The sequence below is a fragment of the Fulmarus glacialis genome, unplaced genomic scaffold, assembly GCF_000690835.1.
Source record: "Fulmarus glacialis isolate BGI_N327 unplaced genomic scaffold, ASM69083v1 scaffold7670, whole genome shotgun sequence".
Classification (NCBI taxonomy): domain Eukaryota; kingdom Metazoa; phylum Chordata; class Aves; order Procellariiformes; family Procellariidae; genus Fulmarus; species Fulmarus glacialis.
Genome location: NW_009188276.1, coordinates 1 through 72,089, shown reverse-complemented (window position 1 = coordinate 72,089; position 72,089 = coordinate 1). Strand labels below are relative to the sequence as shown.

At 40.0% G+C, this 72,089-nt stretch overlaps 2 protein-coding genes across 3 annotated transcripts in view; one reads left to right on the top strand and one right to left on the bottom strand.

Annotated features, from left to right (window-relative positions):
• Nucleotides 1-5,575, top strand: part of MRPS9 (mitochondrial ribosomal protein S9) — a 28,108-nt gene extending 22,533 nt beyond the window's left edge. For both annotated transcript variants that reach the window (XM_009578001.1, XM_009577993.1), the window contains 4 exons: nucleotides 326-494; nucleotides 2,827-2,935; nucleotides 3,817-3,986; nucleotides 5,372-5,575. In XM_009578001.1, coding sequence (XP_009576296.1) covers nucleotides 326-494; nucleotides 2,827-2,935; nucleotides 3,817-3,986; nucleotides 5,372-5,463 — 540 coding nt within the window. In that variant the 3' untranslated portion in view covers nucleotides 5,464-5,575. The remainder of the gene's footprint in view (nucleotides 1-325; nucleotides 495-2,826; nucleotides 2,936-3,816; nucleotides 3,987-5,371) is intronic.
• A 32,175-nt stretch (nucleotides 5,576-37,750) lies between these two features.
• Nucleotides 37,751-69,444, bottom strand: TGFBRAP1 (transforming growth factor, beta receptor associated protein 1). Its single transcript, XM_009577983.1, has 11 exons — nucleotides 68,760-69,444; nucleotides 60,495-60,689; nucleotides 59,381-59,535; nucleotides 53,516-53,598; nucleotides 46,507-46,848; nucleotides 45,105-45,162; nucleotides 43,595-43,738; nucleotides 42,604-42,750; nucleotides 40,863-41,022; nucleotides 38,820-39,253; nucleotides 37,751-37,939 (listed from the first exon to the last, which is right to left on the bottom strand). Exons 1-11 carry the CDS (start codon nucleotides 69,442-69,444, stop codon nucleotides 37,751-37,753), a joined length of 2,592 nt encoding a protein of 863 aa, XP_009576278.1.
• Nucleotides 69,445-72,089: the final 2,645 nt, after the last annotated feature.

The following is a 72,089-nucleotide window of genomic DNA, read 5'->3' as shown; positions in this document are numbered from 1 at the left end:
AAAGAATGAAGACCCCCCTTTCAGTGTTTTCTTTTTAAAAGTGAGATGAACTTCGTTCTAATACAATAATCCTGTATTACAAAGGGATTGGTTATGCCTTGAATTAAAGTTTCGTTGTTGCCTGAAGAAAGAACTAGGTATCTTTAGTCACACAGCAAATGATGCATCTGCATGCTGTTCTTAAACCAGCATGTAGGTGCAAAAGTGTCATCTTGTCAGGAATCATCAATAAAAATGAAGTAGGAAAGATCAATTATATAAAAATAGAAAGTTTTAGCAAATGCAATTACACTTGCATCCTTTAATGAAGTCTTGTTGTCTACAGTATTCAAGATTTATTCAACTCTTACAAAAATTGATGACGTTGCCGTGTGGTGACATCGAGGAGAAGTATATACAAAAGTTTTCCAAAGTTGTTCCTGCGCAATTACAAAAGGTAGTTATTGAGCCCTTGAAGTATGATGAGCGAGGAGTGGCCTTCAGCACTGGTGAAGGTAATCATTTCAAGTTTGCTGGTAATGATGCAGGATTTTTTTCCTCTTCAAACTACTTTCTCTATAGTATGTACAACACTGCTGAGTGTGTCACTACTTCTTTTTATATTCTTATGTGTATATTGCATGTATAATTGTTAATTACGTTATGGCATACTAAGTTATGACATGGCCTGGTAATAAAGTGGAAGTTTTTGGCACAGAGTCTATCAACTGTTAGTTTGTATCTGTATTTCTATACAATAGTACCTCTGTAGAGAGGACCCTGTTGTTCTACCTGTTACAGGATACAAAAGGACTTTCGTTGCTGGTAAGAGTTGACTGTTGAACATAAAGGGCGCGGGACTGCAGGAGTACAAACACATACGAGAATTCCATGGATGTAACAGTGTTGTTGCTTAATACAAAAGTGGCATGCTTAGACCACTAAGTAACCGTTATCATGACTTTTGTAGGCAGTCCAGCAGAGGAGAGTTTTGAAGATGCAAAGAATAAATAGCAAGGCATTTGGATATTTAGACAGCCTAGTGTCGTGGTTTAATCTGGCAGGCAGCCAAATACCATGCAGCCGCTTGCTCACGCCCCCGCGGGGAGTCCCAGTGGGACGGGGAGAGAATCGGAAGGGTAAGAGTGAGAAACACTCGTGGGTTGAGATAAAGACAGTTTAATAAAACAGAAAAGGGAAAATAATAATGATAGAATATACAAAATGAGTGATGCACAATGCAATTGCTCACCACCCGCGCTGACCGATAACCAAGTAGCGATCGCTACTTCCTGGAACACGCTTACCATTCATATACTGAGCATGACATCACATGGTATGGAATACCCTGTTGGCCAGCTGGGCTGGCTGTCCTGACTATGTTCCCTCCAATCTTGTGTACCTAGCTCAGTCAGTAGGCATGGGAGCTGTCCTTGACTAGGAGGCTACTTAGCAACAACTGAAAACATCAGTGTGTTATCAACATTCTTCTCATACTAAATCCAAAACACAGCACTAGCAAGAAATTTAACTCTATCCCAGCCGAAACCAGGACACCTAGGAAAATGCAAAGAGGGAATTCCTAAATTTTTTAAACAAGTGGACGAACCACGGCTAGCATTATGGATCAGAGATGGGAATCAGTCATTAGTACTGAGACAGAGGGGATGTTAGAGAAAAGCTATGAAGGTCTCTGTATCTTCTAAACACGGGCTGCTTACATTTTCAGTGGAGGGACACGTAGTGGAAGAATGATATGATACATGGTATGAGTGATTGCCTAGAAAAAATAACGTAGCAACAACATGGATAGGAAAGTCTGACGACTTTCTGGACAAAGCATATGCGCATGCACGTACTTTATATCTATGCTGTACATTTAAGAGAAATTGTAGTCAGAGATGACATGTATTCTTAAGCAGCAGGCAGCAGATGATAATAACAAAGGTTGCAGAGAATTTGAGGGGCAAAATGGCTAGAGAGCTCTGTTCTAGCTGGGTTGGCTTCAAGATGACGTGACAACAAGGAGATGTGAGAGCACCAAACTGGGATTTAATCCACTCTTGTTTTCAGTAGTGTCTTCAGAACAGTAGTTATTGAAGTTTGGTAAAGGTGCAACCCATGTTATTTAAGAAAAGCCATCAGATTTTGTAAGTTCAGGGACAGTCTTGTTTGTGTCCCATCATCGCCCTAAATTAAGAAAAATGTCTAATTTGTTTCATAATTCCTTTATCAGAATTATTGCTTCCTTTGTGCTACAGAAGACTGGTCTTAGGCTTTAGCACAGGATTTTGTCATGGTTTAATTTGAAGCTAATGCACTTAGAGAGAACTGAGTTTAAGTAGTAATTTCTGAGGAAACTATGCTAAATGATGCATAGGCACTGCTTATACCAGTATAAAGTGTTAACTTTTTTCCATGTGAATATTCTTAAACTTCTGTACCTTTGTATGATTTTATAAGGTATTTTAGTATTACTAGAAATTGTACTTATGGTAAATGTAGGTGTTCAACAAACTGTTGATTTTCATATACTGTGACATCACTAGTTGAAGAAAATGTCCTGATCTGCTGAAGTTATGGGAGGTAGAGTGTTACCTCTGCTTCCTCCCAACACACACTTCTTCCCCCCCGTCTTAATAGACATTGATTAAAATATATTAAAAGCTAGTTGTTCATTGTTTGTATTTATTTCCTTCTCTTAAATTTTTTTTTTTTGTTACCTCAGTCTGCAAAAAGAAACAGCTGATACCGTATGAAAGTGTTGAGATTTGCTTAACTTCTTGGGCACTTGAAGTTCTGTAGAATATTGAAGCCTCATAACAGATTGGTTTTAATTCCTTTAAGGTACAAGAAAAACCGCAAGAGCTACTGCAGTAGTTTATGACAATGGGACTGGAAAAATTACAGTGAATGGAATAGATGTTTTACATTACTTCCCAGTGCTGCAGGACAGGTGAGAGCACTATGAAATGCTGTATTCTTACTGTACTTAAATTATTCCACCAAAAGTCATGCCATGCAATTAGATTTTGGTGCTGTGTTCCACAGAATTGATGCTATGTTCTTGTTTCTGTATAACTATCTGTTTTATGAAAATTGGTCTTGCTTTTTCTCCTAGTTCTCAGGATTCAGTAGTATAAGAACTAATAGGTAAGCCTTGCTCTGTGTTTCTTGTCTCTCCCTTTCTGAAGGGATGCAAAAACCAAGAGCACAGACTATTTGGATAGTTCAAATTTTGGTCCACTTAGAAAGGGCGTGCAGTTTATTTTAAAAATAAATAAATAATAAACAGTGTCTTTAAGTATTTCCTGAGAGATTTGCAAATTGTATGCATGTGTAATTACTCTGGCATACAGTAACATAGTGGAAGCAAACAAGGTGAGACACTTCATGTAAAGTTTCAGATTTTGGAGGATGTGCACAGTCTGATATAGAGAAGACTTCTCATAGGCTGACATAAGAAAGTTTCTCTCTCTTACGTGACTTTTATTTTATATTGTGGTTTCTGAGCTCAAGAATAAAGTGAGAGGTTGCTCAGTTTGAATATCCAGAGCTGACGGATCTTGGCATCTATAAATAATTAATGAAACAAAAGTAGTTATAAAACTGAACTTAAAATACTTACCACTGGCAGTTTGAATATGCTCCTAGCTGCTAATTTCCCATTTATTTAGTTTATTTAGGAAATTAGAGATATGAATGCCTTTCTGGGTCTCTGTCTGAAGTTAACTGTGTTTTTGTATATACTATGATAAGAAATGTACATAGCATGTAACTTTATATACATGTATATATTTAATTTTTATTATTATGATTATTATTTTTTATTTTTAGAGAACAGTTGTTGTTCCCTTTCCAGTTTCTTGACAGAGTTGGAAAACATGATATGGTTTGCACAGTCTCTGGTGGAGGAAGATCTGCACAGGCTGGAGCAATACGTTTAGCATCTGCAAAAGCCTTAAGGAGTTTCGTGACAGAAAAGGAGGTGGAATTCATGAGGCAAGGTAGGAATTGAAATTATTTCAGTGTTTCTTGATGTGTTTCTGGTAATTAACTGAATTAATACAAGGATCATTAAGGATCAGATAGTGCAAATTTGAGTAAATAATCCCAGTGAAACCTTGTATATTGTATGAAAGGGATCTGCATTTACTTATGAATTGTTTTCACTTGTTTCTAGCATCCTTTGTGTACATTTTGGATGACTTCCTGAGCATTTTTCCATCTGTTCATGACCTCTCTTAGGTCTATTAACCAGCTTATATTGCCTCAACATAGAATCATGAAACATGAGTGTATATTCACTAACAAATAAATCTGGATCAGGCATTAGTGAGCCGTAAGGTACTAAGATTGTATTTTGTTTTGCTTGGTTAGTCATATCTTGTTCATGTTTAAAAAAGTTTTATTCTTGAACTTAAACGCTAGAGGGTTAGCTTTGAAGGGATAGTAATGAGCATAAATTACATGCAACTAGCCAGACTGAAGGCGCTTCTTTCCTCTCTTGCTTTATTTAGAGTTTACAAATTACCTAGGATAAGATAGAACTTACTTGGATAACTCTAGTATTTGATGCTTCTCAGTGATTAGATGCAGCTCATACAGAATTATGAACAGTGAGCTTTTAGCTATGTTTTTTCTGGACTAGTAGGGAGAATACCTGCATGTATTACTGGCACAACAGCTATGATTTTTTCACTCTATTGCCATCCGTGGAAGTAAAGCTATCTTCATGCTAGTATCTTTGCAAAAAGTTTCTTTGGTTATAGTTTTTCGGTACTGACAAGTATGACTTGCTAGGAATACCCCTGTATACTGACATTGTAATGAGTTGGGTATATCTGTGATGAGATCAGCATAATTCTGAACACGTTATGGACATTGCCAAATATACTTTGGAAACACTAAGCGTGCTTTAAAGCAGTTGTCTCCAAAGTGGGTTGTGTGCGCCCCGGTGTTGCGCAAGATGATCCACTGGGATGCAGGAAGAAAATCTTAGAATTTCAGTAGTGTATATAATTTATAAGTGTATAAGTACATATGTATTGGGGGTGCATGCTCAAAAATATTTTACTGATAGGAGTGCACAATCAAAAATAAGTTTGGAGACTGTTGCTCTAAAGGCGTAAGCAATATAGGTATAAAACAATGTGGATTTTTTTAGTGGTTTGTAAGTAAAATATAAAGAAAGTTCAGTTACTAAAGAAAAGTTAAAATGTTAGAGGATCTGATGGAATTCCTTTTAGTGTGTTTTATACTGAACCCTTACCCTTCTGGATGTTACAATTCATATGCAAAGTTATTGGTTGCCTTGAATCTCCCACATGTATTATATCTGTAATATTAACTAATAACAGTAAACAAATGGGTGCTTTTCTGTGTTTTGTAGCTGGACTACTAACACTTGACCCGCGTGTGAAGGAACGGAAGAAGCCTGGTCAAGAGGGAGCCAGACGGAAATTTACCTGGAAAAAGCGCTAAGTCTGAATATTTAAAGAACAACAGAATGCTAGCACAATTTCAAAACATACAGAATTATGATTTAAAACTATTGTATAAATATATTTAGTAATAAAGACATTTTCCATTATAACTACTGTGTTTTCTCTTTTTGAAAAGCAACAAACAACTTTCTTTAAATTTATTTAAAATTTTGGAAAATTGTGGTGTGATTTGCCGGAATGCTAAATCTAAAATAGTAGCTTGAGTACCAGCTTTGCATCTTAGCTCCACTGAAGTCAATAATGATTTATGAAACTGTTGGTGGATTATAACTTTTAAAAATCAGTCTATTTGTTTAGTGATTCACTGTCTAAATTCTGGAATTAGGCAGCTCCCAAACAGGTATTTGGACAACTTTGACATGCCTCCCTTTTTGCCTCACAGGTGTCGGAGGATGTGACAACTTCCCACCTAAACTATGGTGGAGTTGAGAAACTAGCAAGAATGGTACTGACAATCGAGGGGATGTTGAGAGAGGAACAGTCACAGAAGATAACCTTTGCTTATGGAATCGGTTGTCTCCAGGATGCCTCCCTAGGTTAAGTAGGGAGTGATTCAGAGCAAGTACCCAAATTTAGGTGCTCTGAATCACGCTCTGGAGGAGTCAGATTTTCTCTTCTTCCCCCAAATGCAGAAAAAGCTGGGGGGGTTAGGCTGAAGTTAATCTTTTAGAATACTCTTCTCCACCCCTTAAATCTCAAGGGGCCTGATCAAGGAGGCATGTTCCGAATATGGCTAATGCATAAAGATAGCATTGGACTCTTTGCCAAATACAGTCATAACTTTTTTATAATCAGAAGCAGGAGTGATGACAGTGCTGCCCACCTCCTGCCTATAATTGTAGCGTTCCAAAATAGATTAGTGGTTACAGCACTCACCGAAAAGCACAAGGTTTTGATTTATTGCCAACTTCCTTCCTGGGACAGAGGTCAAATACACAGAGCTTCCAAGGAAGAGCATGTCCTTCATCTTTCCCGTAGGAACTGGGCAACAGCAAAAAAGAGTATAAGGTTCATCTCACCAGGAGAAAGCAGAAAATAAAAAATCAACTCAGTAGTTTTAACAACAGGGCACCTTCCAACTTTCTTTTAATTTAGAAGATTTCAGTCCTTGGAATTCTTTCTCCCCAGCCATGTTCTCCAAGTGCTAGAGTACCTCCCCTGCTTCTTATTTGCTGTAGATTAAACCAAAAATATTACACCTCAGAGGTAACAAAAGGTGCTAGCAGGTCACCACAGGCGTTAAACAACTATGAGTGATCTGTTCGGGTCATTATTTTCCTGAGCACTCTTCAAGAGGGGGCAGTGAGTAAATAGGCCTCTTGAACTGAGTAAAACAGAGAAGGTCAGAAACTGGGTATGCATCCTTGACTGATGTGTTTCCAATTCCATACTCCCCAAAGCCACTCTGTGCTTCTCTTTAACTCTTTTTCCACAAGAATACTCAATAAAGTTGGGCAAGATTTCTCATTGCTAAGGTAGTTCATCTCAATCAAAATACGTGACTCTACAACTACCTGAAAGGAGGTTGTAGCGAGATGGGTGTTGGTCTCTTCTCCGAAGTAACAAGCAATAGGACGACAGGAAATGGCCTCAAGTTGCCCCAGGGGAGGTTTAGGTTGGATATTAGGAAAAATTTCTTCACCGAAAGGATTGTCGAGCATTGGAACAGGCTGCCCGGGGAAGTGGTTGAGTCACCATCCCTGGAGGTATTTAAAAGACGTGTAGACGTGGCCCTTAGGGCTGTGGTTTAGTGGTGGACTTGGCAGTGTTAGGTTAACGGTTGGACTCGATGATCTTAAAGCTCTTTTCCAACCTAAATGATTCTATGATTCTATGACTTGTTAAGTTGAATTCAACAGCTGAGGCAATTCACCTGAGTCTTCGAAAAACAAATGGGGGGTGACATGAGACATGTTTTACACTAAGGCGAATACAAAATGGCTTAATTAGCATTTCTGCTAATTTAACTCTGAATTGTTTGTGTGTAGCAAAATAACTCTATATCATGTTTCAGTAAAAGCTGTGACTTGTAATAAAAGCATTCAGTAAATATCCATGCTGGGACAGGTACCTAAGGATTCTTTTGACATGCTCACATAACAAAATGTACATAAGCCCATGGACTTAAATGAAGGTGCTAGCTGAAGATGATATAGGAGGATATTAAATTTTTTATCTTAAGACAAATGAAAATTGATCAGTTTGACCATATTCATTTTCCTACCTCATTATTAGGCAATAAAGCTGTAAGAGGGCAACAGCATATCAGTACTTTCAACATACAAGGTCTTCCATCGTGTTTTAAACAATTTCTTAACGTTGTACCTTCCAAAAAAGTATGGGCATGGCCTTTGGTGTTTAGACCCAGCAAAAACCTTAGATAGGGTAAAGCTTTAGAATTTATCACTACTTTTTAGGGAAGTCCCTAGAAATACTAGCTAATGCTGTGCAACCAGGTCACTTGCTTCATAGCTACTTGTTTAGGCTTCCAACCGTAATTCTGAAACTGAGCCAAAAGAGAGAAGCATTTTGAAAAGAAAAAAACTGAATTGTATGAAGTTCCTCTCAATCATCTGCAATACATGTCAACATTTAGGCGTTAGGAGATGAAATAATTCTATTAAGGACTGTTTCTGTAGTGTTAAAACTGATCAAAAGGTGAGACTAGCATTTTTTTCACTCATTTTTACAGATTCATCAGAAGTGAAGTATCCTATGGGAGAACCAAATAAGGAAATTTCACTGGGGTTATTAATTTTGGTTTGTGACAACAGCACAGTAGTAGAAGCAGATTATCAGTCTGAAAAATCTGTTCTGACTTCCCGTTCCTCTCATTCCCTTGCGTTCCCACGGTTATTGAAAGAAGCGGTCCTGAACACCTACCTACTAATTGTGTCCGAGTCTTCTGGGTCTCAGTTTTGAACCACTTGGCAGTGTGGACCAACTTATCTTGCCAACAAGATTTCAGAAAAGTGTCCTGATTGAATATACCGAAGTATAAGGTGCTTATACTTTAAACATTAAAATATTTTCTGAATGTGGGCAAAAAGAAATAAGCCTTCTGTGCTTTCTGGTCAATGTATGTAGTGATTCATACAGGCTGGTTTTTGTTTTTTTTTTTTTTTTCCTCCACCACATTGATGTTTTGCTTTGAGTTAAGATATCAAAATTGTCTTTTGAGACAAATGGAATATATCTATGCCATCGATTTCTGGTAATAGTCACATTTCTTTAGTGTGGAAACCAGTCGGTCAGAACGTAAAGCTGTAAGGATGTTTCTGTTTTTTATTAATGCTGCTATGTTACCACAAGATGGAGCAGTTTGCAATCTAATGAAACGAGCTATTTTCAGAAGTGGTATGTAGATACTTGAGAAAGAGATTATGTTGAATCTTCCTCATAAATAGTGATTTTTTGAACAACAGATTAGTATGAAAATAAATGTATTGGGTTTCAAAAGGGTAGATTCAGATTATCTTTCCAGGATTTTTTTCTCCTGACAAGAGAAACAAATTTTAGTGAGAAATAATAAATGTCGGTTAATGCTAGTTTTCAGCAGTCTATTTTCAATGTATAAGTAATACCTTCAAATTAATATTACAACATTATGCTAAGAAATGCCAGCTGATGTGTGAAGCTTGGAAATGGTACAATAACATTGTGCTAGTCATCACAAAGTTAAAATCACAGAATCACAGAATGGTTTGGATTGGAAGGGACCTTCAAAGGTCATCCAGTCCACTCCTCCTGCCATGGGCAGGGACATCTTCATTGTCCAGCCTGACCTTGAATGTTTCCAGGGATGGGGCATCCACAGCTTCTCTGGGCAATCGGTGCCACTGTCTTACCACCCTTGTAAAGAATTTCTGCCTTATGTCCAACCTAAACCTACCCTTAGCAATCTCATACTAATCATATACGTAACTAATAAATATAATTATTTAGATGAAATGCCAGAAACTGCTTTTGGCTAAGGGGAGCGGGATGTGTTATTGAAACTGCATTTTATCTGTATCGTTTCATAAAATCCTTGTGCATATAGAAATTTATTTTCACAGTATTCTGTGATATTTTATATAGATAAAAATTCATGGGCTGGAATTGGAAGCAAATGCTCTGCTAGCAGCCAGTGGGCATCACCTACAGTAGCTTACTAAATTTCCTGCCAACACATGTGAACACAAATCACTGCCCGTGTAACTGCCCATATAAACAGAACAGTGTGGGAGGAGAACAAAACATGGGAAAAAAATGGGCAATAATGGTTTTAGACCTCGTATGGCTTAGCATCCACCCTCAACTACTATGTCAGCAATCACCTTCATTGTTAGTTTTCAGTATTAAATAACTGAATATTGAAATCTTTCTGGTGGGCAATTCCAATCCCACCTGCCACTAGTTACCAGCCACATCAGCATTAATGGGTGCTCCTCTGCTCGGCTTGATCATTCTGAAAGAAAAAAGCCTTGAGTGTTCCACAGAGGAGGTCTGTATTTCAACACGCTAAATCTTTAAGGCATTCATGATGTGTGCTGACTGTTTCTTCATCATTTGAAGAAATGTCATATTCAGATGCTGATAATACTGACATAATAAATAATGCAAGCAGAGTGGTGTGTGCTTGCCACAGACTAGTACATCACAGAAGCAATTTCAGACTAACAGGTGATTAGCAGGAGGTACACGATGATATGCTATTCCTTCTGAAAGTGCCATTTTGCCTCTGAGACCAACAAAGCAAATTCCCCTCTGTTCCAGGAGTGGTCCCTGATACCTTCCTGCTTGCCTGGTTACATTTTCCCTTAGTAACTGCTGTTTCTCACAAGACACAGTGATGCCAAGGTAAAGGTGATTGCACCAGTGGTACCAGGGCAGAAATGATTCAAAAAACTCCAGCATGTCTTGGGTCAGTCCTTATTTCAAGTCCCAGAGCAGCCCTGCAGGATTTGGATTGGTGGCACCTCTAAAATTTTGACCTTATATACATTATACCTTGCGTGCTGGATTGCATATAGGCAGTGGCAGCTCTAGTGCTTTTTAGCTGGTGGACGTATCATCAGGATTTTTTTCTTTTGTTTAAACTTGTGTTCATATAATGTAACAGAAGTTTTAGAGGAAAATACTATGCAAAGCAAGAGCAGTATAGATTATTCATTGTCAACAATAGAATGATAAGAATATTGTTATACACTGTGTAACAGAGGAAGAAGAGGTCATTGCTTTGTAAAGGACCTCATGACTTTATCTTACATACCGCTTTTCACACTTGGGCTGAGCACCGCATACCCGTCTCTGCAGGTGTGGGGTTAACCAGCAAAATCCCCCCTGAGGGCTTTTACGCAGGAACACCAATGCCTGAGAAGGCTGTGACGTGCATACTGAACTTACTGTGTGAGACAAAACACCTGCTTCATTCAACTCCATTGCAAAAAGGAGAACGCAAGCACACGGTTACACAACATCCTCCCCGCTCAGCTCACATACAAAATCACAGGGCAGCTGGGTTGTCGGGATCTGCCAACTTTCTGCTGCATGCCACCGTTCATGCTCAACCCATCCCCATCTTGGTAAGTAACTTTGGGGATAGCTGAGGAAATCCCCACCAGCAACTGCTGCGGTGGTGCGTTGCAGTGCCGGGTTTGGTGCTGGTATGTGGGCTGTCTGTGTTCACTGCAAGAGGGGAATGAGACTCGGAAAGATCTCACTGAGGCTGTAAAGTTTTTGTGGGGATGGACCCCAGCAGTGCTAAAGCAAGGGTAAAAGATTAAGGGTTAAAAGGGTTTAAAAAAAGGGTTAAAACAAGGGTCCCTTGTTATTTGCCCCTGTTATTTAATATAAACTCAAGGATTATGTCACCTGCAAGGTAGAGAGGAATTTGGTTTTCTCCTCACCCAGCTGCAGTTAAACTTCTAAGAATTAAAAACTTGTTCTTTAGTGAGGCCTTGACATGATCGCTGATGTCTCTTGGACGTTTATGAGTCAAGGCCACAGGGGTCCCTCCTGTATCTTCCACGTGAGACAGCTCTCTGGTAGCTATTGCTTCAGGAGAACTGATGAGATATACAGGCTTTAACAGTCAGCTTCCCTATGAGAAAGTCACATTGTAAGTGCCCCCCCAACATTACCTCTGAACTCCCTTTAATTTCAAAGGTTAAGCAAGCAGGCAGATTATTTTCTCCTGGAAGTGCATGCTTCCAAGGCTGAAGGACTCATTTGTACTCAAGTTGTGAAGAACACTTAATGATTTTATTTGACTAAGGCAAAATGAGAAAGGAAAACGATATTTAGAAAATTTCATTAGGAAAACATTTGCTGCTTTGTTTCTGTAACAGAAGGATTACTGGGTAATCTCTGCCTTAACTCATCGGGGATAGCTGATTGCATCAGGTATGCTGATGGAGCTAATATTGATGAGCTGAGCGTGCAAAGCATACGCATTCCCCTCTGGAAGACTCGTAAGATGCCTCAGACCAGGAGCTTGCAAAACAGCTGCCCCATAAGGATATCCCAAGGTACAAAACAAAAACTAGGCAGGAGGCAGAACAGCTCAGAGCAGTAGCAGAGAGTCAAGGGCAACTGAACTTGCTAGAGCACCAAGCCAGCCCTGCCGGGGGCTGAAGGCTGGGGAGGTCCGAGGAGAGGAGCCAGCTCAGGCAGTTAATCGCGGCTCAGTGTGGAAGCTGCGGCACCAACTGATGCAGTGATGGTGTCTAGCACTTTGACCCTTTGGGATGCCCCCTTCTTTCGTGAGGGAGGGGGTCCCGGGTCCCCCCTGCCGACACCCCTGCCAGCAGGGGAGCAGGAGGCGGGCAGCTGGGCTGCCCGCAGGTAGGCAGGGCAGAGGTGGGGAAGGGCTTCACCCAGGGAAGGAGGAACCTCTGGCCAGCGCCCTCGCCACACACAGCAGAGGCTGTGCCCCTTCCCTATGGCAGTGCAGCCGATTCAAATTCGGTCATTTACCAATAAAAAGGGGACACTGGCTGTGTTTCATAATCCACTGCGAATTTGTTTTTACCTTAAGAAGCTCATCGTTTACAAATATAATGCTTTACTTTAGCATGAAGTTTATCAAATGTTCATCATCAAAAGTCAAGACTTCATCCACTGCCTGAATTTGGCATAAATCTGATTGGTTTCTTTTGTAAAAAGCCAATTTAGGAATCAATTATATATTTGAATGGGCGTGAAGACAGCTCCTCTTTGGTCATTGTAGTAGATTACAGCTTGTAGTCTGACATCACTTAACTGCATAGCAAATTGTCTGAAAATGAAAACTCCTATTAGGACACTTAAAAATTTTCTATTTCAAAATGACTACTTGACAACCATTAAAACATCTTTACAGAAATGTCACTACCCTCCTTACATCTGTACCTTTGGTTAGTTTCTTTCCCCCTTTCCAATTTTCTCCCAGCATCTTGCAGCTTGCCTATTATTTGGATGTATAATTAGAAATCCATTATTATGTTTTATGGAGATGTAAAGAGTAGGAAGAAAGCTGCGTAACTACTTTTTACATGCAGCATGCAAATTATCCACCTTGTGTATTTTGGCTCTGAATGTTCCGCAGATGTAGTTTCATTTCCCTTGGATCTCTGTTTACCCATTTTTATTGCTAGTCATCAAGTATAGCAGCAGAAAAATCAAAATAGGAGGGGGGAGGGACCTTCCCATAGAAGCAGCTTAGCGTGCCCCCATCACAGAGTGCTATCGGCATTAATGTGCTTCACCTACACAGCGCTGTGCACGGCCATTATTTATAATAGATGGTCATGGAAACGGTAGGGGTAATCAACATCGCATGAGAAAATGGTCGCTGCCAAAGCTGAATAGCTGGGAAAGCGCTTTGAAGGATATGATTTAAAATGTTCTCTCCAGATACTATGTGTACTGAGAAAGGATGCGGGATGGGGCTTCGACTGTACCTCACAGCTCAGGCCGAGCAAATGCCTCTTTCCTCAGCCTGACTCTTCCAGCTGACATTTGTTCTGGTCTTGCCTAAGGATAATATCCCGCTGTGTGATACGCTCAGGACCTGATCTGAAGTCAGTGGAAGTCTTATGGACTTCATGGCCCTTTACATCAAGCCCTTATGTTTTTAAAGATTTAAGATCTGACCTTTGTCCTCTGTGAAATCCCATCAATGCGTACGGCACAGCGCGGTTTATGGGTTGCACTCCTGCCATGGCTTCTTCAGATTTGCCAGTCCAGGGGAGAGCGAACGGGGTGGAGGTTCGTCCCTTCTCCCTCCCACCAGATAGAAACGTCCCGCGGCAAGAGGCTCCTCCACTCTCTGATGTCTGTGACCAGAAAGGTCTGGTGAGGCTCCTAAAGCTGGCAAAGCCTCTGGAGCTGTGCCTACCCCTTTCAGCCCAGCACTGAACGCTGGATGCCCCGCGAGAGCGGCAAGCTTTGCCGTGCCTCGCGCAGGTCCCTTGTCGGATCCCTACCGGTGTTTCCCCAGGTGACAGGACGCCTCTAAGAGGGGAGAGGCCTCAGTGCAATGGCCTGAAAGCCAAGATTACTTTAAACCGGCGTCGGACGTTGGGTCTGACATAAGCGTATGGAAGTGGTTCTTGGAGAGATTATAAAAGCACATCATCTTTCTTTTTTGGGGGGTAGTAGGAGGTTGCCAGTGTCTGAGAGGAGCTGGCTTCACAGGAAAGAAGGAGCCTCCTTAATGGGGGTCTGGCAGAGCTGTGATACGGGAATTATGATAGCACGTAGCGCATGGTGGTGTTCTGTGGTTTAGTGGCTCACTGTAACTTCCTGAATATTAAATTTTAAAAAGAAAAAGGGCAAAGTGCACCTAGTATGTATGCATTTAAAAAATACATTCTTTTTCCTCAATACTAGTTTATCTAATTCCTTTAGACACTGACTGGACAAAACCAGATATAACATCTCTACAATATAAAGATTTTTCCCCGTTCTGAATTGCTGCTGTTTTTACTTAGCTTTTAATTTCATATAACTGGCAAAACAATACATTGCCCAAGAGTATCAGTTTCTCTTAGTCATGGTAAAAGTAGGAAACAGGTTCTGGTCAACCAGACATTACCACTTATTAATAAAGTAGTATTTGGTCAGTGTATTATATGCATACATACACACACATATGCATCCAGGTATTATACACATATATTGTATGTATTAGAACTAGGGAAGATACTTTATTCTTTCTGACTAAAAAAAAAGAAATTTATTTATCGAGCTAATTTGATAACTATGCTATAGTTATGACTTAGGGAAGTCATATAGCTATAAAGACTGGAACAATTCAGAATAATTTTGCAATTAAGAAGAAGTTATGGTGCTGGGCTAGGACATGGGAAACAGTTCAGCTCCTGCTCCTTTCCAGGGCTCATGTGTGACTACAGAGAAATTGCTTACCGCCTGACCACGAGCTGCAGGAATTTGGTAACTCTCGAACAGTGGGAATGGCACTGGATATCTGTTTAGCTCTTGGTCTTTCTGTCAGTGTCCAAGCTTTCAGTAGAGAATCCAAATAAGAGAGCGCTAATGCCTGGCACCCTGACCTTGCCTGTCCATCCTCACGGCTGCTCGCAGGCAGCCTGCAGCTCGTGCTGCTGCCCTCGTGCTCTCTCCTGAGCCAAGTCCTCATGTCCGATAGCACCAGAGATGCTGCTCTCAGAGAAGAACAGCACTGCCTCCTCATCTGCTCCAAGTTGACCACCAGCCCTCCAAGGGCTCAGTTCAACAGGCTTTTGGGACTTCTTGAACTTAATATGGCTACACAAATTTTAGCGGGTGGTCAAAACTGGCCTATGGCTTTTTGGAATTGTAGATGAAACAGAATTATGTTTCTAGGATGAGAGGCTGGGCTGGGCCACAGAAAGGAGAAAACGTGGGGCAGGACAGCAGGTCAGACCTTTTGTTTCTGCTGCCATTAGCGACGCTGGAGAGGTACGATGAATGACAGCTGCTTTGGGGTGGCAGCAGTCCTTCCTCAAAAACGAGTGATATTCTTTCTCTGTGTCTTCACCTCTCCTTGATGGCAGCAGCGGCAGCCACGCTGGCTCTCCAGGAGCCTTGTGCACGTGAAAGAGGCAGTAAGGCTACAGCCAGCTTGTTGCACCCAGGAGTTTGCTCCCACAGGCGATGCACTCGCTGTGCCTGAGCCTAAGTTGTCCTGCTCACCAGGCGGGAGAGGGAGGCTTTGCCCCAACTGAACGTCTGCCACGGTCATACCCCGGCATGACCAAAGAGTGACAAGGCTGCATTTGTGCAAACCTACATACGTTTTTCATTTTAGACAAGGAAGGCTGCTATGACATTTTAGCCTTGCTTGACCAAGAGAGTGGGATTTGAAGATATTGGGGTTGTTGCTTGCGTATCACCATGGCTGACAACAGCTTTATCCGAACCTGTGGCTGGGGACTCAGGTCGGTGCAGTGATGCAGTTCGGCCAGGTATGGACCAGAAAGACTCCAGCTCAATCCTGTCCCATTTATGGGTTGTGTCTTGCAGGTCCAACAGCTGTAGAAACTTTTTTTAATCACTAGTTTAAGAAGATATATCTCTGGATACATCCAGGGAGTAGATCTGTTGAGGAAGCAGGTGCCAGTTTTCCATAGTTACTTTTAAGAGCCAAATTGTGCTTTAGTGCTGATTTTTAGTTTTAAGGCAATATTGAGAATTTTAAAACCCTTCTTTTTAATTTTTTTTAATTTATTTTTTATTTGATCCAGCTGGAGCTTGTACTTCCTCTTGAACTTTTTCTTTTATTATTTAAAATCCTTAATTATCCGAGACAAAATTGGTAAGGAAATCTGCAGAATCTAGGGATTCCACAGAGCTCTCTCTATAAACACTCAGGCTATTCACTGTTGCCAAATAGACATGTGCCAACTCTGAAACACCCACCCACTCCCTCCTTCTGCTGCAGCAAACTAATAAGCGCATTGATTACATTCATTTAAAGAAAAACACTGCTCTTTTAATCTTTACATTCCGCATGCTTTAGAGTTCTGATTACGAGAGATATCCTGTTTATCACACATCATGTGGTGAAAAAGCTACTTGACACACCTAAACACATTAGATATTTTAAAAGAATATTTTATAGGGTACCAGCAAGTGGTAGTAGGAGATAATTATCATTTCCTGCAAGCTGTTGTTGTACTACTTGCAAGATGAACGAGAGGTCTCTTAAATGTGATTTTTGTAAAGGTCCCTTAAATGCCTTCAATCCCCCCAAACAAAAATGTTCACATGCAGTTCCTCTCTTCCTTCCCTCTCCTCTCCCTCCGCCTCCCCAAATCTGGAAGAACTTTGTTATAATAATATGAGACAACCATGTGATGCCTATTTCACGGCTCTATAGAAGCTGGTCATTAAGAATGACAATTATATAGTTATAGATAGGTATATATGTATACATACATATATAAAAAAGCAAATACAAAATCATATGCATGTATTGTACATGACTGATAAAATATATAGTGCATATTTAAGCACAAGCGCAAACTTGAAACCCACTGCTTTAAAGAGTTGAACAACTTTTTTGATTTGAAGACTGGCAGGAGTGCCCCGAGTTAGGTGTGAAAGCCTTTCCAAATGTCCCGTGCAGGTATATGTACGTATACAGACAGACAAGCTTGCTTTCCTCCAGCGGACCATTGTGGAAGGTGCCCACCAAACCCCACGGCCGTGGAGCAGGCCACCGGTGCTCCCCGGGCTCTGAACCCAGCCAGGTCTCCTGGAGGTGCCGGTGCAGGGAGGGGAGGCGGGCAGGTCCCTGGTGGGGCAGCTGGTGCTGGATACCACCTCCGAGCAGCTCAGAAATGAGCAACAAACTCATACCAAAACTGTGGAAAACCTTGCTCAAAATCCTCCTCTGGGCCCGTTTGAGTTTACTGCCCTGAATTTTGGATCCCGGCATTCGGCACACCTGAGCTGCAGTGATGTACTGGCCACGGCACTGCCTGTACCCCTAAAGGTGCTGAGGCTCCCAACCGTCTGGAGAGGCTTCTACAGCTTCTTGAAAAACACCTCAAATCCAGCATCTTAAACCAGGTTTTTAAGGTATTTACTATTTAGTGAGTACAGGTATCCAAGCATGACCCCTGTTTGGGGTATAAGGTTTCCCTTGTCCTTGCTTAGGGCCACTCTCCCTCTCAGGCTCAGCGGGAGCAGTGCCCCACTCCGTCAGCATTCCCACCAGTCCCCAGCTGAGACCATGCTGAGAAAAGAAGAGCCACAGGAGCTGGTTCTTGCCCTCCAGAAGCTCAAATTCGCTAATCATGAATACACAGCCTGCGTTCTTCTTTACTTCTGAAGAGAAAGGCTGGCCTTGCTCTCCCAGCCCAGCTCTCCTGCTTTCTTTGCAGAGCACCATTCCCCACTGCAATGGCGATGTAATTATAACAGCAACATTTAAAGCATTTGTTGGTAATGATTGCTGTAATCTAATGTCAGGCTGCAGTTTTTAACAGGAATTTCAGAAAGGAGCCGGGAAGTGCTGGACGGAGAGTCCCCGTGGAAATTCAGCTCAGTGCCCAAAGTGGACACTAGGTAGCGCAGTCCGCACGACAAGCGCAGTGGGACAGGGAAACAGCACTGAGCTGTGGATTGAGTAAGAGCAGGTAAAGGGAGGCCTTTCTGCAAGTATCATACATCAATACGAATGAATAACAGAAATTATGCTCTGCAAGTCGGTGAGAAAAGTAACTAACTATGCAGCTGCCAGTGGGCCTTAAAAACTTAGTTTGGGAGCCTCTAAGGGAGACTTGGAGGGAAGGTGCTGCAGAGTAAGGCAGAGTGTGAAGGGAAGCTACCCCAGAGTTACAGTCTGCTTCTTGCTCTTGCACTTAACTGACAGATTTGGGGGTTGGGGAAGGTGTTTATTTGTTAAATGGGGAAAATACCTAGAACCTAAGTAATGAATCAGAATCCTGATTAACTCCCCTCGCTTGAAATAACGTACTCCTGAAGAGGGTCGATGGTAGGATGCCAGCCGCGTTTGCTAACCAGCAATGTCCCACAGCAGCGCTGGTAACAGCGCTCTGCCCTGGTAGTGCCGTGTTTAGTTTCCACATCTCAGTATTTCACACTCCTGAAGCTCCCTGACCAGACCTTAACCTTTAGACTGGCAGTGCCCCCTGAGAGCTTGCCAAGGGATTAAATCGCTGGTAACGATGCAGAGGGATGTTATCTGTAGACTCCCTGGCATCAGTCTCTGCAGCATGGCCGCATGCATGAACCATCCTGTACAGCTTTGCTTTTCTTTTTTGCAGAAAGGAGAGGATCTCTGCAGGTAGCAGAGAAATCTGTTGGGATCTGAGCTATCTTCGCTATGGAACTTTAATACTTGGGTTTCCGAACAAGATGCTGTCTGCTATTGTTAGAGAGTGCGGAGACTTGTGCATCTGTAAAACCAGTTACCATAACCCAAATAACTTGTGGGTATGAGGCAGTGGGAGTTCTTAAAACCCGCTCTGCTTGTTCCTCGCCTGGAGTGCAATCTTTAGGATTAAAATTTGTTTGAGGTCAGAAGTCCTGTCTCCACAGCATGCAACAGTACTGCTACAGCTGAAGTAGGGTTCATGTTTCCACAGCTTCTCATTCTTTAGGCTACTGCCTGTTCATATTTCTCAGTATAAGCATGTATCCTCAGTTACTGACTCATTTCGCTAGTTACCTTTAACACAACTATTTATTATGGGCCAAAATTATGAACACTTCTAAAAAATTTGTCTTTTTCCCCCCTTGGCTCTATTGGCCTATAAATTACTAAAGTAGATTGAATTTTTCAGTTAAACCCAGCTAAAGATAGATATTAGAATAAAACTGTTTGGTTTTTTTTTTATTCCATATATGTGCAATCTCCATAGCTATTCTGGCAGTCTTTTAAAGGCGGCATTTACTAAGAATTCTTCCTAATATTTTGACTGCTAACCAGTTTTTTTTTCCCTTAAGAATAGCTTTTCTAATGGAACAATTCAGACGAAGCACTATCATCATTTCATAATGTACTGTGACAAGGACTGTTCAGCTTTACGTTTTGGCATTTAATGTATTCTCAGCTCTTCACTGTGGCTGGCAAGGGTGACTTTAAGCAGCCAATATTGTAGAGAAGTAGTTGAAAAAATGTTTTGTAGTAAGAGATTTAGGACAAATTGTAGCAAACCTTCTCTTGCTGTTTTTCAATTGTTTTTAACATGCGTGTGTTTCTGTCTGATATCTTCCAGCAGAAGTAGAAGACACCAGCTGAAGACTCCTATGATTCTCCTCTGCAAAGTTTCCGTAGACTTTCCAAGATTTAGTAGAGATTGTCCCTGTCCTGGGAAAGAAGGGAGCAACTAGCTCACACAGAAACCCAAAATATACAGAAATCATGGCTCTCAGTAGAGGGATTTTGTTGATAAAACCTAACTTGCTTCCAGGAACTTAATTGCGTTGTTGTCCAAATATAAACTACTTTGTTATGGGCTTGGATTATATGTCACAAGTGCACAACGTATAAAGCTAAAAGAACACCCTGAATTTTAAAGTGCTGATGAGACGCCCTCGATAGGGCTCAGTAGAAGTTATAAAAGCATTTCTCTGAGTCCAAAGGACTTGAAAACAGCTAAAAATATAAACTTATGCTGGAGAAGACTGTTCCTTTCGCTACATATTTTCATTGCTATTCCTGTTGAGACTTTCTGCTGCAGTGATCCCTACAGGGAGGATTCCCAGAAGACCTGAAACCTTTCAGATCTTATACATTTCCCAGAGCTTATACGTTTCCTTTTCTTGACAGAACAATATGAAATAGTTGACCTTGCCCAGAGCAATATCATTAAAGCTAAACAAGATGACACTTGTACTGTGTCTTGGTCTGGAGCTGTCTAAAGAACTTTCTAAATTCTTGTGCAACAAGAAGAAAAATTTCAGGCAAATGGAACACATGTGATGCTAGCCAAATAATGTTTCTTGTTTCAACATAAACTTATGGATATATTAATATGCATATTTAAAATGAAGAAATTGAGTGGTTTACAGCTCAGAAGCTCATCTTGAAATATTTATTTATCATACAGTAAATGAAATTCATACTTAGTTTAGATATTTCGAAGAACCTTTGTTTGAGGATCTACTAATGTGCTTGGGCTAACATCTGTGCTTGTCAGGTGACCAGTGGAGGTCTGTCAGGATGTTTTATCCCTCACATCAACTGTTGGAGAATAGACAGAGCCCCACTGACATTAGCTACTGTCAACTGCACTTCAGTCAAGGTGAACGGGGAGCCAGCGAGGGCTAACAAAGGCCAGTGGGGAAGGGGAGTACACAGCTATTTTCTGGATTGAACACAAGAAGACAAAAATGAATTTTTGACAGACAATAAAGCTAGTCTTCCTTTTTTTCCTTTACTTGGGAAGGAACTCGGAACACTTTATGTATAGATCCCATTCATGCAGCCCTTCTGTCCACATGCTTAATTGGGCAAATACTTTAGAATCATAGAATCATTAAGGTTGGAAAAGACCTCTAAGATCATCGAGTCCAACCGTCAACCCAACACCACCATGCCCACTAAACCATGTCCCTAAGCGCCTCATCGACGCATCTTTTAAATACTTCCAGGGATAGTGACTCAACCACTTCCCTGGGCAGCCTGTTCCAGTGCTTGATAGACCTTTCAGTGAAGAAATAACCTCATAAACAGGGTTATTCTCGTTTCTGGATCACCTTTTCCCATGATGTACTGGCTGTTGTGTATTTTTCCCCATACGCCAGAGCCTTACTAGGCTGGAGTGCCATTCACAGCACGCTTCCCGTCCTGGAGATTGTAGTCAACACAGATGGCTCTTTGTCGCTAAGTATACGTGAGTGCTAAATTGAATGTGTGCTCTCGTCTAATATTTAACAAAGCACATTGAGTTAATGACTAATGTTTCATTATTGCAGGAAGCTTTTAGTACCAAAAGGTTAAGTGGTTCATTTGAATATTGCCCTGTCAGTTTTTTCCCCCTAAAGTTAATTTGCTATTGTTGTGATCATGTCTGACAAGTGGTGGGTAAAAGCAAAGGCAGGTTATTGGGGTCTGTTTCCATGACATGATTTTACTGCTATTTAGCGAGCTGGATTTTACTCAGCTGAGCATCTAATTTGCATGGACCCTTATTCAGGGATGAAAAGCCAGTTTTGAGCATAGGCCATCTTCCGCTGGGAATTATTTGCATCAGAGGCAAAGGACTAGGGGGGAAGTGATAGAAAAGCGGGCAAAGTTAATAGAGCTAGAAGAGGTTACCAGAGCTACCAGAAGAGACTTGCTATGCATTCACACAGGTAGAGGAGTAGGCTTAGGAATTATTGTTCAATATAAAATTATAGTGGCTGAGTACTAGTAAAGCACCATGGAAACAAGTTTCTGCTACACTGACATTAATGATACAAACTGCTTGTGACATGTGGTCATAAAAATGGAAAAAAAATATTTCTAAGACAAAAAAGCCTCCATGTTACTTTGGTTATGCTGAACTCTCAGTTCTCTGAATGATTTTTTTCAGTGAAAAGCAGATTTCTAGTAAACTAATTGACCACATCTTTTTCTGTTTAGTTTGTTGAGATGGGGAACACACAGGCACATCAGACCCACACAGTCCGGTTTTGCTGCTTTCCTGCATAGGAGCAGTTTGTGAAGTTGGCTTCTGAACCTTGCAGGAAAAACACGGCTGTTGTTAAATTCATCAGCCTCTTTTTTTCCGTAGTCACTGCAGTGACTTTGTCACCCTACGGCAACGTGTAATGCTAAATGTTCACCTGTGGCTTTGTAGCACTGGCATTTTTAGCATAACTGCTTCTCAAGTCTGTGTGCTGCAGTTGTCTTTTGAATAGATTTGGATACTTTTTATTCTGAATCTTCAATAAAAAATCTTTTTTGCTTTTGATTAATGATAACCCCCAATAGCTTCACCTCTCTGGAAAAGAGATCTAGCTTAGATCTCCCAGCCTCTTCAGCGCTTGGCAGAGCATGGGAAGCTGAAAAGTCCTTGACTAGTAGACTACTTAGCAACAACTAAAAACATCAGTGTGTTATCAACATTCTTCTCATACTAAATCCAAAACACAGCACTAGGAAGAAGTTTAACTCTATCCCAGCCGAAACCAGGACACTTGTCACCTCTGACATTAAAAAGCAAAGCACACGTTTTAGCAAGCCTCCTCAGAACAGGGTTAGGCTGCCAGGCAAAGCAGATGGATACAAACCGAAGAAGTCCGTACTGAGCATCATGGCGAGCGCACACCTTGAGCCAAGGCACTCTGCCCTATTTAAATGAGATAATGCCCTGTTGTTCGCACCTCAGGACTGCTTCAGGAGAGACACCAAGGAACGAATGACCAAAAGGTACACCCACAGTGGAGCACACACCTCCTCTGCTACAGAGCAACATGAAATAAAATGTCTCATTTCAACAGACACCTCACGTTTCAATGCCTGCCCGCCCCGGCGGCTATCGCTCAGGGATGCGGCAGCGCCCACAGCCCCCACAGCAGAGCAGCAGCCGTTCCCGGACGCAGGCAGCGAGGTGCGAGAGAGCTCCTCTTAACGTGCCCGTCGCTCCCTGTGCCGCGTGAGGCCAGGCGATGCTGCGCTGAAGGCTGAAGCAGCGCTGGGGTCTCTTTGCTCCACGAATCTGAAAACGTTTGCCCGTTGGCACTCTTCCGTACAAGTTGAGGCGGGAGGAGTTGCTAAATTTGTGTCAAAAGCCAACACTTTCACGCCTCCGCAGTCCTTGCAATGCTCAACTCCATGAACCCTGCAGAAAAAAAGTTTCTGTGTTGTGTCTCATCTTCTGAAACAGGTTTCCTCAGAAGTTTAGTAATTTCTTTTAACCTTTTCATGTCTTAAACTGTGAAAAGCCAAAAAGGTTGAAGGAAACCTCAGAAGCCACTAACGCTTCCCTTGTGTGAAAGTAGACTCTCTGAGCCTTGCAATGTGATCCACTCCTTGACTTTACATTCACTGCAAATAGGGAACTTTGCAGTGCTGAGTAGCTATGGATAGTTACTTACTGTAACGTATTTCTGTAAGTTTACCTCTCTGGGATCAGAATCAATGTAGTGCTCTTCCCAGAGTCCTTCTGGTCTGAAAGTTCCCTACTTATGTGTTGTTGTAGATGTTGTTTTCTGCCATTCCTGGGCGTATGTGAAGTTTGCTAAATCGCTTTTAATTTTGGTTGTTTCCACACCTAGGGTGTTGATATATTAAAACTAAAAGTTTTAAGAAGAAAATTAAAAGGACGAATGTGCCAGTGCAATTAGCTTTTAAAAATGAACTAAATGGACTACTTGTTGGCTGAATAATTGTCACAGCAGAGGTTTCTAACAAAGAGTGTGAAAGGTGTGAATGTCCAGGACAGACACAGCTTGTTTAATCCAGGCTAGAGACACGTATATCGCTTGTTCCAAGATAGACAAAATGTGCTTATCGGGAGACCCTTCAGCTTATAAGTAACCATCAAAGAACAGCGAGGAAAGTGTCCTAATGTGAGTTATTATCAGGGAAAAAGTGGTCTAAAGACAATACTGGGAAACATACCTTCTGTGTGAATCAGAGTAGGCTTCAGTGGTAGTCTGCGATAGATTTTGGCTTCTCCAGTGCTAAAATTGTGTGGCCTCAACTCTTCTGCCAGCAAAGTGCTATAGCTCCAGGTCCACTCATGTTTTCTTTCTCAGCTTCCATTACTGCAGAGATGCAATAGCCATTATATGTGGTGGGTACTGTGCATTGTCAAGGTATTACAGCTGGCCTGTAAGGACTGCTGCCCCAGTTTTGTTTTGCTCTGGCATGTGTTGGGTTCATAAGGTTTTAACACTGTGAATACAGAAGCCTTGTCCTTACCTGTGCAGAAGCTCACAGGAACCAGCGTCTCCACCCCATTCCCTAAAACAAACACAGCACTAGCTGCCTGGCAGCATCTCGCAAAGCCAAGGGGTTTGCACATGGTGAGCCCCCATCTCTCAGAGAGTCAGGATGATACATTGGCTGGATAAACCCACGCAACCACAGCAGGTCAAGCCTCAGCCACATTCTGAAGAACTAAAAGCATTTTGGTCATTAATTGGCTGTACAGACCTAAAATCCAAACTTATCCAGAGTAAATGCAGCAAGCTGCCTTAAACTGTTAACCTCAATGTAAAGACAACATCCTTCTTTTTCATGCACGTCAGGGCCCTGCCAATTGTTTTTGCAAGAAGGAAACTGAAAAAGGTCAGTGATGAAGTGAAGCTGCTGTGCCAGTGGTTACAAGGCTGGCTAACGCTCCTTTGCCGACAGTTTTCACCATTGCAGTCGTGCTTGATTTTCCACAGGCATATGTCTAGCCGTAACCTGCCGAGTTTTGTTGCTTACCATATGCTTCTCCCCTTTAAGCACAGCATTTCCCATAGGAACTGTGTCTACTGCCTATTTCTAATTACTCTGTTTCAGTGGTCTTTTCCGGCAGCAGGCGATGGACCAGGCTGCTGTAGGCAAAGGTGCTACCCGGCGCCCACGGGGCAGGGTTGGCTGGGGCGGCTGCTGCCGCGTATCGCCTTCGCTGCTCTGCAGCTAGACGAGTACCCTGCTCGCTCAGTCGCTTCAGCAGATGTGCATGATTAATGGATTATTTACCTTTCGCTGCCTGATTATTATTTTTTCTGCCTCTAACCTTTTCACTTTCACAAATTTATTTTGACTTTGAAATTCTGGGGATTCCACTTATAACCTTTATGTTTATTGGTGAAGTAGCTATTATTAGACTGTTCCCCCCCCCGCCCCCCCTACCTAATTCTGGAGTTTAATTACATTTTTCCTTCTGCCTTTTGGTACAGGTGCAGTAATTAAATGGCATTAAGTCTGTTTCATGATCATTAAGCAGGCTCATTATTGTCCTTTTTGTAGATATTTGAAGTTGTAAATAAGTCACCTTTCTAATGAATCCGCCTGGTAAAACTTTGACATATCACTGAGATAGTGCTGCTGTGGTTGTACGAAGAAATGCCTTGACTTGTGTATAGTCCCTGGCCCTTTTCAGCAACCAGCACAGAGAGGTTGGGTGAAAAGAGAACCGCTGCATTTGAGAGTGCAGCCTAAGACTGGCAGGCGGGATGAGCCAAGGGGAGACAACGAAGAGAGCAGCAGGACAGAGATTTCATTTGACTCTTAGGGGCAACATTTTCAAAGCCCCAGGGGCACATGTGGGTGTCTCCAGCCAGAAAGGTAGCCCTAAGAGCTGAGTGGGCACCGGGGATACTCACATAATCTTATTTTTCCTCTGCCTTTCCTTTTCTTTCGCCTTAGCTTTTGTTCTTTTCCCCATTGTGCCAGCCCACTCCAGCCTTATCTCTGGATTTTTCATGCCATTTCTGTAATTTATCTGCTAAGGCATACCATGCTGATTCCTTCCTTAGTTTTCCTTTGGAGTGTTTCTCCCTCTCCCTGCCTTTCCGATTGCTTGTGCTCACTGGCCGGGCACAGACACTCCTGGGACGCTTGCTCTGTTGTAGCTGTTCTCTTGCATTCTCTCTGTAAAAGCCAATCTGAGTTGTGCTGAACCTTAAATAATAAATACGAATACTTAAACACTGAAATTATTCAGGGATGAGTTTGTTTTTAAACTCAGGCTTGAGAACTCAGGCCACTTGGATGAGATCACTGACATTTTCTGTGGGCGTGGCGTTTTTTCAGTGTTTCTAAAGTATTATTAATGGAAGAATATAATGTGACCATTTTAAAAACACTATTTAAGTGGTGAAACGCTAGATATCATACTGATGCAGTGTGCATAATTTCAGAAAGGGTGAATTAATCGGCTTTATATGATAGGTGTGCAGGAACAGAGCTTGCATGAATACAGACCATGCACTTTAAAATACTACAATGGGAAACAGCAAACATAAGAGAAATGTCCCAAAGGTGAACTAGGGTGAGGAGCAGGGAGGAAGAAGAGGGGCTTCTTAGTAGCGTAACTCCATAGCGCTAGTGCTCTTTTCAGCGCTAGCTAAGGCTGGAAATTTATTCTCCATGATTACACTAGAGGAAAAATGTACCCATCTTTTGGAAGACGCATACACAGGTTTTAAAATTTTCTTGTAAGAAAGCACGGAGAGTGAAAAGCATGGACCTGAATAAACGTTGCCTCCACATGGTATGTACCTCTTTATGCCACAAAAGATAAAGCTGCCAGTCCTTTTTGTATTGTGTGGATTTGTTCAGTGACCTTCACTGGTGCCATCAGAACAAGCAGAAATGTGTTGCTCTGGAGGCCAGGCTGGGTAATTTGATGGAGCAAATAGGTCTAGCACAAGAGCAGTTGTCTGGGGGCATCACCAAGTAGGCTGGATGCTGTGAGTCAATCTTTTTTTTTTAATACTATTGTTATTGTTCTGCTGTAGGGTGCATGGGACTCTAAAGTTTGTATTGGTCTTCAGTGCAAATCTCTCACTGTGCTTTAAGAAGAGCAGCGTGTTTGTTGTATGGGTCTCCCCTCGGGTGCCCTGCCTCCCACTAGCTGTTGGACTTGGCTGAAAGAAAACCTCCGTCAGAAAAGGCCATGTGAAGGACAGCCTTGTAAACAGCATGTTTTGCTGCGCAGCTGAGGACGCGGTACGGTTGCCTCCGACTTACGTGCCCACCGCAGTGCCGGAGCCGGTTCTCTCTCTCCGCAGCACCAGGGACCTGCAGCGGGCAAAGTTACACTGGCGAGGGCTTACGCTCGTACCGATGCCGCCTGCTTTCATTACAGCCTGGTTATATTACCTACTGGAAAGTACAGTCAGCATAAGCACAGTTTTAGCACCGCCACCATCACTTCACCGGTAGAGCAAGCCGGTATTCAAGGAGAAATGAGGTCCTCTCCTATCTTGGTTACCATTTGCTTCCCCTCAAATGTTACAAAGAACAGGAAAAAAAGCTCTTTGTATGCCAGAGCGTTCCCAGTGCTCTGACAGCAGGAGAACAGTTGTGTAAAGCAATGGCAGGTAATGATGCATAGAATCAAAGTTGCTGTTTTTTTTATGATTTCCATTGCTGGGACTACCTGAACAAGATACTTTATAAGTTTTCTGTGATGGGTCTGACCCCACATTGCAGGAAGCACACAACACTTAGGTGCCACGTTATACCAGAAAGGAAGTATCTGGATAAGATGTGATGACATGATGGAGAAATATGGATAGCGCTTAGGTTTTCCTCCACCTCCCTCAGGTTACCTCCGCCAGAGATGAAGGTCAGCCCAAACGGGCTCAGACACCCACAGCCCACAAAATTTGTTGCCTGAAACTGGCATGAACTTCACCCTTAAAATATTAGGCTAAAAAAAAAAAAGGTTTTCTTCTTTAGGAAAATGCTATGAAATAAAGAGAACCGCCCAAACAGGCTGGGTAGCTTTAGTGTTTCAATGTTATGTTGGTGTCATGAAAGAAATGAGAAAGTTCAGACGTAGTTGTCACCTCTGTTACCAAATATTATTGGCTACTCTGTCACCTCGCTGCCAGGGTCTCAGGCTAGATCCAGAGGGGCTTGGACATAAGAAATGAGGAACAGACCAGCTGCCAAATATCCATCATGCGCTGGTGGGGCAGGGTCATTGGTTTGGGGTTTTGGAGGTGAGGAAGAATGAAAATGAAGTTGAAGGTATCTCACAAATATGATTCCTGTAAAATATTATTTGTGAAAATTATCCTGTAAAAATTGTTCAGCAATTAAGCACTATCAGTCCTCACCCCCTTCCTCTCAGCCCAAATCTTGCTACTAGAGAGCAAAATGAAGCAAAACTTATAGCAGGTTCAACTCGATTTCCTTCAGTTCAGAAGACAAGGATATCTTCAGGATTCATAATTTTTGATTCAGGAGATCTTGTCTGAGTCTTATTTTGCATGAAATCAGCATTTGCTATTTATTGTATGATATAAGTCCACATGCAGCAGGGCTGTCCCCTTGACTTCCTCAAACTTCTGCAGATACAGCTGGACAGAATTTGGCAGGAATGCTAACAAATGCCTTCAAACTCCTTTGGGTATTAAAACAGTAAGTTGACTTAATAGCCATTGTTTCCCTAGAGAAATCATTAGATGACATTTCACCATAGATACTTCATTAAAATAGTGGGTGTATGAAAACACTTCAACATATTGCTGCCAAGTTAAGAGACGTTGAATTTGTGTGTTAGAGCAGAGCTTTGCTCTTTATTTAATGCAACACTGTTTAATAAAGTCAGGAACCTCTCTTTATTTTTACTTTATTTTCTAACATTTTACTAAAGCTTAGTATCACACTGCACAAAGTTTTGATGCAAGTCTGGAGGGGAAAGTGGTCAAACCCGGGCGGAGGGAGTCCCCCTGGGCAGGGCACAGCCTGCACCACCCCGAGAGCCACACAGCTCTTCAGCCAGGGAAGACGCCCAGAGAACAAGGTGCAGCCAAGCAAGGCAAGCAAGCAAGCACGCTGGCCAGGGACCGACGGGAATCTGTGGGCACAGCGGAGATTGGCCGCCCCTGAGAGCAGGAGCAGCAGGGCTAATCCCTAAGGGAGCAAGAAGGGGCTGGGTAGAGGGGGCTTTGCAATTTAGGAAGCCACCGAAGTCCGTTCTGAAGCCTAACACAAAGGTAAAACCTGATCTAGCAAGACACAAGGCAGGTCCGGGGGGGGAGGAGGGAATTTGCTTGCAAAAAAACTTCCTCCCTACCCAACTCATGAGCTTTTTCAATTTTAAAATTGTTCTAGCTCACGATTGCCTGAAGCCTGGGCTTTTGCATTCAGAGCCCTCTTAGTACTTCTGGGGGTATTCACTTTGGAAAAAAGCCCTGGCAGATCTTTTAGGCTGCCTTCAAATCCTGTCACGGCATGGCTTCAATCAAGAAAGTCTTTCCATTTTTCCTCCCACAGGGAGGTAAGTTGTCAGCACAAGTGATTGTTTGTACAGAATACTATGCACACTTGTAAGTAACTTGGTATCAGGCAGGTGGGAAAACCAAAAGCATAGGATATCGAGGTATCAAAAATTAATTGCAGCTTAACAAAAGAATTCCTCCCTCCTCCAGGATTGAGATTCCTTTAGTTTATAGGTTTTAGTTTGACCATCTTTTTTCTATGGCCATTCAGCATTACAGAATGAACAACTGCTGCCAGAAATATTTCTACTCCTGGCACGATCACTGGAGTATCTAGGGGTGACGTACTGAGCGACTGCTATCCGGAACAAGAGCTTTCAGGAAGGTTTTGAAGCAGGAACACTAAACCTTCTGCTTGACAAATGAGTGTGTCACAACAGGCCACAGAGATGCTTTGAAAGGAGATATGACAAGTTAAAACCTAAAGATGGATCAAACGAGTACAGAAATGAAAATCTCCTTTCCTCTTTGCAAATATAAATCCCCAGTGCATAACCTTTTTTTTAAAAAGCAGATACAAATCCATCCTGTGCTCCTCCCTCCCCATCTTCAACTGCTTATGGTTCAAGTAGAAAAAAACCCACACTTCTGTCAAATGCTGGCAGCTTTCTGGCATGACACTGCAGAGTAACCTTGTATGTTACAGGGACTAAAGGGATTGAATCATCTTCGCATGCAGCCTGTGACTTTCAAACAAAGAACTTGCATTTTATTTGAATATACTTCTCCAGGTCAGAGAAGCACCAAGCAGACACTGTTGAAGCTGTCATGAGTAGCTTGTTATTTTCTAGAAATTCCCTGTTTATTCAGTCCTTCTGTAATATCTGAAAAAGAACCCAAACAATTCCTCCAAGACAGATGCACCTTTTAGCCATTTATCCACCACAGAGTCTTGCGGATGCTTAAGCAATACATTCCTCTGCCAAAGAGCTGACCAGAAGACATTTGGACCCTTCCCAATCTGGTTTCAAGCTTGTCAGCACTGGTCTAAAACAACACAACCAACCTGACGCAGGTTGACCCTGTTTTGAGTTGGGCTTGGACAAAACGGTCTCTGGAGAACGCAGCCAGCCTAAATTTTTCCTAGGATTTTAACACACATTAGGATGGTCAGGTCCCACTCAATGTGAGTACCACATTGACAAGGCAGGTTTGTTGGCAATTATAGGCAATGGTAATGTTGTTCATGACAGCTATTGGATTTTTAGGCACTGTTATTATCAGCCTCGTTACCTACTGAAAACCTGCTGTGTGTTCAGCTGTCACCTTTCTGTTGGCAACCCTGGCCTCTTTGACCCTGTGCTGTCCTGCAACTATGGTGGTTGCAGTGAACTGGACCTTTGGAGCTCACTTCTGCCAAAACTCAGCTATGTCTTGGAAGGAGTTGCCATCTGGATAATTAGCATGGACCATTTTCTAACCACTGTCTAGAGGCAAAACTAGCTGAAATCCCACCGTGCCAAATCCATAACTGTCTGGTTTTTTTTGATGCTTTCTCCATTGCCTTTCCTCCACTGACTGGATGGATGGCTGGGGAAATGCAAACCAGGGCTCTCCCGGGTGTATTTCCTGCTGGCTGAGCTAATGAAGCGATGCTTGTTGCAGTAACGTTTTTCATTCCTTTCAGCATCATGCTGCACTCCAACCTTTGCATCCCAAACACCCTCTGTAAGCGCATCCTGAGCACCCACCAACATGCCCACAGCCTTTGCCTTCAGCCAAAGGAACAAACTTGACCTAACAGGGCTGCACAAACCTTGCCAGGTGAGCGTAGATCTGAACTTCAAAACAAGAGCCCTTCACTACAGTTCCCATTCTGTTGGATTTTCACCCTGCCAGGTCCCCAGCTATGCAGGGCACAACCTGCCTTTGGCATCCAGTAGATACCTGCAGCATTACTAGTGCCTACGTTGCCTGGCTGAGAGCCTATCCTGTCCTCTACTGCCTGAGCACCAAGATACTTCAAGAGGTTTGAGCCGAGCTCAGGCAGAAGACATCCAGAATTCTCCCCACCATCTAGGCAGTGGTTTCAGAGAAGTAGCTGAAAATCAGGGAAGAACTAGCCAAACTGCACAAATTTTGCTTCTGCATCTTCTTCTTTCTGACCACCCCATGAGTTTTTAATGCACAAACCAAACTGGAGAATGAGCACATTCCCATTTGTTACTTGGCTTTGAGACATCAAATAAAACCACAACAGTGCAATGCTGTCAAAGCCATGCTTGCAACTAAAACCGAGTTGATTGAATGGCACATAGCTACTGCTCAACAGTCTTTAGGATATTATTTCTTTATATAAACTTACTTTCGGCTAAAAAACGCAGCAACAAAAAGACAGGTGGAAACATTGTTTGCACAAACTTGAAACAAGCAGCAAGTCATAGAATCATAGAATCATTAAGGTTGGAAAAGACCTCTAAGATCATCAAGTCCAACCGTTAACCCAACACCACCATGCCCACTAAACCATGTCCCTAAGCGCCTCATCTACACGTCTTTTAAATCCTTCCAGGGATGGTGACTCTACCACTTCCCTGGGCAGCCTGTTCCAAGTCCTGATGATTAAACAGCATATGCAAAGAACCAAGTGATTTTTAGCACAAGAGCAGTAAAATATTGAGGTGGCATATTCATTCATACCAAAATTAAACCACAGTTTCAGTGAGGTCTGCCCATTTTATAGTTTGCCAGGACAACCATCACATCCACAAGCTGCATGTGAGAGAGAGAGGGATGTAGCAGGCAAAGGACATGCCATCCCCTCAGGATGCAGAGGCCCATGCCAATGCATAAACCCAGCAGTGACCGCTTCTCCCCCTGCCTGGTTACTGCCACATTCTCTTCAGTTCCTCCCAGTGATGGTTTTTCAGGGCTGAGAGACATTTCATCTAGTTTTCCAGTGGCCCTGGCCCCTTCTGCTGGACATGGGAAGAGGGGGACACCTGGCCCTTTGGCCCTGAAGCTTGCTCTGAACCAGGGCCATTACTCCTCAGCAGTGAGGAGGAAGATGAGGAACACCGGCTCCCTGCTGTAGAAGTATATAAGCGCCAGCCTCATTTTCACATTGCAGGGATTTAACAACCCCCTTTTCCTGGGGACATGGGCTAGGCTCCGGCAGTAACTTTGCTTTTGGCCTCCTACGGTTGAATTAGGGATCTCTAGTTATAAAAATAAATACCATCCAACCTTGGTAGCACTTGCATCTTTGTTTTCCCTAGATTTTTGTTTTTACTAAAGAGTGCCCCAATAGAGAAGCTGCAGATTAAGCTCACTTTCTAGCTGGTCCCAGAGGTGCCTCTCCAAACAGCATCCGCTTTCACTGCTCTCAACTACCAGCCTATGCTCCCAGATCAACACCGGCCCTGTTTCAAGGTCTTCCCCTCAAAACGTCTTAGTACTTTTGTTCGTATTGCTTCAGGATGTCCATGCACCCCATTACTGACCAGACCCCCCCCATGTAACCGCCAGCTTTAATCATGGACGGCATTGCTTTGGCTATACAGAGGCAGATCAAGATCTTCGAAACCTGTAATGGCAGAAGCCGCTTTCACCTGAATCTGTAAAAACCCAGATTCAGTCAAGGAAGAGCTAAAAACAAAGTAAAACTTCTTCCCCAAAGTAAAATTCACTAGTTTTTAAGAACACCTGCTTATCTCCATTAACACCCTGCACTTGCTTAATTCAGCCTTTTCATCTGACCACCTGTCAGTCACCCAAATGAATCCTCTATTTACCACTGAAGAATCTTTCTCCTTCACTTGGCCATTCACATCCCAGGGTTTATACATCTAGGAATGAATGACAGAAACATAATTAAAAGATTTTTTTTATTAAAAATCAACATATTTATACATTTGTACATTCCACATACTGCTGTATACGTTCACCAACATAACCATTAAGTCAGAAAGCATTAACAGTACAGATTTCCATCTGAACGAATTTACTGCAGGGGAACTTCAGTTTTGTAATCAATCAGACATCACAGAATGTCATTAACTTCTTTTCTTCTTTAAAAGTAGCAGCACATTTAATTATCAGTGTTCACAAGGCATAAGCCCCAAAGTGTTGTACAGCAAGAGAAAAATTAATTAGTAAATATAGGCAATAGGAGGAGAGCTCACAATGAAAATGTATTAGTTGCTGCCTGTTATAAACAGCAAGATGTTAATAAAACACTTAGAGCTATGCTGAATAGAGACTGCAGCAAATTGGGAAGAGTAATAAAATAAAAAGTTACTTCCTGATACAACTGTATAAAATAAAATAAAATATTTTTTAACGTCATTCAGGATAGGAGTCCTGCGAAGAACAGACGTTTTGAGTCAGGATAATGCTTATGTGTTCAAACATGTAATAAAGGTCTTGGAAAACATACACATACTCCATCCCTACCACCACCTTTCCACAGTTGACATTATTAGGGTTTCATGTGGTTGATGTAATAAAGTGACATTTTATTGAACAAAGACACATGTGCTCAGGAGTCCACCCAGAACTCTAGATTTACACCCATACCAATTAAGTGCTAGAAGAGTGACATTCATCAGGTAACAAAGGCTGGAAAGGTTTTGGAGATTGGGAGTGGGGGGAACAAAGAGAGAAGTTCTCATTGTAACCCAGGCTCCTGTGCACACCTGAGCCACCACAGAATGGGCTGCCTGAAGAAGTCAGTTCATAGGTACCTGTGGTGCGCTCTGTGCAACAAAAACCAATTACTTGTTTTCTCCAGACTTTGAGATCAGTATTCTTGGATAACTTATTGCTTTAAAGCATAGAAATGAAGATCTAACTGAATTCTTTCTCCTAAATGTATTAGGAGAAATATATTTCTCCTAATTAATCTTATTTCAAGCAGAGTGCCAGATTCTGGGAAATTTTTTCTCACTAGTATTTTTTCCCTCCTTTTGACTTAGAAAGGGGAAAAACTGCGTATGAGGACATACACACATCATAGGTAATTTTTATGTGAGGAAGCGTAGAGATATGCAAGAGTAGAAAAGGGTTTAACAAGTGTTTTTTGTATGTATCCACAACTGTAATGGAGGATGGCTAAAAAAAAGTCGGAGCTGCAGTATTTCTGCAATTAGAAGCTACAAGTTAAGCAAACGTGCCTCAATATCTGCAAAAGCATCTGTGTGAGAGACTGATCTCACTTGTTACGTCCTGAATCACAGACACACTGCCACATTAAAAAAAAAATCTGCACTACTGTTTGGTTTTCACACATACAAAGTTGGACGAGACTCATTGGGGAAAAAAAGTGAGAGAGATGAATTACAAACACAAATAATTTAGCAAGAGCTAAATTAAGAAGAAATATTCTGACAGACTCTCGTCTCTCCAAGGGCAGGTCTAAGACACCACTTTCCTTAGCTGGAGAGAAAAAGATTGCATCAAGCTTAAACTCCCAGAACCCATTTAATTTCCAAACTAGAAGGATGGTCAAAGCAATATTCCTCTTTCCTACCTCTCCTCTTCACGTATCCAGTCAACAATCAATTACCAAATTACCATTCATTCCCTCCTTGCTGCTGCAGCCATACCAGAAGAATTTACCACAATAGCAATGCTGTCCCAGGACTTCAGGTACACAAAACAAGAATGAGCAAACTGACAGCGCCAAAATAGAAGGAGGAATGAACTCACGTTCTCCAATGTGAAGTTCTTTTACCCAAGGGGTGTTGTAGTTGTCCTACCTAAGGGAATTTGAATGCAGACCTTTAATAAATTTCCTGGTGATAAAGCACGGAATACCACACACCACTCTGATGTAGGCTGTCATCTCCTCTGGTCGAGTATCATCCCAATTGTTCAAGCGCTGTACACACACTGGAATAGCATCCTCCACCTGCCACCTCCCTGCTGAGCTCTTTCTCTACCTCAGCCTCACATTGTTTTTTTTGCTTTTTCTTTTTGCTACCGTGGGACTTCCATATTAGTTCATCCAAGTGAGTTCTAGTATAAAATTTAACAAAGAAACAGGTAACAATGTATGAATTTAAATGTCAGTATTTTTCTAGTCCACATTTCTGGGGGGCTAAAAGAATTAGATCCCCCAACTTAAATATTAATCACCCTTTCGGTCATATATGATTGCAAATATGCTACCTTGCATTACTCTGATTTCTGTATTTGTTCTTATGTACAATTATTGTTACTGCTGCATTTTAGCCAAAGTACAAATCTGAAAAAATATCTAATATTAATCAAGAATTGTTTAATCTTTCACAGCCATACCTTTTCATGCAATAACAAGTAAGAACTTTCTTGTGCTCTGGAATGATATGATCTCCATTCCATTGCAACACTAGTTGACAAGACTAAGTTCATCATTACCTAGTGGCTAGAATGAGTCTTAATCATGGAGAGTGATACTTGTTTTACTACCTCCTTATTAGATAGGAACAAAGCTAATGAGGATGCTTGCAACAAAAGGAAGTATTTCTTATGAATCACATGCAAATCGCATGTAAGCAAAAGGCTTATCAGATCTTTGTAAAATCACTTCCTCTCTATCAGCAAGTATTTTGAGGACTACAGGGAACTACAAATTTGTCTACGTCATCATTGCCAGTTGTATACACAATGTTTGAAAACCATGAATACAAGCTACAGAAGAATCTGCTCACACCAGTGCAACGCAGGAGAATCACTCGTGCCAGAATTAAGTCAGAAATGCCCATATTTCTCTTTTTTGAAGATGCCATTCACTAAACATGGCTTACATGTCTTAGCAGAAAGCACTACAAAATTCCTTATTTGGATTTTATTTATTTTTTAACCCCACCACAACAGCTATACTTTTCTAATTTCGAACCCAGGAAAGAGAAAGATCCAAAGGCCTTTTGCCTCAAAGGAAGAAATGGATATTTTTTTCCCCTGAATGTAGTCTGGTTGCCCCTTCCTGGAGGCAGCACTATGCTTACAAGGCTGTTTCATAAGCCAACCTTTCCGTAACAGGAGACCTCTGTCGAGACTGCATCTAGAAGATACCACGCAGATACCCATTTTGCTGAAAGTCTCCACTCTGATTTGGAATGCTGGCTGAAACAGTGCGCAGCTGTACTAACTAAATAGCATGCTGGTCAGTAAGCTTGGTATTTATTAGAGCTTTACAGAATTAAAAGAAATGCTTTGACTTTGAAATACTTAACTTTTATTTAAAGTTGTAATTTTTGAACATCTCGTGTGGGAAGCTGCTTCTTTTAAACTGATTGCTTTAAAATGGTTAAATAGCAATGTGAATACTTATCAGGGCAGTTAAGTAAAGGGTTTTTGTTGTTATTTGCGAAACCTTAGTTTACAGAATGTTTTGTAGAATATAACAAATCCAGTACCCCTGTAGTGCATCTTTGTAGATTTCTTCCCAATTAGACCTTCTTTCCGTGATTTTGATTGCACAAAGTCATCCACAAGTACTAAAACCTACTCTTGCGGACTTCCAATCTGTTTAAGTTATGTTATAGCAAACATTTAGCACATAATCTGTACACTTACATATCAGCTACATCTTTATCCTCCAAAGAAACTCTAGAATGATATAAGATCAATTTATTCAACTGTATGTACAGTATATTTGCATATTAATAAATAAATCAATATTAAAGTTAAGGTCTCTTCCCCCATAAAAAAGTGACTACAGTCTGACCAGACAATCTGACTCTGTTTTTCTTTTTCTTCCAAGCACAGCTGTATGACTGAGGCTATCAGTTTCCACTCAGTTTATTACAGTAACTGTAGGAGTAGAAACCTAACGGACCAGTGCTTACACTTAAATTCTATATAGCAGGAGGGGTACTAAAAAGTGCATCAAAAGCCAACAATTTGTAGAGCAAAAAATCAAGTTCATGATGTGATCCTGGGGAAGAGAATCCAGCCCAAAAGAGGACATGCTGCAGCAAACATTATAACCAATGCACATTTTTGTCTTGATAATAAGCTGCATGATGCCAGTCTTGTCACGTAATGTTCCAAGAATTCCAACTCCAATAGATACCATCTCCACCTCTACAAATTTATCAACACCACGTTCAGTGCAAAGTGACATTTCTTAAAATAATTGTTTGCCTTGTATCCATAACATTCATCCTTACTGTGAAGAAAAGGCTCATTTTCTTTAACTGTTCACAACTATATACAGAAAAACCTATATTTGCACCTTTCCATTTCTGGTAGTGAATTATCTTTTCTATCTACATTCATTAGAAATCAAAAAGATAAGCGGCGATATTTCATATTTACTGGAAGTCTTCCCATTAACCCGAAGACTAGCTGTTCATCTTGATTTATACCTAAAGTAGCTGCACTTTGTTCTTTTTTCCAGCCCACTTTCAATGGGGTATAAGTCATGGGAACCTGTGGGACTGGAACATATTTCAAGTCTGATTGCTGGAGCTGGAAGAGTGATGAGTCATGTTTGAATTCAGATGTCTGTTTGCGGCACAGTGTGTGTGGACCATACCCCCATTTGGGTATCTTACAAATACAGGCTCGCAGAAAGGGTTTTGGCACACCTGGCAGACCTTTTTGTCTGAAAGAAGAATTGGGGTTCCTTTTTGTTTAACCTAAAGAGAGGGAAAAAAATCCAAACATGAATCTAGCAAGGAAGGAAGGGAAATTACGAAGCATATAATTTCAACTGTACCAAATGGACAAACCTGGTCAACGATAAGAGGTAGTATGAAAAGACAGCTTGAACTATTTAACTTGAATTCAGTTTCCACATTCATAGTCATTCATTTTCATGCTTCCTCTTAAGCACAGTTTTTTTTTTCTTTTTTTTTTCTTCTTTGTTTGTTTAATAAAGAAAAGCACTCACACATTTAATGCAGTTGAAAACTGATGCAGCTTTCTAAACAAGGTCACAGTTCAACTCTACAGCAAACTGAGCACTGATGCATTTTTATTCCAGACAGAGTCTGCTGGACATACTGCTGTTAGAACCAAACAGATTTAAGAATCTGCTGGGAGCTTTATGCAACACAGCTCTAGCTAGGAATAGAAGAAAGCTTCACAAGTGAATTCACCACTAACAAAAGCTACTAATAAGCTTCAATTAATACTAAGTGCTGGGTAAACTTTTTGCAAATTCTGACAGGTCTCAATCCCAGTGAAAAAACTGCTAACTCACATTTGTTAAAGTTTCTGCAAGAACTTCGTTAATCTGCAAATCCCAGATTCACTTTCATTCAGCCCAGAAGTTCAAAGTTGTTCCTATTTCAAGGCCCCCACCTTCCCTTATGTTTTACAGAGAAAGCATAAAATTAAGTTCGAATCTAGTAGTCATGGCAAAAAACTAATGAATGCAGCAAGTAAAATTGCCAAGGACATGAAGACAATTTTGTCCTAATTCTTCAAACTTCTTCTGATTATTATATATCAAAGGACTTAATTGTAAAGCTTCAAAGTGCCTCTGTTTAAAAAAAAAAAAAACAACCAACCTACCTTCTCGTGTTTGTAGATTAAGTTTTCAGCTTGTGCTAACCCAAGCGCAGTCTGAGTCATTCTTTTTGTATGAATGCTTTGCCTCACTGCTCCAGCCAGGAATGGGGAGAGGAGCTGCACTGACCAGCTGTCAGGCACCAGCTGCAAAACTAGAGCCGCATCAAATTCAGCAGCGTGGTTATTCAAGAGATCCACAGCAGCCATGACTAGTGCACAATCCGAAGTGCCTGGATTTAGATACACTGACAGCAGCATATGGAAAAGCCTCCGTCTGTACTGCATGTCTCTGTTCTCAGAGTTCCATATACAGTATTCTTCAGCAGCATGGAAGTCCTTTAATTCGTGGACAAGGATATGCAAAGCCTTTTCATGTTCTTCTAGTTTTCCATATAAAATTGCACTTTCCATATGAAGGTCTGTGCCCTGGATTTTGTCTGTTAAATGAGAAACAAGACAATATTTGCTCAATGGAGAAGACGACTACTCCCTCTCCCAGAGACAATGCAAACAAACCCACAGAACTCAACTCCTGCTATTTTTGCAGGGGTGGTGGCAGCTGTAAAGAGGACAGATAGATGTTTATAAGTACAAGAATGCCTAGATGTATGGAAACACATCTCTAACAAAGGAGCACCACAAAATATGGGAAAAAAATTACCAAATAACAAGTGATAAAACCAGTGTCACTGACATCTTTTAAATTCTTGCACATTTCTGCGCACACTGCTACCATGTATGATACCATGTAAGATGAAGTCGCAATACTTTTAACCTCTGCTTCTCCCAATATTATAGAAAATTACAGAATAGTTTAAAGTCCATAAAAGACAATAAAGACCAAATAGTACTTCCCTTTAAAAAAAGAACACTACAAGCCCTTAATCCAGTCTGACAGTTTAAAGTGCCAGCGACAGGCAGGGGGAATGGCAAGTTCATCTGGCATTTCAAGATAAAGTAGAAAATCCTCTACTTTATCACTCTAAGGTGATAAAGATTTGGCACAGGCCTCTGTAAAGGTATGGAAATACAATGTTTTTCTCCCCAAAATATTTTGGTTATCAAGGAGGAACACACTAGCATGCACTGATCTCACTTTCATGTAAGATGAGAATTGTCATGTAATAAATCCTGTGTTTTGGAGTACATGGATTTCAAGAGAATAATCCATCTTGTAACTCTTGCCCTTAAACATTTGGTTAAAAATTAGAAGACGGAAAAGAGCAAGAGTTTCAGTGACTGTGTTATACTTCTACATTATCTGTCATATAAAGTTTTGCTGACTGGAAAGGCAAGGGGACATTAAACATTGGTAAATTATTTTAGTTGTTACTCAGCTATTTTTATTTCCACAACCACTGGATTTTTCCACTGAATTTCAAAAAAACATTTCACATCTTTCACTATAATAGCAAGTCATTTCTCTTTCATCCACTGAAACATTAAAAATTAGCCATTATAAGCATTGGCCAAGGAAAAAATTTAGCTCAACTGTTGCTTGCCTTATATCAACAGTAAGACGTATGTTGCACTTTTCACTCAAAAAGATGCTCATATTTTTGTTTAGCATGAACCCCAGTTTTTGGGGTAAGAGTGGGTTATGGACAACAAACAAGTCCTTGGTAAACAGATTCCTCAAAGCTTCGCTTCAGTTCACCGAGAAACAGACTGCTTAACAAATAAACTTGTAAGTCTTCCATTTGCAAAAGATTATCACAAGTTACATGCTCATCATTAAAAAGAAACTGACTATAAATTAAGAAGATAACTGTATGAAGATATTTTTTCTAGCTAGTTATGGTATTCTGTCTTTGATGCAGTGGCAAACATACCATTGTACCTCACGAGCTATGGGAGATCAAAAACAACACTAACAGATATGCTTTCTAAATTAAATTGTGTCTGTTAGAAATACAGATGGTAAGCCTATCAACCAAATACACCTAGAAACCTCAAATCTTTTAGTTTTCTATCCTTATGAGGACTTTATCTTGTTTCCTGCTGGAACTGACATATAGCATTTATAATAGACAACGTGCATCTTACCCAAAATAAAGTGAATTCTATAAAGATCAGATTTCTGAAGAAGACTGCGTAGTTTAAACAGCAGTTCAGTTGTTTCTGTACAGTTATCTGTGGTCACAGATTTTAGCTGAAGTACTGCCTCCAAATACAGGACAGCTAGATGAGTATGGTACTTTTCTTTCTACAGATGAAAAGAACAATGTTAGCTCAGTTTACAAAGACAACCCCTTCTCCCCACCAATAACAGTGATGAACATTTACATAATTACATAGAAACGCGTTTTAATTCATTTATTTAATTCAAATTAATCAGAAAGTCTTTTGTTCATGCAGATAGACAACTTATTCAGACCAGCTTCACAAAATACATTATATGTATAGCATGGGCTTCTCCATTTCATTAACACAGGTATTTCCAAAATATAGATAGGAAACACCTTATTCCTAAACCCCTCTTCATCTTAAATAAACAAGCTCTATAAATAGCTTGTCTTGTGCAAAAATTATTTCCTTTCAAAAGTTCACCTAAAGAAAGTCAATGCAGTAAAGCTGATCTCTCTCCTTTGAGTACAAGTATGATCTCCACTGTGTCTTCTCCTTTTGTTTCCCTTGTAAAATGAGTAGTTTTGATCTAATTCATTCTTCCTCATATTCAGGTATGTTCTTTGACCTTTTCTATTTCTGCAACAAAATTTGAGAAAGCCACCAGAGGTAGACAAGCACTCTGAAGGCACAATGCTTTTTGTGTTATCCACTACTGAATATTCATCAAAACAAGTTGATGATTTGACTGTTTGAAGCATTCTCACTAAAGCATTCACAATAATATAGTACTTTCTAAAGACCAAATCAATTTATGACCCAGCCTTTATTGGCAGGTAGATTTAATTATAAATTATTTTTGTTACAAATATTCTACAAGGCACTATGTTTAACTCAAAAAGTTTGTTTGAAAATATTCATGACATCAGAAACTAGTACATTCATTTGTCACGGTGTCGCACACCTTGACACATTTGCAATAGTGACAGAGGGAAACCATTGATCTAGCATGGGTATTGGAAGAACTTAAATTAGTGAACTGGTCATCAGTTCTGTTGAGATCGTTCAATGTTCATCTCCTTGCTTTATTTGCAGGTTAAAGTAACTTCTCCTGTGTTTAAAATGTCTCATATCCAAGTACCATAATGTTTGGCTGCTCCTGTATTGTGCCTAAAAACCCAAAGGTAGAATACACTGTCACTTATGACTTGTGAACACATCTTTTGGACATTCAACATCTAGAGTGGTTTGGAATTCTACAGTGAGAGGTGCATGGTTCAATTCTACCATTAGTTGCTCAAATGTCTCCAGAAGGACAGAATAAAACATACGTACTTGTAAAACACCGAATTAGCAATTTTAGTATATTGCTGCCACAGTGCAATAGGATTAGCAGTTGCTCAAGCATTTTTCTACGGTCTTACCAGATGGAGATTTGAGCCTCATCAGAGAAACAGAAAAGTACGCAATAATCATACGTTAAAAGAAAACCTCTGAGGCGAGGTAAGCAACTGTCTTGCCGTCACGAGAGTCGAAAAGTTAAAAATAATGCAGATATCTGCTCATCATCATCTTAAAACCACTCCTTCCCTATTCTGAGTACATCTGAAAGCCTTGAAATTATGCTTATTTCTTCTAGACTTTGGCTTTTTTCAGAGTTGTTCATCATAGTCTGCATTCTGAATGCTATGCCTATTTTTAGTATTCTTGTAGGACTCACCTCTATTTTTCTTTCCAATACTAGATGTTCTAGATATTTAACACGTGCTTTAGGATATTTGTTAAGGCAACTGATGATATCATCCGGATTAATATTGTTTTTCTCTTGTTCTTCCAAAGGCCTTTTAGTGAAAATCTGTATGCCAACCTAAAAAGAGTGAATTGCATTTAGGAACTTTTCATTTCAAATACTTATTTAGTAGCACTATCAGATTAGTTAGTATGTTATTCAGGAAGATAAACAACACAAAACCCTGCTCAACACCACCAAGATTACACTACTCTGTGCCTATCGTGATCTTACTCACTCCTATCTCCATCACCTCAATTCGTAGTCTCTACGTTGTCCAGCCTATAAACCCTGTGTTGGGCACAACCTTCACCCGCCACAAAAAGTATCGAACAGATCTGCGTAACAGCAGAACAAGAGACTTCAGCCTTTGCAGCAAGAACGCGTCAGAGACCAGAATGTTTACAGCCTTATCAAATGTGATGATATATACAGAGCAAAAGACTTCTATACTGACCAAAACAAAAGTCTGGAAATCGTTGCATGTCATTGCATGTAATAACTGAGCTTTAAATTAATACAAATTAGGCAGTGACAAATTCCAACAGCAGACTGTCTGATACAGCATCAAGCATCCCATCTAACAGCACATCACACGAATGGATGTTACAAAATTATTTATTATCTTGCTTAATATGAAGAAAAAAGAAGACATGCTGTATTTTTCATTGTACAGAATGACCTAAACTTCGTTTTCAGAAGAAAAAGAGGCAATTATCACTAGCACTTGTTAATAGAGGGATTTAGAAGAATTTTGAGAAACCTGGAAGTTTTTTCCTGTTGATCACTATTTAACTGGCATTAAATATTCTGCAAAAATGGTCCAATTAGCTATCAAGATGGAACAATGTTAATGAACACCCAAACACCACTACAGGGAAATACTTTATGATGTTCTGTGAAAAGTACACGAATCACAAACCTCTTCATTTTTTTGTAAAACCCATTCAGAGTACTTCCACACTAGATCTTGGTCTGAGCAGAATGTAAGGAAGTCTACTATATATTCATAGAGATCTGAACGTGTAGAATCTTGAATGTCTCCATCAACTATTTTCACCCATAACTACAACAAAACACACAAAGATTAAAGTGCTTAAAACATGTACTAGCTCTTCCAACTCAAAATTTATGTGAGCTACTACAACATAAATAGCTAATACAACACTTAGTATTAGCTATTGGTACTTGTGGAATTAGAAAGAGCTCCTAGGAACACCAATTGCAAGGGACCTCACTGGTTGCTAAATTTATGCCTCTTCTCCATCACAGGCTTTTCTTGCAGCTGCTGTATTCAACTAATTCAGACCCCGTCTCATGTGGGTTCTCATTCTGAGCGTGATTGGCCAAATACTTCAGGAGGAGGTACACTAATCACAAAGCAAGCTTTTGATAAAAGTCCTTTTTTCCAATGCATAGTATACTTTTCATGTGTTCTGTGCATGGAAGATTAAAGGCAAACGATACAAACAATTTAGAAGAAAACCTGATTTTTTGCTCTTCTTTCATTTTGACTGAAGAACTTTAAGTATCATGTGAGATTATTTTTATATATGCTGTAATTGGAATTAAAAGGTGCCACATCTAGCAGCCCAGTTTAGCAATAAACCACGTTCCTTGAAACATAAAGAAAAATATCTTGCACATGACAAAGGTACATACTGCTTTTGTTGTCCTTACTGGTTTTCTGTTCAGGAAGTTACTATTTACATAACTGACTTGAATGCATTTGACAGCATTACTGTGATTAACATACTCAAAAAGCCACACAGTAAGGCAAACTACTTAAGGTATTGGATATGGTCTGACATACATGATATTTATTGATCAAGAACATACTAATTTTTCTAGATGAAGTTTTGCAAACAGGAATAACAAAATTAGTTAGTCTGCAGTTTACAGACCACTACTAGTCTTAGTGACATCAGAAGTGGGGTCCCCAAAGGGATTACTAACCCAGTTGAAACCCACAGATCTTGCAGAATGTGTTCACTGTCCATCATCAGATAAGGAAATAAACTCTGAGTTGCTGTCAGTGTCTGCCATGAGATTACAATACTGCTTTGCTGTGTGTATACAGACTAATCAGCACAGGATATGTTCCCGAAGTCCCTCAAAGACCTTTTCAAGTGATCTCGATTATTTTAGCGCTTCTGTCCATCTCTTAAGAGCACAAACGTATGTTCTAGTATGAACAGTTTTGCTTAAAAAAATAGAATGCAAGTGTCTAAATAGCTGTCATCTTCAGTAAGCTCTTCAGGTTTTTCATATCTAGCATATTAATTTATTCAAGGAAGTCTTAGCACAAGTTTCTCTTACATATACACATCACTACTTTTCAAACAGATAAATTAGCACCTCAGATTTTTATCTCAGAGGTAAACTGGTCTTTTGGAATGGTTTACAGATGACACTGAAAGCTTTATTCTAACCTGAAGTGCCGCAGCATCCTGACCATTGTAGTGATACAGAAGACCAAGGGCAAAATACCTGCATAGAAAGAGAAAATAATTTTAAAATCACTAGATCTTTCCTACCAACTTCATTATGGTTTGATTAGCACAGAATATAATAAATAATTGCTTACAGTGACATGTAGACACCCATGTCTACACTTCGAACAAGTGTCTGTAGGCTCTTTTTCAGAATCAAAGGAGAGAAGTTCTGTCGTAGAAATGTGCCTGTCTCTCCTGTCTCTAAGGCAGTTTCTAATTACTAGCTCCAACTTAAACAAAGTATGTGACAAATTAGAGATGATTCCCATGCTGTTCTTTAAGTTTTATATACAGACTTAACACACAGCTCCAAATAATAAATATTCCTCCAGTAGTTAATCAGGTGTCATTAAATCAAATTTTTATGATGCTTTTACTTATAACTCTGTTTTAGTATCAGAAACTTTTTTTCTTTACTGCAGCATGAAAACAAGTCAGGCAAGGAAGAGCTCTGTACAGTGCCATTACAGAGAGTTTTTTGTGTACTGTAATAAAAATACAGCTAAAGCTCTGTAACAGCTATTCTCATGGAACAATGTTCTACCACTCACATTTGCAAAAGTTTGCCATGCAAACCATACTTACCAAGAAGATTTAACAAAACACCTGAAATAAATGAAACTACCCTAAATCTAACCACAATTAAAGATGACTCCTCACCGCTCCTCACCACTTGCTACTACTGCACCACTCAGTTTAAATATTAAAGAAATTAAATCCAAGACAGCGACGCTACCTACGACTGGCGTTTGTATTTTACACATTTACTATCTAGTGTCTCGTGCTTAATGACAGTCAATTCTCCACCTGCTGGTATTTCCAATTTGAAGTCATTCGCAGTCATCTTAAGCCATCTCCTTTTGGTGAATCAGTGGGAGCACAGAAAGTATGCAATTTTCCCTGAATAAGCAATTACAATTTTAAAGCCACTAGCTGGTTAATAGCTTCCACCTAAGGTAGTGCATGCTTTAAGGCATCTTTTAATTCTGTCTGAGTACCACTACTGCGTCCATTCAACTCTCACATTGTCACAAGGGCAAACAAGCCATTTTTTTTCCCCCCTCCAAATTTGTACCAATCCTTTATTTTTGTGTGGGGGACAGAAACTTTCAGGGAGAACTTTACCAGCAGAAGACAGAATGTATTTTCTTTACCTCAGACTGTCAATTAACACCTTTTCACCAATGTTTTTAAATGCTGACAAGTCAGGCCAAGTTACCTTTTGGACCCGAAAGCACAGAAACTACAAGGATTTGAACACGTGGCTCTAGAAGCCAATAGCATTTAAGACAATTTTCCCTCTGGTCTCAAAGGTGCGATACTAAAAAGATCCACTCACTTTTTGTGTTTTTCCAGCCAGGCAGCACTGTCTGTTAAAAGACAAAAGTTCTCCGAAACTAGCAGATCCAGCAGGCTTTCATGATTCGCCTCTGCGTATAGCTTGAGTAAAGCTGTGTCAATATCTTCCTTGTAGCCATTCGCAACCTCAGTGCTGCGGACTTCATTCAAGTAACTCATGAGGAATCGTTTGCATTTTGTCATCTTCTCCTGGTCCCCTTGGGTCAGCTGGTTTAGGTCCGCGTACTCATGCAGAGGGGGATGAGACCGTATAAATGAAGAGGAAGTAGGCAACAGGAAGGGGTAGAGAGAGATCAGCTCCCGGACATCAAGCTGGCCGCTTCTGCAATTACAGTGTCAAACTAGATGAAGCAAAAAGAAAGAAAAAGTATACATAGGCACAAAAAAATAACATACTGGGAATGCGTGCGCACATATGCTTAGAGTCAGGACACTAACAGTTGTCAGTTTCTGAAAGTTACTGCCTCCTATGCTGGAGAAAACACATTCAGAATAAATTTGGAATTTTTTTTTAGTATTTCTATCCAAACTTGTTTATCATTCTTTCTCCTCCTCTAGACATTGAAAACTTTGAGAATGCAGAGACTGGCCAGCCTTTTGCTTTTGACATCCCACAGCTGTTCTGTGGCATATACAAAAATCAACTGAATAGCCTTAGGGCAGTTCCTAAGACTGTCCTAGACTTCATCCATACATTATGGGAGCTAGTCTTCCGATGGAGGCAAAAAAAAAAAAAAAAATAATGGAGAGAGTGAACCCTTTCAGGCAAGCCACAAAGACTGTGCAAGTGCAATTCTGTAGAAACCAGCAACTTCCTGTAGAAAACGAAAGCTTTCAGAACACATGTTTGGATGATGAAAACATTTTCCCCAACCCTGAAATGCACCAGATTCCTCCTTCGGCTCACTTCTTAAGGAGGTTCTGAAAACAAACCATGGATACTAATTATGCATCTGTCTAACCAATAAGTAACAAGCAGTCTATTGTACAGGCATAGGTCTTGGGCGTACATCTATGTGAGATACTATGGAGTGGCTTTTCCACTTCACATGTGAAGGGCATCTATACTTTATCCAGGAGCAAGTTGTAACACAGAGATGCTACGCAAAACATTTTGCTTTCAGCCTAGATTAAAGAAATTCCTTAAGCATTTGAAGAATGCATGTTGTGACAGAATAATAAAAGGAGAAACTTCTTCACACATGGCAAACAACTCCCCAATTTTCACAGCTAGAACGACTCCTCCTCCCAGGCCTTGCTTTAGAAGAACAGCAGGAAATCAGGATTTATATTTTATTTCACTGTCAAAGTCATTATTCAGAATTCATCTTTAAAGATGAGCATTCCTGAAATGCAGGAGATACTGTTGCTGAAAAAAATCAAAATCACAGTTCTCTAAAAGAAACCCTGGTTAGTTACTATTTTGTTGCACATAAAACTTTTAAAAAATAGTTCTTATCTATCCGATGATCAGCAACCTCAAAAAGACTTTCCCTTCACAACCTTGATTGGAAAGAATTCCAAAAAGAAACACGTTATAACCATGGAAATAGATGAAGCAGCAGATTTCTGCAGGCAGTAAAGTGTGAAAGATCCTCACAAGCAGGCTCAACCCTTCCCTACTGTTGTAAAGTAACTAAAGCAGTGGGGCATGCCCTGAGTTGTTCACTTCTTGCCAGAGACACAGTTCCAAAAGCATCCAGGAAATATGAACTAGTAGGAAGCATCACCATGGCAACACCTATTTAGAACTTTTAAAAAAAGTAACTACTGTCCTTTGGCTACAAAAATCTATACCAGAAGAACGAAATTCTGGGAGACAGCAGCAACAGCACATTTAAAAGCAGCAAGTATCCTGTTCCAGAACCTAGTGACTGCAAAGCATGGGAACAGCAACACGAACAATAGAGGACCACAAAAGAGAAAAATCTGAACATGGGAAGCCTTCCCATGAGAAGAGGTTTGAACAGCAAGTTTTTCCGATTCGTACACAGACCTCCTACCGCCTAAAAAACACCTCTACACTAGAAAGGCCAGCCTCTAACCAAGAGTAAAGTGTTCATGTCTACTTTGCAGATTTCTGCAGCTGAAATTTCCTTTTAATTCCTCTTTTCAGACTTGATATTTGGTTTTGAAATTCTTAGATCTACATTATGATGGAACTCACAAGTAGATGAGGACTTTTTTTTAACAGGCAGAATAACCAAGAAGTAGCAAGTTCTGTCAGCAGCGAGACCTGATGGTTCAAAGAGCACTTGGGCTTTCAGTATGAACTCATTACAGTAATCTAACTGCAGCTTTGGCTAGTCCAACTACTCATGAAAATTTAAGACCTGAAGACCACCAGATAAAATATATTACATGAGATGTATTACACCGGAAAATCAATCCTATTTAAAGCAAGAAGAGATTTCTTCCCCACCCCCTCCAAGGTTCTTCACTGATTTGTTTTAGAACAAAAGCTAACCCATAACTTGAATAACATCAACATGCTACTAAAAATTAGTGCAGAAGCAAGGAGTCTTGATAAATCCACGGAAATTCAAGTATAAACATTGGTTCCCTTGCTGGCTATGCTCCAAGTATTTGGAGATGGCCTAAGCTTGAGATGGAGACTATGACCATGGAGATAGATGAAGAAGTTAAAAATGTTATATTTAGCATGCCATCTTTTAATAAGTTTTAAAACATTTTCCAACTTCTACAGTAGATTCTGCATCCTTTCATCCTACCATCCAACTTTTCTTAGATGAGGAAGTAGTCAGCTACTTCACCTCAACTTCACAGATTCTGGCCTTAATGACCATCTGTTTCCAAAAGGAGAATCAAAACCAGCTTCCAACTCAGGCTAGCCCAAACCCTGGGCTGTGAATCACCAGTGGTTCCCTCAGCAGGTCTGACTCAAGCTCACATTGTACAGTTTTGCTCTCCCCACAGCAACAGTAATCAGCAATCAAGCAGCCTCCTTAAAAGCACAGTATCATCCAGAACAAACGTCTTCAGAAAAATACCAAATACTAAACAATGACCCCACCTGCATGACGTTAATCTCAAGGCTTATGGTTCCTGAGATCTGTGGACGTCTTGTGGCTCTTTCCACCACATTTGGAGGAAACAGTTTAGGAGCAGCTACAAAGGACCTCATCTCTCTTGAAAAACACAGTTGAATCTTCAGCTTCTAACATCTCAGGTTTGGCAAAATATAGCTAGCAACTTATCACAAAGTAGAAAACGGGCTCTTAAGACAACTCAAGCTGTCAATATTAAGAGGCAACTTCCCTTTGAGTAATTCTGCATTAGGTCTTTTTGGGCTTCATATATACAAAAAATGCAACAGGCAGAATCTGCAAGTTTTCAGGAAACTTAGTTCTAAATTCAGACCCTTAAATTTACAGATATCAGAGATGTCACAGAAGCCTCTGTTTGATTTAGCTGTTTTGCCTAGATCCCACTGGCTGTAATAGAAGCTTATATTCTTGAATAACATTTAAGATGCAAATCTCACACTGAGTCCTACTTCTTATGTCTCCAGGTGTAAGTACCAGCAATTTTTTAACTTTTCCAGTGTAGGAGAGACTTCAGATATAAGTCACTCTATAGCCTTTCCCAGGCAAGACAACACTGTGAAAAGAGTTAACATTTTGATTTGTTAAAAAGAGCAACAAAGTTTAGAAAAGTTCCAGTATCTAGCATGTCTGATTGTAAGCAACATCTAACCAGTGAAAGGACATAACCAACCACATTGGAGAGAAATGGTTTTACTGTGACAGCTACCAACATCTCAGCAAGACATCTGGAATTCAGCAAACGGCCTGCTAAACATTGCTGTTTGGTCTAACTGTGTGTGAGTCTGCAATGATAGCAATATGAAATAGCAAAAATAGAATATATAAATCACAACTATATAACACAATCACAATTCTGTTATTGCTTATAACAGAAGCCTCACTGTGACAGCTCACTTAGTTTAAGGTTAACGGATCCAGCTGAAGAAAGTTCTCCTCCCTTTGTGGAACTACTTGAGTTTCAATAAAGCTACCACTTCCTTCCTTTTTGTCAATCTTCTTCAGTATTCAGAAGTATCAGCGTAACCAAAAGGAACTTAGCAGGAAAGTATTCCTCTTAAAAGTTTCAGTATTTAAGAACTACGAAGTTAAGCATAAGATAGAAGAGCATCTTGACAAGGTTATCCAAGGAGGATTATTGATGCAAGAAAATGAGACCTTTAGTCCAATACAATAATTTCCCCTGCTAGCCTGTAACTGACAGATATTTTATAAGGAGTGAGACAATCTCACTTCATGTTCGGCCAGAAGTAGGCCCATGTCGCACCAAGTTCTTGAAGGTACTGCTGCCACTCTGTTTCTCTGCTAAATCCATCTTTTCTCAGACAGTTACCAAGTTTCCTTTTGGCATTTTAAGACAGAAATTATTTCTGACTAACATTAGCTTGAAACACCTGCAGAGCAACACATGGGGATGGGAGGAAGTGTTTGCATAGACTGCCATCATCTTTCCCATTTTTCCTCTGAGCATCAGTAAGTCTAAAATGAACAAGATTGTTTGAAGGTATATTGGGGCATAACCAAATATTACTCAAACTGGGGTGTGTTCACCAAGGCTGAAAATCGGGGAACCTGGATTCCATAAGGAGTTTTTCAGAGTCACCAAAATACTATGAATAGCTTATGTATGGCTGGCCAGAAGAAAAGCATAGAAAACTTATCTTTGCTTTCTCCCCCCACCAGACTTCATGAACAGTTTGGAGTTGCAGCTTTTAGAGGAAGGGAACACCCTGCGATGCAGACTCAGCTCCAAAATTCATGCCTGGACAGCACATTTTCTTGTGAAGCATGGTTCGTTCTATAGAGGAGCTCCCACAAATCCTGTTCATTAAAGTTCATTTGTCAGATGGACTGCTAGTTGGATGGAGGCTGCATAACTGATCTTGGCTCCTTCCACGAGGTGCTGGAGCTCCCCGCAGGATACATTTCCCCCTCTTCACTACTTTTAGAAGATTCTTGGGCCACTACAAGCAAGATGGGGCCCCCAGATTAGACCCCACAGGGAATTACTGGCAGGCAGGGTGGAATAAAGTGGTAGAAAAAAAGTTGAAGTGTCAGCCATAGTCAAGACAGCTGCAGAGCTATACAAGTCTGGCCACCTAACCACACCTAGACAATGAAGACACTTTATAGCCAGTACAACCTCAACTAACTATTTTACCAAAGCTGGCTACACTGAAAAAACTGAAAAAAAGTCCATTGGAAAGCCACAAGGAAGGACTTTGTGGGAATGTTTTAGAATCGTGGAATAGTTTGGATTGGAACGGACCTTTAAAGGTCATCCAGTCCAATCCCCCTGCCATGGGCAGGGACGTCTTCAACTAGATCAGGTTGCTCAGAGCCCCGTCCAATGTGACCTTGAATGTTTCCAGGTATGGGGCATCTACCACCTCTCTGGGCAACCTGTTCTAGTGTTTCACCACCCTCATCGTAAAAAATTTCTTCCTTGTATCTAGCCTAAATCTACCCTCTTTTAGTTTAAAACCACTACTCCTTGTCCTTTCGCAACAGGCCCTGCTAAAAAGTCTGTCCCCTTCTTTCTTATAAGCCCCCTTTAAGTACTGAAAGGCTGCAATAAGGTCTCCCCGAAGCCTTCTCTTCTCCAGGCTGAACAACCCCAACTCTCTCAGCCTGTCCTCATAGGAGAGGTGTTCCATCCCCCTGATCATTTTCATGGCCCTCCTCTGGACCCGCTCCAACAGATCTGTGTCTGTCTTGTGCTGGATCCTTGTAAAGGATTCCTAACTATGTACAGCTTGTACTTCTACTTCAGATACACAACACAGCAGTGATTCAGTCTAGTGTTTGGAAGACTACAGGGAGGAGGAAGATTGCAAGTTGCTCACTAATGCCAAAAATTACAGGGTGATACAGAAAGTGGTTGTGGCCAAAACAAATTGCCACTACATGTTGTTCAGGCCTTTTTTGTCATTCCCTAATCTTCACTTAGCGTACAGTGCCCATTCAAGACCAGTGCCTCCCACTATGCTGGTGAGCAGGAGGCAAAATGGTGAAGTTCCTCATCAGTAGTAACATTCCCCAAAGCTTTACTTTCCTTGATACATTTCCATAAACCCAAGAACAACTTTTTTCCTATACTGTACACACTTACAATATACAGAAAATTGTCTAACCTTAATCCTATTCCATAGACTCTAAAGTGATTTAAAGTGAATTTCAGCACATAACAAGTAGAGTTATTTTATGTGGTCAGCATGGATTACACTAACTCTGGACAGCGCCCCATCACAGAATGAGGCATGGCTAGCAGAAATGACATTATCAGGTAAAATAAAGATAACAAGCAGCATTTTTTGAATGAAAGCGGAGTACCAAGGTCAATTTGTAAACAAGTGACTGCTGAAACAGCTAAATCAGAAAAGTTAGTACAGACTTCAAGAACAAATAATCTGTCTTCTGGAAAAGGCCTAGAAGAACAAGTGTTAAAACAAATTCAGTATCAGCATCCTCAAAAAAATTAGTGCAATTGTGTCAATAATATTTAAATTGTAACTAATATTTAAATTGTAACTTTTTGTTAAAGGTTTTTTTTTCTTAAAAAAAAAAAAAAGAAAAAGAACCAGGCAATGTTCATGCTGTAAATTACAGCATAGGCTCAACAATAAAGCCTTGACCTTCATGGGCATAAAGTAAAAAAATCTCCACACATGCAACACTCGATGACAAGATTACAGCCTTAATGCTACTGTATGTTAGCCTACCAAAAAAATCAGTTACGTTAACTCTTCAGTTATAAAGTTGTTTCAATATTACTCTGTTTTTACCCCCAACAAAACCATTTTATCACAGTGAACTCACATCCGCATCAAAAAAAAACATTCAAGCGAGTAAGTTTTTAAAACCAAGAACACTAACTCCTTATTTAAAGAAGAAAAATTAATGAATTTTTTGTCACACAATTACCTGAAGAGTTCTTTTGCTTCAAGGAACTGAAGCTGTGCAAACTGTATAAAACCTGCTTGCTGCAGGATTCGTTTGTACATTACCTATGAAAGAGAAGTGGGGAAAAAAGGTTTATTATATTTATAAGGAGTTATTCACATAGTGCTAGTTGCTACTGCAATAACTACCTGCCAAAACCACTGAACACATGATCTTCAACCAGACCTGTCAAGTTACATGCCAAATAGAGCCTTGATCCTCTAAATTTTAAATTGTATGTACCTGAATACACTGAATCTGCTGCCCAGACTCAGTATCTTATACAAAAGTGTATGAACACAACACTGTTCATGAGCACTTACTAAAAGCAAAGTCAACAAATAGCAAGTTTAAGTTTTCTTATTCAAATAATAACTTATTCAACATCAGTCTGACTTGCCTCAAGTTTTTGCCTGTGGTATTTGCAAACGTAAAAGCCAATAGTCATCTTTGAAGTTCCCCATGATCCAGCAGGCACAAAAAAAGATTTAATCTCAAGGGTGGTCCCTCTAGACCACACACAGCCAGCTTTCTCCCCGTCTCACCTCACTTCTGCAGCAACCTTGCTGGTGATTCTCATAGTCTCATCCCTAGCTGATGACCATATTTCTGACCTTCTACCAGTTTGGATTTTTTTTGTGTGGTTTTTTTTTTTTTTTTTAAATAAAAATACTTCCAAAGCAGTTCAACCTATCCAGTATGCAGTACATTACGCAATGTACATAAAAATACGGTTAAAAAGAGGACCACAAGTAAACCATACAAAAAGATATGTGTTATGAATTTTTACTGTTAAGGTCATGCCTAGACAGAAAAAAGTTTACAAGTAGTTCACTAGAAAAAGAACACAAAACTACTTTAAATGCTAGGTATTTATTTAATCTGAATTAGTTACCATGAGATTAAATGAAACCCTCGTGCCCGGAATATTTCCAACGGCAAAAGAGAACTACTGAAAGCAAGGAACCTAAACTGTGCTCCGCAAAACAACCACCATTTGTGACAACACTGGTATTTTGCAAATACACCTAGCTACATCCACATGCCCTCAGTTTTTCCCTTCAACCTTCTCATGAATATACAGCTTTCTAATGTTTAACAGTGTACACGAATGCTGTTATTAGTAACAGACTCCCATTTTCAATGAAAATACCCAGAGAAACTGCGATACATTATCAAGGCAGGAATTGCTAGAGTGTCAGGCCTCAAGTATGGTAGACTGATACTCTAATTGGTGATTTTTCACCTTGATTAAAGATTGTGGATTTACCAAGAGAAAAGCTTGGCTTAAGTCCATTTAGTCTGTGCATGCTTTACTAATGGATTATCTTAAGGCAATACTTAATCTTGATCATTAGCAAGCCATTAAAACCTATTGATTTGTAAGGTTGTGGGACTTTTCTTGCCTCCCCAGTGTGGGAGAGAGAAGGGGAAACAGACGGAAATGCTATCGGGCACACCTTTTCAGACAAATGTTAACAGTATAAAAATAAACGAACAATACTTCATGACATCTTCATATTAATTAATGTTACTATGCTTTACATCCAAGTGTACTAATTCAAAGTACAGTTAATTAAAGCTAAAAGGGAATTTAATTACAGTAATAAAGTAAAACTACCTCAGGTGATTAATTCACAAAATATCCAAAATATTTTGGATTTACGACTGTGTTATTACATCAATAAATGGTAATCTGTCAACTGAGAATACCCACCTGGTCACATTCTTAAGGATGCTGGTAAAGGATTTCAATCTGCAACTATCTGCATCTTGTGGCACCACAAAAACTTCAAAATCTGGCCTCAGACTTTCCAGGGAGGGTTGAAATACAAACATTTCTCACCCTGCTAACTAGTATCAAAAGTTGTTGGTTTTGGTTTGGTTTTTTTTTTTTTTTTTAAAGTCTGTTTTCAATCTTTGCAATGGAGTGACCACTAATATTTACATATTTAGTGAATTAGGATATTGGAATTAAGTTTGAATTGATCTAAGACACTGAAAATACTGCTTTAATTGTAGAGCTTAGTCTGTACAGCAATCTTTTCAACTAGAAGTTCAACTAGAAGTTGAAAAGAGCTCGTTGATAGTGTAAGTATAGGCCCAAAGAATCAGTTTTAAATTTGAACTGATTAAGTGGTATTCACTTTCATTTAAATGTTAACATATCTTCACTTGTCCCTTAAAGCCACGCAACAAAAACTGTAGAATGTCTACAGACAGTTGCCTTCCCAACTTTTTAAAGATGCAGTGATGGGATAGGGAGTATCCAGGTTGATTTTTAGCTGACAAAATGAACACTAGACATTAAGATGTCCTGTGGTAAAGACTACGGAAGCAACAGACCAGACTGTCTGTGGAAAATTCAATATTCTATCTTTCTCACAGGTTTTTAAAAATGGGCTAGACCTATATGCCAACTGCATACAGTTAACTTTTATTTATGATAGAAAAATCATCTTGAGTTCTTCCAGACCTGTTTGCCAGAACACTGCAATAGGATTCTTTTAAAAAGGTACTAAGTTACACCCAGTCAAAATTCAACACATTGTTTATTCCCCTATCATTTTTGAAGAACCACCATAGGACTTGAAGTGCTTTAGGCAAATTCTATATTGTTGACTGAATTCACATTAAAAAACTAACTACAAAAACATGAAATAAGATTTGTATTAATTCTTATCTGAAAAAGCGCTAGAGAACAGAAAGATGACTGCTGAAGCTGTGATAGCTATAGTGAAGCCTTAATTCTCTCAACTGCTAGAAAAATAATTTCTAAAATGATCAAGAATTACCAACTAGATTGCCAAAAAGATTTTTTCTAGAAAGTCACTTCGGCTTTTGGCCAGGTTTGGGTGCAATTAATGTTTTTTGTAACTAAAAAGAAATGAGAAGAAAAAAAAAAAAGGAAAAAAGAGAGATACCTATGCAAGATGTGTGTCAATCTAACCAAGGTCTTCACTACCATCAACCATGATTTCTGCAAACTTCAGCTGTCCTGAAAAATTAATAAGTAGTATTCAGTCACTTCATGGTAGCATGGTAGAAAGGCCTTTGTATTCTTCTACCAAAAATGATATCCAGCAAAGTCATCTCCTTGCAACACTTTTGCTTAGCATTTTTTACCTAGCAGTAATTCTTGATGCTCAAAGACAAAGGAATTTTCACCTCATATGGCAGAGAGAAATTTGCAGTCTGCAGGGACCACGGGTTAAATAAGAAGTTAGAGCTACTAATGCATGACCTGCTTCTTTCCAGTAATTAAATATTGGCTGTACAAATAATTCTGAGAGTACAGTACTTTACTGTTTCAATCCCACTATCATCCTGCATTACCAGCATATATATATATATATGCTGATACAATATTGCTGATATAAAGAGAGAGAATGCACCTGTGTATGCATGCAATGACAATGCAGTATTGAACTGTAGGAAAAAACCCATGTTGTCAAGAACTGTCCTACAATGCCACGACTGAGTTCAAGTCACAGGTAAGATGGCAACAGCCATTGCAAACTGCAGAAATTAAAGCAGCACGTGCAAAAGGGGGCACTATACTACATGTACCAGACAACTACTATCACTCTTCTGTATGGATAAATTATAGTGGTTGGATCAAGTGCCTTAATGCCAAACCTACACATTCCTTCCCACTGCTCGTATAAAATGGCAAAATAAGGCCTTGAAAGTGTCAGCTACTCAGGAATCAGTAAAGCTTGCAAAACAGATATCCAAAGATATCTATTAGAAGATACCTATTATCTATCTATCTAATACCTATTATCTGAAGATATCTCTTAGATAGGAGTTAGAAAGGAGCGACTATGTGATCATTAAAGTATGCCAAAGAAATGTTGCAAAAGACATATGTAAGGCATGTAATTTGGTTGAACTCCATCAGATTTATATTATGCGAGACTACAGTAAAAGAAAGCCTGATGTGCTTGTAACAAACCTGTAATGACAGCATTAAGTATCAGAGGCACGTTAGAAAGCAAGCTCAACATGTTACATTTCCAACTACAGAGAAGCTCTGAAAAATTGGACTAACATCTCAACAACCAAGCCAAGTTGAGTCATTTTAATATGAGTCAGTGGGAGACTCCATCAATTTAAGCTGGTTAATATCAGTTTGCAAATACAGCCCAGAACTAGAACAGGCTATTTTGCTTGCAAGTAATGTATTTTCTGTTTTTCAGCTGTAACATTGACTCAAAGTAACTGAACACCCTTAAAAGCACATTAAGTTAGAAAGAACTTAAAATATTCTTGGAAACAGCAATTTCAGGGAGACAGACATTATGCTCATAAGACACATGCGAACAGAAAGTAACTTATTCTAAAGACAGAAAAATCCTAAATGCAAGAAAACTTAGGAGGAATGAGATTTTACATCACATATTTTGCATAATGAATTGCAGTTCATCCTGTGGCAAAACACAGAAAGACATCTCCAACACTAAATCTACATAAACTGGAAAGAAATAATTGGAGAATTAGAGGTCATCATACGTAGAAGACAGCATTGGTTAGATCATACATCCTGTCCTCAACAGCAAGATTTTAGTTTGCTGCTTTAAACAGATTGCAAAGGAAAAATTGGAAGTGAAAATGCAAAGCAAAACATGCTGGTAACTGAACTCTGTATTTGCTAAATACTTTTCAGCTTCAAATAGTTCCAGATAGTTGTACCTTAGCAAAAGGATGGAAACACTTTTCTGGCCAAGCTTTTTATTTCCAGCAGCCTCCCAGCTGTTCGTTCAACGGAGGAGTTAAGGATCAAAATGAAAGCTGATACAAATTTAATTTAATTTAATGACTGCTTTTCAAGGGCCTTGAAAATTTAAATGACAAGGAATTAGAAACTTCTTGAACTTTAAAACAAACAAACAAAAAATCCTGACAGACTGAATCATTTTGGACCACTGCAATTCTGTAACTTCCAGTCATGTTTCCAAACTTTGCATCTTCCTAAACAAACCGAAAGTAATGCAACAGATACTATTTTAATGGCAACAAAATTCTCCAAAGTATATTAAAAAAAAAAACAACCAGATTTTCTGCAGGTTACAGATCAAATTTTGCTTTTATAAAAGGAAAGAAACCAAGTCAAATATTCATTCACCTACAGGGTGAGTAGAGATTTCATGTTACTTTTTCCAAGTTTCAGTCTCTAAATGACAAATAGGAGCAAATACAGTAGAATATGTATTGTAATATAAACCAGAGGTAGAAGGAAATGAGTACAAATCTCTAATCAACACTCTAATCAAAGAGTTACTAAGATACTTTTCCACACAAAAGTCTTAAATATTCAGTTACATACCAGTACAAGTACTACTTGTACAAGTTTGGAAGTAGGACATATTTGCTTTAGATTTCCCATCACTTAACTTCGAAGCTGTACTACTGTGGAGTTTAGGATATGATGAGAATCTCCGATAAAAAAGTAAAACCTAGAAATTCTTTTTTGAAATAAAGTTTACTTTTTTCAACAGCAATAGCAATAACTTAACCTAGTACTAAGGAAGCATCGCAGTGGATTTTCTATCACTAATTTTTCGGGTTTGTTTTGTTTTCAGCTTTTTCAAGTTACACACTTGAAAAAAAAAACCAACACCAAAACCCCAGCAGAACAGCAGCATTCAACCCTGCCAACATCACAGACCTTACAAGCACAAGCCAATTCAGCAGCAGTCTATTTCCTCAGGCTGAAACCATAAAAGGTATTAGACTTCTCCTCAATGTAAATTCCTCCCCAACCCTCTCCAGTCACTTGACCATTGGTATACATGGCCCCACCATGAAATTTATATTTTCATGAAAATTAAAGGAAGGACAGACCTGGAATTTCTCTTTTGGAATATTCCTTCGAGCTCCTTTTGCTAGAACAAGGGCTTCTTCCACTCTGTGGCTAGCTAGAAGATCCTGAATCTGTTTTTCCAAAGGTAGTGGCACCAAGATATACACACCCTTGTTAGTAGCAACAATCACCTTTCCTGGACAGAGCACACAGACATATTCAGTTTATATTCTCTACAGAAAAAACACATTTCAGAAATAAGCTTTAGGATTTACTATTTGAGATACAAGAACCTAAACAGTGTTAAAGTTCCAAAACTCATCTTTGTTGTTACCATACTTACTAGATAGCATTGTTTACCTGTAAGTTGCACCTCAGAAATACAAAGATAATGGTAAATTTATTTATTCACAGCAGATTTTGTTTCACTCTGAGTAAATGAAACTGGCTATAATCCCTCATAATGAACTAAGCTGTAAAGGTCACCACTGAAACTATTGCCCAGATTCCAGAGAATAGAGACTTTTAACTGTCAGATATTTCCACAGGCTTACATTAGAAAATTGTAAGCTGTACATCAAAGGTAGCAAGTCACATACAGTTCATAGTGCTAGAGTGTTTAGCTCTCCTGGAAAAAAATAGCAATGCAATGTATTCCACACTTAAGAGTTCTTAATTGAAGAACAGATCAAAATAAATTTTTGTATTTTTTGTTTAACAATTCTTTATGAAATATCCCCTTTTAAGCCTCTTACACAGCTATTTTAGAAAGGAATACAAAAGAACAATTTTTAAGATGCTAGAACTTTGCAGGATAGCCAATGGACAAATACCTGTAGCTCACAATTATTGACTCGTAGCATTACATTAACACTGCTCCTTTGAAAGAAATAATTAAGTTACAAGAAAAAGCTCTAACCCCACAGACTCCTACCTGACAATTAACTTGACAATTAGAGCACATTTAATAAGCATACATTTTGTTTGAAGCGTGGAATTTTGGATGACTAAAGTCTTCCTATCATAGTCTGCAGGAATCTAATCAGGAAAGCATTTGCAATAAAAGTTTCAACAGTTAACGTGCTTGCTAGATATTGTTTAAAAAACAAACTGAAGCGACTGTGCCCACAGCAGAGGTTGTTCCAGAATTAATACCTTCAAAGTCCTGTAGAATGTGACCTTCTTTAAAAGGCAGTGTTTGCTTTTGCTGCTGGTCCAGCATGCTGTGCACTGTAATGAACTCATCATCGAGAGCAACCACGTAAGGAAAGCACAACGCTGCTCCAATCACATTCTCTGACCAGTGCACAGGGGCACGCTGTGAAATGCCATCTACAGTTGCAAACATGCCTACAAAAAGGGAAGAACAAAGCCTGAGGCTCATGCTAGTTGAAGACTGTTGTTTTCCCAATACGAAGCGTGGGTATCGAGGTACAGAAACAAAAAGTCTCAGAAGAACAGATGCAGTATCGGGTGGCGTGACGATAGTGCATCACACCTCCCTGGACCTTACACACCTGTTGGTTAGTTCAGTTCAATTTTTTTTTTTTTTTTTCCTTTCTCCTTCACCACAGAAGCAGACAACACCAAAAACTGAAGAGCACGCAATACTGAAAGAAACTAGCAGTTATTCCAGTAAGTTTCAGATATTTTTTATAAGAATTATGACATGTAGTTTGAATTAATTTCAAAACACTAGTATTTAGTGAGACCCAGCATTCAAACAATACTGCCTTAGTAGGAGCCGCAGACCTGGACTACCTGACCTATCTGGCAATATAGACATATTTGTTCCTTGTAGTGTCAAATGTCTAAAGAGCATTTTAGTTGACAGACAATCATTTACTTGTACTTCTTCACTTTTGCTACAGCAAAATTTTCACAGAATGAGGGTCCGGCTCCTTGGGACGAGTCACTTCCTGTGAGGCATCTGTGTTTTCAATCATTTGAAAAAAATGCAGAGGCTGCATATGAAGCATATTTTCCCAAAAGCCAAGCACAGAGTAAAGACTTTTTTTAATATCCCAATGATACCTTCTATGATGTCTTCAAAATAACCATATTAAATCTTCAGGTAATTAGTGTTTTTCTTTGCCACTATTTTCCTCCTGTCTATTCTGTCCTTCTTTCTTCTCCTAGCTTAATAGAAATCTGACTTACTTTTGGACCACACGCCAAATTCTATTTATGCTACCTGGTATTCCCCAATTCTTCCTGAGACATTAATTGAAGAAAAACTCCAGTCAAAGTTTTCAGACCTAGTTCAGTAACCCTTTGCCAGCTAAGCCATACTAAAGCACTATGTAAACTTCTGTTCTAAACATGAATGCATCCCCCTTAAAACCAGTATTCTCGTGCCATTAAAAAGACACGCCCATGAAAATTGTTCTTCAGCAGAAATGAGCCACTTGACAGCTGCTAGAGTAAGTCTGAGCTCTAAAGGACAGAGGAGATTAAAAGATTATGTTATTCAATTTACAAAATCTCTTCCAAACAGAGGATAATGAGGTACGGGTAGCTGGGTAGGAGGACCATCCTGGGGGGGGGGTGGTGGTAAAAAAGGGAAAACAGAAGGTTGTAGATTTTTACAAAACTGGTGTAGAGATTAAGCTTCTGGATCCTTTATAGCAGCTTTGAAATGATCAGCCCTTGACTAAGGGTGCAACACAAAATTAAAATTTCACATCTGACTATTAGCAAGTAATGCTATTTGCTTTTTCACTATAATGATCAGCTTTTCAATGAGAGCACCTTACAGAAAATACCTTTTTTTGCCATAATATATAATTCCCGATTTCCTCTATAAATCTTAATATTCTTATGGACCAGAAGTGGAATTTTATGCCAGGCAGGCTGCACTATCCATTTTTAATGCCTTCTAGTTGTTACTCTGTGCTATAATCCCATTTCAAAAAGTGGGAGAAAACTTGAGTTAAATACATACTACCCAGTAGTAAACTCAGGGCTAACTATATTTGAAATATTAATTCTTAGAATTTTCTATTCCTCTGACATTCTCAAAAAAATATTATAAAAACCTGATTTTAAAAACTTTTTTTTTAAAATGACTTAAAGCTCTTTTTTAGGCAATTTTAAAAAATCCTTTATGGAAGTGAAAGGGTATGCAGAGCAATGCACAGTACTTTTCCAAGTCAATGTCCCTCTACATCCCTCTGCCCTCAATGGCTAGGTGTGGTAGAATTCTGTGGCAGAATGATGCATTTTCTGTCTTCATCCAGCTCTCACCTAAGGATAACAACAAACATGACAACTATATTCAGAAACCACGGCCTTTTGTACAGGAATGCGTTTGATGAAACTGAGATGAAGCCTGTAATCAATTCCGTATTAAAAATGCATACGCTATCCAAAGGTTACAAGAGTTACCCAAAACAGCTACGCTGTTTTCAGCACCAAGAGATCTAGAAATTTATAGAATCATAGAATAATTTAAGTCAGAAAGGATTTCTGAAGTGCATCCAGTCCAGCCCCGCCACGCTCAAAGCAAGACCAACTTAGATCAGGTTACTCAGGACTTTGTGCAATAGAGTGTAGATTTTGTTTGTTTGTTTTTAAAAAAAAGCTTCTCAGTGAAAATATCTGTAAAAATTGAAAAAAAATCTTCTTTATTGTTATTATTACTTGTTTAAAAAGGAATATGAAAACTTTCAGTTATCATGAAAGTTGACAGCATGAGGAACACTACGAGTGGGTGAAAACAAGAAGGGAACATGCTGGTTACTGCTGACTACCCTGCTTTGTGAAGTGTCATCAGCTATGAGAAAAAGGCACGGCATAACCTCCTATGAGTCATTCTGCTTAGTACCTTGTGCTTTTTATGAGCCTATAAGGCTCAGTTCTCCAACTCCATTTGTAGTCTACTCAATCACTATACAACCGTTCAAACCATGCACCACTGAGAAGAGTTTATTCTGGAAAAGCAAAAGGAATAAACTAGAATTAGGTATTTAAAATCTGTATTTTTCTACTTATTAAAGTAATGGAATAGTTGAAGCAGGAAGGGACCTCTGGAGATTCTCTAGTCCAACTTCCCTGCTCAAAGCAGGGTCAACTAGAACAGGTTCCTCAAGACCTCGCCCAGTCAGGTTTTGAGTATCTTTAAGAACAGACTCCACATCCTCTCCAGGACCTGTTTCCTAGTTTGATCACCATCACAATGAGGAATTAGTTTTCTTATGTTTATGTAGAATTTCCTGTGTTTCAGTTTGTACCGACCGCCTTCCATCCTTTCACTGGATACAATACCACTGAGCAGTCTGGCTCTATCTTCTTTACCCTCCCCATATATGTTGATGAGATCTCTGCAAGCATTTTCTTCTTCAGAATTAACAGTCCCAGCATTCTCAGCCTCTCCACATATGAGGTGCTCCAATCACTTAGTTGTCTTTCTGCTGCTTCAGTGTATTTACTCCAGTATGTCCATGCCATTCTGGGGAGCCCAGAACTGGACCCAGCGCTCCAAACATGGTCTCACTAGGACTGAGGGGAAAAATTGCCTCTCTCAACCTGCTGGCATCACTTTTCCCAACAGAATCGTTTAGGTTGGAAAAGACCCTTAAGATCATTGAGTCCAACCGTTAACCTAACACTACTAAGTCCACCACTAAACGCAACCCAGTAGGCTGTTGGACGTCTTTGCCACAAGGACACATTTTTGGCTCATGGTCACTTTGCCCACTGCAGCCCCCAGGTCCCTCTCTGCAAAGCTGCTTTCCAGCCAGTCAGCCCCCAGTTTGTACTGGTGCATGGAGCTGTCCCTCCCTAGGTTCAGGTCTTGACATTTCCCTTTGCTGAATTTCATGAGGTTCCTGTCAGCTCATTTCTCCAGCCTGCCAAGGTCCCTCTGAATGGCAACATTATCCCCTATCAGTCACTCCTCCCACTGTTGTATCATCTGCAAACTCGCTGAAGGTACACTCTGCCCCACCATCCATGTTGTTAATGAAGATGCTAGTATTGACCTCACTATCAGCCCCCTGGGGTACACGACCAGTGACTGGCCTCCAGCTGGACTTTGTGCTGCTGACTACAAAATTTTGAGCCAGGCTTTCAGTCCACCTCACTGTTTCTCTAGTTCATTCTTCATCTGTTTGTCTATAAGGATGTTATGGGAAGCAGTGTCAAGCCTTGTTGAAGTTCACAATATCACTGCTCTCCCCTCGTCCACCAAGCTAGGCATCTAACCATAGAAGACTATCACGCTGGTCAGGCAATCTCCCTTCTGTCAATCCATGTTGATTACTCCAAATTACATTCTTGTCCTTCGTATATCTTGAGCTGCTTGTCCATTAACGCAGGCCTCCTGCCACCTTTGCTTGTTTTCCTGCTCATTGCGACGGACCACTCTTTAACTTGGAAGAGGTAGTCCTTCTCTCCAGGACCATATCCCACGGGATTCTTTCAAGCAGATCCTGAACAAACCAAAATCTGCTATCCTGCTGTCCAGGCTTGTGGTCTTTTTGCCTTGTTACCTTCCCTCAGGATCCTGAACTTCACCGTCTCATGGACACTGCAGCAAGGCTGCTCCCCTGACTTTTACAGCCCTAACCAGGTTCAACAGAGCACATCCCCTCATCAGCTCCTCAGTCACCCGTGTCAAGAAGTTAACACCAATGCACTCTAGAAATCTCCTGGACTGCTTGTGCCCTGCTGTGCTGCCCCTCTAGCAGGTACTGGAGTGGTTCAAGTGCCCCCTAAGAACCAGGGCCTGCAAATGTATGTTTCTCTCTGTTATCCGAAGAAGGCCTTACCTACGTCTGCCTCCTGATAAACATGTAGCAGACAGTCACCACAATGTCACCCATGTTAGTCTGCCCTCTAACCCTAACCCATAAACTCTCAGCTGCTTCCTCCTTTGTCCCAAGGTACACCACCACACATTCCTGATGCTCTCATGTAATGGGTAACCCCCACCTCAGCTGTTAACACATAGCTGAGCTGATTTCCCAGAAAAAGTGAGAGCTTTTACCATTATGTTGTTTTGTACACACTTCTTTGTGTGCATATGCCTGAAGCAGGGCCTCTTCAGCCCTGTTTATTGATAACGAAGTCTCTCATCCTGCACTCTGTTTGCCAACTCAGACTACAACCACCATTCCTAGTTTAAATTCTCCTCACCAGGTTGGTCAGCCTGTGCACAAAAACACTTTTGCCTCACTTGGCCTGGTGGATCCCATCTCCTCCTTAAATAGGGATCCATAGTCATAAAAGCCAAGTCCCTCATCACCACAAGTTGTGCAACCAGTTGGTGACCTGCACGATCCACCCACTCCTCCTCAAGTTGTTCTTCCTCACCAGCAGGATTGATGAGAAAATCTCCATCTCCAATATGAGGGAGTCTCCCACTGCTATCACTCGCTAACTCCTCCTGGTGCTACTGCATTGTACAGGCTCAGATGATTTGTTGGACAGAGCTTCCTGCTTCTCATCTGCTACCAGAGCACTGAACATACTCTATAGATGCAGGTCTGCAGGTAGAGAAGGAGAGTTCTTCCTTTTATGAGAAGTCACAAGTTTCCAGCCTTTGCTGTTGCAGAACAAGCAGAGACTCAACCTGCCCTTCCCTCAGTACAGTTGGGGGTTCAGGCTCATACCTGGGTCCTGGAGAAGATTCAATTTCTTTTTTTCATCTCTGATGCCGTGCACTCTGCTGACCTCCTCCTGTATCTCCTTTACTTGGCAACACAAATCCTCAACCAAGCACACACCTCCTGCAGGCAAGGACAAAATTTCCCCCTGCCCCAGTCTCAGCAAGATGCACCAGGCGCTTCCTTCAGCTCAAGACCTGAAGAGCTGCACCCTCCCTTGGGAGCTTGGTCTGAATCAAGGCCTCTGATGTTTTGGGGTACTTGCTCCAGCTGGTGCTAGGAAGCGCACCCTGTGCCAATATGCAAGAAGTGTTTGCTGAAATTTTGAAAACTTAAGGCCTCTGTACGGCAGGACATCTGATTAGAAACATGCCACAAGAGCTTCACGAAATGAAAAACTGAGTTTTGGTAAGCATAGTTTCATACATAATCAGAAAGAATTGATTTTCAATTCTGAACGAACTAATTACCAGACAGAATGAAGATGCACCAAAAATGAAGTTCCTCCTCCCTTTGAAAGAATGACCTATACACTAACTACAAGCAGAGCCAACAAAGTACCCAATGGCTAAGTCTATGGATCAACTATGAACAATTCTAACAATCAGTTTTAAATGTGAAGAGTCCAGGTAAAGAAAAAAGTTACATACCCAAGAAACTTCAAACACTATAAAGCCAAATATATTAATGCAGAATACATCCACCTCAGTAAAAGAGGCTGAATTTAGCATAGATGCTCTACCAAGTGCCAAACGAACATGTCTTAACCAATAAGACATACAAAAGCAAACCAAAATTAGAATTGAAGACTTACATCAAGCCTTTTCAAGTCCATTCACTTTACAGCAGAGGCCTACCTCAAATGCCAAGATATACAATGCTTATATATAAAGGTGCTCAACCATCTTCACAACTTCAGAGACAAGTGTTAAAGACACTAAGAATTTTACCAAGGAAGAACAGCAAGATGGATAATATTAATCAAAACAACAGTGGGGAGGGAATAGAGAACAGATGATTAAGAAAAATACAAAACAAAAACACAAGCTGAATTAGGCAAGGAAAAACTATACAATCCATAGCAAGCAGTCTTTGTAAGGTTTCTGAGCTAGTACAAAGTAGACTTTGCCTGTATTATGGGAAAAAGGGAAGTTTATAGCACGTTTAGAGCTGCAGAAGTGCATTTGTTTAAAGTATCACATATCTGATATTTTAACCCCAGGACAATCTATTTACACAAGGATGTTGAATTTTATGAGTAAAGGTCTTATTGTATAGCTCTCTTCCAGGATACCAGATAAAAGCAAAAGTAGGACTAAATAAAATTCTACTTTATGACTCAATGCAATTATGCTTTTGAAAGTGTAGCTATTCTTCTGCATTTCAAAAAAGAAATGAACCAGTTGAACAGAATCTGGTTTGACATTCCTAAAAAGATAAAGATTAAAGTAAGAATGAGATCTCCTTAGAAACATGTCAAAAGGGAATACTTTCAGACAAGTCAATTCACAAATTTTAACTTTCATAGCACTACTAAAACGGTTAATGTCCACAAATACACATCCACATTTCAAGTAACTAACAGTTTCAGAAAGAAGTAGGCAACCAAGATGACTTAGAAAAGCCCTACGTCTGAAAAAACAAATTCATCTTGGAACATCTTTAATTTGCATGAACTGATATTCTAATGAGTCTCTACTTCTTTCAAGAAAAACTGGTGAGTTGATGTACATCTCACATTCTGGTCACAAGACAAAACTTCCATATAAACAACTAACTGTACTCTTGCTTTTCTTCGGAATTTATATTAAAACACCAAAACCCATGCAGATCCCTGAATTAAAGACCTAAATAGTTGTGATCTTTGTGTCATGCTATTCCTAATGTGTCAGGGAAGATATATAAACCGCATCTCCTAAATGGAGAGTCATATGGCAAACAGCATGAAAGCATTCTGCCTGTGGTCTGTCAACTCTGGGATATTGCAGCTTTTCCAAAAAAAGCTCAAGATTACTGACCTCACAGTATATTGTTGATTTAGACAGATTACAGCAGCAGTAGTCCATACAATCATCTGTCTATTAGACAAGAGCATTATTTCACATGATCTAATTTTGGTTTTGCAATACTTAAACTATCACTTTCTGTAATACAGAGCTGAAAAATACTATTAAAAAAATTAAGCAAATGGGAGCATAAAAACTGTGTAGTATCTGACAACATCTACAGTTAGGACAGAGTTTACTTCTACAGGAGTTAGGATACAATTTACTTCCACTAACATTTCTTACTAGCACGGTAGTACAACATACCTATTTGTGAATCTGTTACAATCTATAAAATGGACTTTGTATTAATTCCTCTGAATAGCAACTGAGGAAAAAATTAACTAGTCTACACTAATTTAACAATTTTATAGCAACATGGGGCTCCTCAAACGCAGTCCAGCTAGTCACTAGAGAGAGGCTATCAACCCCTGAAGTTTCACTTGGTACCAACCTATTTTTTTACTCTGGGCTGCAAGAAACTACTACTGTTAGCTGTCTATACAGAAATGAAGCTTTCTACAGACACAATTAAAATACAAATAATCAGATTTTTGTGCATTGAAAAAGCAGGAGAGTTATAATAATACTTAGTACCAAAAATTTACCATCTATCTTTTTATCTCAACATTCCAGTACAGCCCTGTGAAGAAAATTATCATTATTGTGCACAACACTTAATTAGTTAAGCTTTGCTTCCCAAATTGAGAGAAATCAAGAGAGAAAAGTTAAAAAAATTGGAAAAAAATTACAATCCTTAGTCTCACCTAGGCCTCCGGGGCCAGCCAACAGAAACTCTTGTCTGCCTATCCTTTTCACAATTGGCCGTTTCTCATCACTGCAATAAGGAAATAGATCCTGGGAGACGCCAGTATTATAATTCAAAATGATATATTGTGTAGTAAGTGCAAGACATAAGTAATAACCATCTACAGCCACAGCACAGGGTTGCTCTGGAGTAAACACTTCCTTCACTATCTGGACTCTGTCTTCAAACACCATGAACATTTGAATGGTCCGCCGCTTGACCGAGATAATGCAGACTTCGACACAAAAAGGATCCCCACTCACAGGGTTTTCATTTAATGCGAATGTCACAGCTCCTTTGATTCTAGCACCAGTGGGGACGGGTTCCAAGTTCACCATGTTAACTAGTGTTATCGTGTTGTCGCAAAGCACAAGCAGCCTGGTGAGGGCAGAGGCTGCTTTCAACTCACTCACAGGCTTCTTCAAGCCCAGGTATTTATGCAGTTGCTTGGTGGCAGCAAAAGTTATTTTTCCAGCTGTTGAGACTTTTTCATCCAACAGAAAGTGATAGATAAAGCAGTCATTGGTTCCAATATAGAGGTTCTTTCCACAACACTCAATGCATTCGATGTTGATGTAATTTTTGTCTCCCATTAACACCTCCCGCTCAACAGCAGAAACGAGCTTGAAAGCTTTAACACTCATTGTGTCTTCTGGGTGATCTGATTGAAGAGAAAAAAACCACTATTTACCTCCACACACATAATCAAGTATAAGAGGTAGCAACTTAACATTCACTAACACAAACTTCATTGTTGCATTTTTAATGGTCTATACTCTATTTCCAACCTAATTACACAAGCCAGAATGAGCACATTAATAACCACGGAAATGAATCGAACTGTATGCTTCCATTTCAAGTATATTCCGAAGCAGATTCAAAACAGCACTTGGCTATTTTGAAGTGATGCTTTCTCCCCAAGTAACCAGCATATTACTGGCTCTCTCGGATACTTTGGCACTACCAGTGGTTTCTGCCAGTACTTAGTGACTTATACACCTGTCATGTACAGGTTTATATCACCTGCACATGAAAAGGTACAAGCTTCGGCTCTCAGATTTCTAGAGAAGCCACAAGGCATTTAGTGCTACAAGTTAACATCTCATGTTGCTTTACCCTCAATTTAGGCCTATTAGTACATAGTCTCTTAGTGAAGTACCACAGACATATTCCATTGTAACACATACTTTACATTCTTCATTCTCCAGCCATCAAAAATACATAACTTTCAAGCCACTAAAATAATAATTTATGCAAGGTATCATCCAACTCATAATAAAAGTTGTTGGTTTGTGGCTTTTTTTTTAGTATCTGCAGAGTGTCTGCTTTATTCAGTGCTACTTACGCATTCTCTGTGTCGGACTATATGCACCAGCAATTATAAAGCACAGTCACACAGCAAATTTGGAAGCGTGGTTCATAAAGCATTCATTAAGCTCAAGATGCAATATCATGGAAATTAAAAGAGTTTCTGTTCTCTACTATCACAACCATTCTAAAAGTCTGTCTTTGAGTGCTAAGCAGCATTTCTAATATTCATTCTACAAACTATACCTACCATTTAGGGACATGATTTAGTGGGCATGGTGGTGTTGAGTTGATGGTTGGACTCGATGATCTTAGAGGTCTTTTCCAACCTTACTGATGCTATGATTCTATGATTTTGCAATCCAGCACTGTCAAGGGACAGATGCAATTTATTGCTGACCTTGTTTAATCACCTTTTAATTTGTCATGACTGGTCTATAATGACCACTTAGCCAACACAGGGAAAGACACAGCACTGAACATCTTGAATGGATTTAAGAAAGAACATACACAATTACTTCTAGTCCACATGTACAATGGGAGATATAAAACATCAAATGAAATTTCTGTGGACCAACAGAGAGACCAACATCAACAAGATGCTCTTGTGAACAACCCTGAAACTAAACATAGTCAAAATGAATTTAGTTTCAAATTATTACAACTAAAAACCCCCTTTGCTTTTGCAAGAGAACACTGAAAACCATGGAAAAAATCTCCAAAACTGAGTGAGAAAAGGTAAGGTACAGAAGTAACCACTAAATAAAATTAGATCAAACTGAGAATATAGCCAGAACAAGGAGACAGTAGTGATCTTTTTTGCCAATAACTATATTTTTCTTCAGAAGTTAAAAAAAAAATTAGTTTGGGCTTCCATGACATTTTCAAATTGCATCCTCACCTGGGGTCTAAATTAGTGTTCCGACCTTCAACAAAAAAAACCAAAATCCAGGAAGTACTAGAGAAATAGCCTAGGGTAAAATGATAATGCAAGTCTCTGGCAACACAGCCACGTCATCCTCCAAAGTTATCAAAAGAAACACAGCACATGAAGTTAAAGACGGCTGCCCAAAGGTTGACTGCCAAAAAAACCCCAACCATCTTTAAGAGCCTGTATAGCCTGAAGTGATAAACTATCGTCTGGAGAGCAGAGGTTAGGCAGCTCTGTACCTGAAGCTGTCAACAACTTAACGTTCCTGTAGCCCAAGGTAATGTTAATGTATGCCATTGGGAGAACTACAGAATTTTGCTCTTGACCAAGATGTATTAAAAACTTCCAAAAAATTACTAAACAAAAGTAGATGAAAAGTAAAAGTATAAAAGAAATCAAAATAGATACACAATCCCCGATCAGAAGGAACAAAAAATAACATGGTATTACGTAAGTCTGGTAGCAAAGAAATTAAAACATTCATGCTAGAAAAAAGCTGTGAAGAAAGCTTTTAAGAACAACCAATGTCAACACACATAATCTGCGTGTGATTTTTTTTTTCTTTTACATTTATTTTGTTCTTATTTATAAGAGCTTAGGGGTCCATGTGCACTGCAAAGAAATAGGTTCTGCAGAACATGCTGTTCCTTTAAAGTGCAAAAGGCCACCTCAGAGTTACAAATGGAAGTCAGTATGCCACTTTTTAGATGTTCAGAACTCCGGAAAATAAGATAATGGGAATGTTTGCTGTCAAGAAATAATCAATAGGCAAGCAAATTATCAGTCTACTAGATTTTTTTTTTTCTTAAGTGCACTAATAACTCTGCGTGCACTCATTTCCGGTAAAATATGGAAAACAAAAGTCGGGGAGAGCTGCTAAGTTAATACCTTGCTTTGCATTTACATTTTGTTTGCTGCTGCCCTACAAACTAGTACCCTACCTACCTTACCTCCGCGCTGCTCGCTCACGTAGACGTACTCCTACACCCTGTGCAATTAACTGCGTGCAAGCCCTAATTAACCTTCCGATACGATTCCACAGACCCGAGG

Bases quoted from the DNA above. Each gene is read 5' to 3' on its own strand.
- TGFBRAP1 (XM_009577983.1), bottom strand. From the start codon at position 69,444: ATGAGTGTTAAAGCTTTCAAGCTCGTTTCTGCTGTTGAGCGGGAGGTG. The intron at 42,751-43,594 runs GTTTGTGATTCG...CACTCTTTTTAG, and splicing joins TTTTACAAAAAAATGAAGAG to GTTGGCATACAGATTTTCAC. The intron at 37,940-38,819 runs GTAGGTTGGTTG...CCCTCTCTTTAG, and splicing joins TAATCTACAAACACGAGAAG to GTTAAACAAAAAGGAACCCC.